Below are 72,089 nucleotides of genomic sequence, written 5' to 3' on the forward strand. Positions count from 1 at the left end.
TTCCATGGAGCATCACTGGAAGTCCAACTGGCACAACCATACAGTCCTTCCACTCCAACAGTGTGTGCCAACTGGACAAGCACCCAAACCAGAGGAAGAAGTCCATGTTCTGAGACTTCTATGAGGAACATGAGGACCAGCTGAAGACAGAGGTAAAGCTGTTCCACTCCAGCTTTCCTCCAAGAACCGGCAAGACATCCTGTCCATTGAGGAGGAGAACACTGGCCAGCTCATCTTTCCTACATGTGAAGATGGTAAGGATCTATGCAACACTGCAGTGACAACAGATTCAGTGGAAAGATCCTTTTCCAAACTGAAGATAATAAAGAACAGGCTCAGGAGTCTGTGGGGAAGAAAGACTCAGACCGTCTCCTGCTTGCATTGAGCAAGACATTGGAATAAATCACAGTGAAGTAATACAAATCTCCCAAGAGACGCACCAAGGAGGATGCTGGGAAGATCCTTTCATTTATCCACAGCAGAGTTTTGAGAAGTTTTAAGTGAGAATATTTTTGGATTGCATTTGGTTATAAATATGGCCTCTTTTGTCTGTTTTTACCCGTTATCCATTTATTTATTCCATTTGATCATTTGAGTTAGTTTGTTAACTAAAATAAATATGTAAGTTGAAAATATCCTGCTGTGTTTCTAATTCATTATTGTAAATACTTTTGCCGACGGGTGCCCTTTGTTCAGTTTGAGCACCTGCCCCCCAAAACGTCTGTGCACGTGCCTGGTTGAGAGTGAGGGGTTCAGGAACTGCTTCAGGTCCTTGAGCCTTCATATGTTTTGCCAACCAGAAAGGTTTGTATAGAACATGTCTAGAGAAGTAGTTGATGTATCCAATTCATTTAATATTTCATTTAAATATATTGATTTGCTTTTGGTTTAATTTTCAGACTGTCAAAGAAATGGTGGCCAAAAAATATGAGGAGGAACGAGAACGAGTGAAAATGAAAGTACAGCAAGCTGTGGCAGTGAGTAGAACAGCTGGCATGTGGACATCTGTGAACATGGAGGCTTACTTGGCTCTTACCCGTCACTACATTCATGACAATATGCAGTTGTGTACATCTGTGTTGAGAGTGCAATACTTTCCACAAAGTCACACTGCTGACAGTTTGGCCCGAGTCACAAGGGGCATGATGGATGACTGGGCCATGACTAATAAAGTAAAGTGTCTTGTGACCGACGCAGCACCAAACATGGTTTCATCCACAAAAAATCTAAAAATTCGGCATTCGATTTGCATTGCACACACTCTAAATGTATTAGCAAAGAAATCATGAGATCAAATCCCTACACTTACATCCATCAGACACAAATTGTAACAGACTTCAGATCAAGCACCACAGCCAAAGAGAAGCTTGCTCAAGTGCAGCAACAGATGGGACGGCCAAGCCTGAAACTCACCAATGAGGTGCCAACACGCTGGAACAGCGCATATCAGAGGCTGGCAAGGCTACATGGGGAGAAGGAACCAGTGTGGGTTTCCCTCGCCTCACTAAAAACAGACATAACTCCACTTACGGCTGATGAGTTTACATCTCAGGAGAAACACTTCTTGTGCTGGCTCCTTTCCATCAAGCTACAGTGGAGTTGTCAGAAGAGAAGAGAGTTTCAGGGTCAAAGGTCATCCCCATGATGAAAACGCTCCATCATGCACTTGAGCGTAACGCTTCAAATGTGCACACGCAGGCAGCAATACACCTCCACGAACACCTGAGGCGACGAGTCACAGACACTGCTTCCAGTCTGGAGTCATGAAGTGTGTTGACCCCATCAACACTTCTAGAGCCCAGATTTAAATCACCGGGGTTTCGTAGTTCCTCCAAATGCAGTGAAATCTGAATGTGCGGCTGTAATTGGGCGCACACAGCCTGGACCTTCTTCACAACGGCGATCGGCACCCACTTCAGGCATGTTCTTCAGTTTTATCTGTTTTTTTGCTTGCAAATCATGTACTAAAATGCCAATGTGTTGTTTTTTAGATAACCTGTACAAGCACCTGGATGAGGAAGCTGGCAGGCAGACCACCAACGTCACAGCCGATGCAATCATTGAGGTTCAGAAATACCTGGTAGAGGGCAACATTCCAAGGTCCCAGGATCCTCTGAGATATTGGGACAACCAAAAGAACACATCCCCAAACCTCCTCCGGCTGTCCCTACAACTGTTGTGCACACCAGCCTCATCTGTGCCGTGTGAGCGGGTGTTCTCTAAAGATGGAGAACTTGTGTCAAAGAAACGTAATCGCCTGAATGCCACGACATTGGAACAACTTCTTTTTTTGAATAAAAATGTATTAAAAAAAAATCCCCTCCCTGCCTCAAAGACAAGTACATAAGCATCCTCACATTCACATGTTAAAGATATCAAATATATGTTAAACTTACATTAAGATATAGAATAATACAATAACTTAAATGATATTATTGTATATACTAAGTCATTAAATCAGTATGGCAGTTGAGCCTGTCAACTAGGTTGCCTGTAATGGTGTTTAAGATCCAGCAGGTGGCAGTATCGTGCAACACAGTGACACAGTATCGATACAGTTTGGGTAATGTTGTTACGAGATGTGCCGACGCTTCGAAGCGTGTGTCGAGTAATGGAGGGGGCGTTTCCCTGAAGCGGTATCGAGGCTTGCTTCATTTAGGGGAGGAGCCAAAAATGATGACGTCCGAAGCCTCGCTGCCCGGCTGTACCACGTGACTGCTTTGGGAAGTGGTTCAGATTTTGCCGGGAGGTTTGACAGCAATATAAACCCCTCAGGCTCCATTCAAAATGTGGGTTGTTGGTTGAGAGTTTGGATAGTTTGGATAGCGTTTATGTAGTTTGGAGAGAGAGAGAGAGAGAGAGAGAGAGACAGAGAGAGAGAGAGAGAGAGAGAGAGAGAGAGAGATGATAAGATGGAGCCAGCTAGGAAGAGGAGGATTTCCCCTGTGTGGCAACACTTTGATTTGATAAGTCCTAATAAGGTAAGCTAAATCTAACTCTATTTCAGACACATTAGGTTTGCTTATCAAGAACTGTATTTTTCACAGTTTCTTATGTTATCCAAAGGTGAGGTGTTTATTGTGCTATTGGGGTACAATGACAACACCTCGTCCATGCTAAGGAGCTGGATGAGGCCATCGTCTCCATGATAGTGAAGGACACACAGCCCTTCAGTATTGTGGATGATGTTGGATTCAGGGCATTTGTGTCCAAACTGGATCCTAATTATGTTATCCTTACAAGGCAGGTATGTATGGGTGCATGCATGAAACAATTGAGTACTTTATTGTGTCTCACAGTTCAGCACTATATATATATATATATATTCCTTTAGGCTCTGAAGGCCATGGTGGAGGCCAAGTATGAGTCAGCTAAGGAGAAGGCTAAGGCTAAAGTGGTAAAGGTGGCTGCTGTTAGCCTTACGTCTGACATGTGGACATCCATCAATATGGATGGCTGTAACATGCCATTTTGTGGGTGACAAAACCACACTCAGTTCAGTGCTGTTAGGAGTGCAGGCATTCCCCCAATCACACACTGCTGAAAATATAGCTTGTGTGAAAGCCTCCCTGATGGAGGAATGGGGAATTGCTAATAAGGTGACATGTATGGTCACTGATGGTGCTCCCAATATGGTTGCCTGTGTGAGAGAGCTGAAGCTTCGGCACCATATTTGCATTGCACACACACTGAATCTGATAGTGAAGAAGGCACTTGACCAGCAGCCTGTGCTCTCTGGCATCCGGGCCAAAGCACGGAAGCTGGTTGGCTTCTTTAGAAGCAGCACCACTGCTAAGGTATGCTCGTTCCTTTTATTCCAATTTCTAATAACACTCATAGTTTGTCTGTGTTCCTACTGCAGTCATTTAATGGCCTACTTATCTGATCTGTATCTTTAAAGGAGAAGCTCACACAAGTGCAACTTCATCTGGGGATGGCAAACAGGAAGCTGATGCAAGAAGTGGAGACCAGATGGAACAGCACATATTTGATGCTGCAACGTTTGGTGGAGCAAAGGGAGCCAGTAGGAGCAGCGTTAGCAGGGTTACGACATGACGTCCCCTTCCTAACAGCAGAAGAGTTCAACATTGTCGGAGGGTGCCTTTCTTTGCTGTCTCCCTTCTCTGATGCCACTGTAGAGCTGTCGGCAGTGGAAAATGTGTCTGCCTCCAAAGTTGTCCCCCTCGTGAAGATGCTGGAGCACACCCTTCAGGAGGAAATAACAAAGCCGGCACCTGCAGCAGCATTGGAAACAGGAAACCAGCTCATCAGACAACTCCGGGAGAAGCTGTACACTTTGCAGTCGATGAGCATCATGTCTCTTGCTACCCTCCTGGACCCCCGATTTAAAGTAATAGGATTTTTCAGCCAAACAAAAGCCACTGAAGCAATAAAACGACTGACCTCCGAGTGTGCCACCATTATACGGTCAAAACAAAGCAGAGAGGAAATCCCCCAGGCTTCCACCTCTCATGATGTCACAGGAGGTAATCTATTATTTTACATTTTGACAACAGTTATTCCAATGAGAACACTTAGTAACATGATCTTGTTAATGCGTGCTAATTATTGGATGCCTGGTGTCGCCTCCAGAAGAACTCAGTTCAACAACTTCTCTCGTTCTCTATATTTATTTACTAAATGATCACAAGCAAAGTAGTCAGCGCTGCAGTTGCAAAAGCAGTGAGTGGTCCAGCAACACGCAGGTTGGGTCCAGAACCACTGCCCCCCAAACGGAAGTGGGGCCTTTCATACACAGGTTATCGTCACAGGTTCGTCTCGCCTCGTCCTCACATCTGATTGGCTCTATCCTGTCAAGAGGAGGAGAATCCCGTGTTCTCATCTTTTCTCACAAGACTGGACCACAACGACCCGTCTGCTTCACTAATGTCAACATACTGATAAACAGGTGTGAGTGTTGAAGTGCAGGCGTGTGACTGACTTCCCTTGAGAACTGGACCTTTCATAGACACAACCAACTCCAGCTGCATAGCTGTGTTATACTGACCTCGCTGACCTGAACTTTAATAGGCATGAAGAGTAATGGAGAATATCTGCAGAATATAAGGATTTATATTATCAATCTGTGGTTTCCTCTTAGGTAGCAAACTGTGGCATCGTTTAGACACCAGCGTCATGGAGGCACGGAAGACTCAAAATGTAACAGCAGATGCCACTGTGGAGGTCCAGCGCTACCTTTCCGAGCCAAATATAAGCAGGCTGGAAAACCCTCTGGAGTACTGGGAGAGGCAAAAATTCCTCTATCAAAATGTACATAGACTTGCTCTTGCGTTTTTGTGCACGCCAGCATCTTCTGTACCCTGTGAAAGGGTGTTTTCAAAGGAATCGTTTAAAACCAAAAACTGTTGAGAAACTGTTATTTCTGAATACAAATTAATAAAATGTCCCCTGTCCTGTACATCACTGTCCAAGTTACACAAGCATATTCAGTCCCCTCTTCCTAGTTCCACAAGCATTTCACTGTCCTCTGCCTGCTTAAGCCCATGCCATTTTCCTATAGTGACATAATAACATTACACAACCTGCCATATCATATGATACTAGCATTTTGGGAAAACTTACACACAGAATATATTCAAAAAATATGTTATTATGCACATGTGATAATTTATGTACAGAAATTATTTGGTCATACATTTTTGTAACTCATAGTCATTCCCAACAGCCATAACAGACTCAACAATGCAATGCATCACATGATGTGGTTCAGATACAGCTGCCTGTGATTATACACTTGGCCAGTAGGTGGTTTCGTGTGCACATGAAGCTTCGAGAAATGAACCCTTTCTCGAACCAATTGGCTGAAGTGGTTCGATGCCTCATGAGGCTTCATCTCACCATCACTAGCGTTCAGCCTTCCAATGTCCCTGCCCTCACAGTGATGACATCGCTCACTAGCCTCAAGCTGCAGCTCACCACGCCGACCACAACAACCACACATGTCTCTCTGCTCCGTTCCCCTCTTGGCTTTTGTTGACCTCCCAGACCAGGAGATCAGGATCAGGTGAGTCTCGTCCCACACCTGATCTCAATGCCCTCCTGACGAGTGGGCGGAGCCTTCTTGCTGGAATGTAGATGCCATCCACCACACCTCCCCTCAGGCCCCTACAATATATACACACATTATATCTACATGTATATACACACATACACACGTATGGCTAGCATGCAGACGTTTAGCAGCTGTACTGTTGCCTTTGTTTACGTCGTGCCGACTGCAGACTCAACACATTCTTTGGTTGATGGTAAAGTTTGTATTTGTTGTTCCGTTACTTCTGAACTCTGAGCTTAAAGGAAATTGCGCTCTTCGTAAACCTGGGTGTTGTTATTGTGTTTTGGGGATTTTGGGGAATCGGAACCAAATCAATTTAGAGAGCGAGCGACATCACCAGAAGTCAAACTATAATAATAATAACCAGATGTGCAGTAATTTCCATTGAGCTGCAGCTGTGATGAACTCTGCTTCCTGCTGACTCGGGGCTCTATATATTAGACACGTTTGGTGATCAGTTTAACGGAGGGAAAGGTTAGGATTCATAACTTAAGATTTGAATTGAACTTTTACTTTGAACTACAGAGGTGTCTTATTACTTTTGACCGCGTTGATTGCATTTATATGTGTATCTACATATATATATATATATATATATATATATATATATATATATATATATATATATATATGTGTGTATATATATGTATGTGTGTATATATATACACATATATATTTATGAGTTCTCTCTCATTGAGTCTCTTCCATAAAGGTTCATGTCTGAATGAAGCTGTGAGCTCATGTAAAAGTCTCCTCTGTCTGAATGAGTGATGTCATCACTTTAACAAACACATGCAGACAGCAATGGTTCATATTGATGTTTAAATGCAGCAGAACACTGATGGGTCTGACCTCTAGCAGCTGGACCACATGAAACCTTCCTGCTGGCTTCATTCACACCTGTGGAGGTGAAGTCATGTCCTCTGTTCAAGCCCAACACAGTGTGGAGGGTTGATGTTCAGGGAGGAGGAGCTTCATGTTCTCCGCTTGGTTCCAGTGGGTCAGAGGAAGCAGGAAGAAGCTGAGGGTTAATCTTTAACATGATCATAAAGTCATGACACATGATCAGCTCTCTGGACTGAGTGCTGCAGGTTCACACTGGTTCATCACAGTGGTGGAGTGGGACTCACACTGGTTCACCACAGTGGTGGAGTGGGACTCACACTGGTTCATCACAGTGGTGGAGTGGGACTCACACTGGTTCACCACAGTGGTGGAGTGGGACAGCAGCCTGAAGACACGCAGGACTGGTGAAGAAGAAGAGGAAGAGGAGTTAATCCTGGAAACTCTTCTTCCACACAGATCTGGTCCACACAGCAGAGGGTTGAAGTCCAGGAGGAGAAAGTGAGTAAGTGGCCCTTGAATTCCGTTAGAACAATTGTTACTCGACACTAATCAGACATTTATTGTTATCAAAGAAGTTGCAGAGCCAGAGACACAACGTGTTACTTTACTAATTTCATAACCAAGTCTGCTCCCTGAATCCTGAACCTTCCTCCCCTCATCATAGATATGTTTTGAGCCATTTTTCAGCTACACCTTGAATAAGGAAGGTAGCACCTAGTAGCACTTAGATGTCTCTTACTGATAGCACTTTGTAGTTTAACTATTGAAGAAATTGTACTTTCTTGATTCTTGTTGTTCTGACTTTGTCCTCATGGTGAATCACTTATTGTAAGTCTCTCTGGATAAAAGCGTCAGCTACATGACATGTAATGTACTCATGACCAAAGAGCTGCTCTTTGCCTCCCGTCTGTCTGTCTCCATCAGGCTGCAGGTGAACCTGTCTGTCTCCATCAGGCTGCAGGTGAACCTGTCTGTCTCCATCAGGCTGCAGGTGAACCTGTCTGTCTCCATCAGGCTGCAGGTGAACCTGTCTGTCTCCATCAGGCTGCAGGTGAACCTGTCTGTCTCCATCAGGCTGCAGGTGATCACCAACATGAACAGGTATCACTCAACACTTTTTTCCTTCAGCGTATTCACTCTGACTGACTTCATGTTGACTGTTTCTCTGCTCGTTCACTTGAACCTTGACTCTTAATAAACCTATGAATCTATAAAACACATTCAGTCGTTAGATTGAGTTCTGATACTGGACTAAAGTCTGGACTTTGGTACTTCAGGTGTTTTATGAAGCTCATATTTCATGTTTATTGAGGCCTCTGCTGGTCAAAGTGCTCTCAGAGATCAAATATCTGCTCTGTTGATTAATAACTTCATCTATGAAGCAAGAATCAATGTATGCCACGTAGTCTGGGACCAGCTCCACATATCTGGGGACCAGGGGCGTTTCTAGGATTCAAGGAAAGGGGGGGCTTAGCCCCTAGAGAACCGGCATGTAGAACCGCAGCAATTTCTTTTGGGGCCCATTTGGGGCCCCGGATATTCATTGTTTCAGACAGTTCATAGATGGTTCAATCAGAAAGAGAGTGATTTTGCTCTGTAGTTTTGCATTCATTCAGTATATGATAACAGAAGAGACAGAATTTCAGGGTCATAGTGAACACAAATATGAACTTTTCTCAAATAACGAGAGAGAAATACTTTTCCTGCTTGTAGACGGATAAACTAGCTTTCATATCCACGTCACTCCCAAATCCAATGGATGGAGAATGGACCTGACAGCGTTTTACTTTTGAGTTGTTTCCTTGTTTTATTTTGAGCAGAAGGGGATAATATTTTGATCAACATTTACATCTATTTTGTTGTCTGTGTAGTTTTTACAAACCAGTGATATTTTATGCTAATTTGGGCACTATCACTGAGATAAAGATGAACTAGTTCAGTGTCTAATATAACATTCAATAGTAAAAAAAAACACGAATAACAAAAATAAAAAATAAACACATTTCAAGTACATCTTAATTATCGAATGATAAATATTGTATGATGGTACTCCTTGGTGTAGTTTACTATGAGATAAACTCCTTGGTGTAATCCTGCTGCGGTTGATGAGAGACGTTACTTGGGTAGTGAGAAAGCCAGTGCAGCAGCCTCCCCAAGGTCCTAGTGCCCTAAGGTAAAGTATGATGATAGGCTATTGGATTGTAATTTTAAGGGGAGAAAACATACAAACCAGAACACACACACATATGTAGCATGTTAGAGTTATAAATAATTTGTCCATGTGATAAACAATAGTTTAATTTAATGACATCATTTTTTTTATTTTATTAACATTCAGGGCTAATTAAAAAACATCCGGGGCTTTAGCCTAGGGACGCCACTACTGGGGACCAGCTCCACATATCTGGGGACCAGCTCCACATATCTGGGGACCAGCTCCACATATCTGGGGACCAGCTCCACATATCTGGGGACCGGCTCCTGATCAAAACAGTGTATCTGCATTGTGATATGGCATAATCCAGATTGCATAATGAAATACAATACAATGGTGATTGCATAATGTACAGGTGAATCATTACTTTATATACCTGCTGTATCATATTTGATATCTATGTTTTCAAAACGATTGTACTATGAAATAAGGAAGGAAACATGAAGTAATTCTAGGTTGCTTCAATACTGCAGCTACTGAGCTCCCCCTGGTGGTCAGTGAGGGTTACAGCTGGTCTCAGTGTTCCTGTCAGTCAGCAGAGTTCATGTTCAGCTGAGGTTAATTAAGCCTAATTACTTTCTTTAACTGTTTTATTGTATAGCTTCCTTGGTGCAGTGTGAACCTTGTTGATTAAACGTCATCAGTTCAAATCCCTTCTGTCCAAGAAGATGCTACGTGTCACATAATTACAGCTTCTTTAATCATAATATTCAGATCCTCAGCACTCACACACATTTTCAGGAAATCTATGTCAAATATAACGTTTCTGTATTGATCCTTTTCTTGTTGATAGCTGATAGTTTTTACCAACAGCTGCTCTGGCTGAAGATTAAAAACAGAATTCCTCTCCCTGCTGGTCTTCTTCTCTGTTGTAGGACCCATCAGAGACCAAAGTCCCCTGAACCTGGACCTGAACCTGAACCTGAACCAGGACCTGGACCTGGACCTGAACCTGGACCTGGACCTGAACCTGGACCTGGACCTGAACCTGGACCAGGACCTGAACCCAGCTGTGTGTCCATGAAGAGTGATTGGTCTAAAGGTGCTATGATTGAATTCAAAGATGGACGCCGTTCTTATGACCCAGAGTAAGTTCTTAAAACAGATGACTAAATGTTCTGATTCTCAGTCATGAAACACAGAATTGGTCGTGCATCATTTACAGTGTTGTTTTCATGATGATCAATCATGACAGAACTCAATATATTTAACTAACTGCTCAGTAGGTTCTGTATGAATCATAAACAATAAACAGTCTCTGGTGCAAACACAATGTGAGTTTATTCCTCCACAGACCAGGAGAGGTCAGAGTTTCAGAAAGCTGCAGAGTTCTGGGGACTCAGTACAGAATTTCAGGGACTACCTGCTGTGGTTTGTGGAGAAGTTTCAGAAGACTATGGGCACATATAATTGTGTGTTTATAAATATAAATATACATAATTGTATATATGTATTTATATTTACATAAATAATTGCAAATAATTTGGTCAAAAGTAAAAAGACACCGCTGTAGTTCAAGGTTAAAGTTAAATAAAGTATTGAGTTATAAAACATAACCTTTCCCTCAGTCCAACTGATGTAACGTTACCTGTGAACAAATTATAAACTCTGAGAACAAAGACTGAATTATATCTCATGCTTAATCGCTATGGAGACATCGGAGTCAGCGGATCATTTCAAAAAGTCCTGCCGAGATGAGGCTGCTCTCGGTGGGCAGCAGAGCGCTGACTGCCTGGTCCCGTGAGCAGGACCTCAAATCTCCGAAATCGTCTCCGTATATTTTTAAGTAGGCTGAATCTTGACAAACCGACCACAGATTTGATGCTTAAACAACTAACTTCGCACCTGAAAACATCCTAAAATTACATTCTGTGACTCAAAAACACAGCATTCAGAACATTCTCATCCGCCACTGTTCCCTGTCGCTGGTGCGAAATGCATTCTGGGATATTGGCTGTCCCAAGTACGCACAAGTCACCTCTGATGCATCTTGGGTAAAATGAGCAGAGCAAGCCACATCCGGGCGTTTGGTTTGGGGACTAGCTGCAGGGTTCTGGGTCTACATTCAGAGGTCTGGGGACTAGCTGCAGGGTTCTGGGTCTACATTCAGAGGTCTGGGGACTAGCTGCAGGGTTCTGGGTCTACATTCAGAGTTAATAAGCTATGCAGACATGTGTCAGAAGTCTGCAGGCAGAGTGCAGTTTGATGAGGAGTCAGTGGTTTTAAAGAGTTGTCTGTTGGAGGGTTGTCCTGATGAATCCTAGTTGTTTTTGGGAACTAGGCTTTTTTGTTGGGACTTCCTAAGATTTGAACTGTTTAGACACATTCAACCATCGGTGGTTGAACTTTGGGTTTCATATTGTCCTCTGACTGTATAATCACTGGTGAACTTTAAATGACTGTGTTCTTTGTGTTCTTTAATGTCTGCTGGTTATCTTTGGAAGATCCTAAATATAAGTGTCTCCACCGCTCAGAGTCAAATTTCTACAAGATTTGGCTCCAGTAGTTTTAGTTATTGTGTCTCATTGTAGCGAGTTGGTTGAATAAGAAAACAACAAGTCACAATAAATAAGCTGCGTCTTCTTTACCATTAACTACAAGTTTTGATGAAAAATTACATCAATTTTACTGTCCAATAAAACCAGTGGAAGCAGAAAAATGAATCTTGTATGTTCAGAAATCCTTTATGTTCAGTAATTCTCAGTGTTTCTATCAGTTCACAGAGAGAAAAGTCTCCTGAACCCAGCTGTGTGTCCATGAAGAGTGATCGGTCTAAAGGTGGTCTGATTGACTTCAAAGATGGACGCCGTTCTTATGACCCAGAGTGAGTTCTTAAAACAGATGAAACAGATGACTAACTGTCACACAGATGGTCGTCCTTCATCTCCAGTCTTCAGCATCTGGTTTATGAAATGATTAATCATGACAGGACACAACATCTTTAACTTATTGTTGTATTATTGTTTTAATATCATGAACAATAAACAGTCTGTGGAGCAAACACAATGTGAGCTGATTGTTCATGACTCCTCCACAGAGAGGACCAGGAGAGCTCAGAGGTTCCCAGAGGTCCGTCTGCCCAGCAGCATCAAACACACCTGGACTCCATATTTATGGTCTGTACATGTGCAACTACTTTTACATCTATTCTGTTCACATCATCTCCATGCTGCACTCTTTAGACCAGTGGGTTGTCAGTCTGTCCAACATGGATCTGATGTTTGCTTCCATGGTTTTAGTTTGTCATTCATAGAATATTCTGTTCCAGCTGCTGGAGGAGAACATCCTCACTTTTGTGAAGGACGAGCTGAAGAAGATCCAGAAGGTTGTGAGTTCAGATTACCCAGAATTCTTAGAGATTCAGAGTGAGGATGAGGAGGTGTTGGATGGTGATGATGAAGAGCAGAGGAAGAGGAGCAGAGAAGCCTTTCAGAAGATCTCACTGCACTTCCTGAGGAGCATGAAGCAGGAGGAGCTGGCTGACTGTCTGCAGAGCAGTAAGAGGATTTCTCTAAAGATTCAACATGCTGGATAAATGGGACGTTTACTAATGTCTCAAGAGATGGACCAGAATATATTCATAGACTCATTCTTTGAGGAAATGACATGTTGAAATCTATTCTTTGACTCATTGATCCTCTTTGTTGTGTGTTCATTCAGGACTTCTTGCTGCAGTTTGTCAGCGTAAACTCAAATCTAACCTGAAGAAGAAGTTCCAGTGTGTGTTTGAGGGGATCGCTAAAGCAGGAAACCCAACCCTTCTGAACCAGATCTACACAGAGCTCTACATCACAGAGGGAGGGACTGCAGAGGTCAATGATGAACATGAGGTCAGACAGATTGAAACAGCATCCAGGAAACCACACAGACCAGAAACCACCATCAGACAAGAAGACCTCTTTAAAGCCTCACCTGGAGGAGAGGAACCAATCAGAACAGTGATGACAAAGGGAGTGGCTGGCATCGGGAAAACAGTCTTAACGCAGAAGTTCACTCTGGACTGGGCTGAAGACGAAGCCAACTAGGACATCCAGTTCACGTTTCCATTCACGTTCAGAGAGCTGAATGTGCTGAAAGAGAAGAAGTTCAGCTTGGTGGGACTTGTTCATCACTTCTTCACTGAAACCAAAGAAGCAGGAATCTGCAGGTTTGAAGAGTTCCCGGTTGTGTTCATCTTTGACGGTCTGGATGAGTGTCGACTTCCTCTGGACTTCCACAACAATGAGGTCCTGACTGACGTCACAGAGTCCACCTCAGTGGATGTGCTGCTGACAAACCTCATCAGGGGGAAGCTGCTTCCCTCTGCTCGCCTCTGGATAACCACACGACCTGCAGCAGCCAATCAGATCCCTCCTTACTGTGTTGGCTTGGTGACAGAGGTCAGAGGGTTCACTGACCCACAGAAGGAGGAGTACTTCAGGAAGAGGTTCAGAGATGAGAAGCAGGCCAGCAGGATCATCCCCCACATCAAGACCTCACAAAGTCTCCACATCATGTGCCACATCCCAGTCTTCTGCTGGATCACTGCTACAGTTCTGGAGGTCGTGTTGAAGACCACAGAGGGAGGACAGCTGCCCAAGACCCTGACTGAGATGTACATCCACTTCCTGGTGGTTCAGTCCAAAGTGAAGAAGGTCAAGTATGATGGAGGAGCTGAGGCAGATCCACACTGGAGTCCAGAGAGCAGGAAGATGACTGAGTCTCTGGGAAAACTGGCTTTTGATCAGCTGCAGAAAGGGAACCTGATCTTCTATGAATCCGACCTGACAGAGTGTGGCATCGATATCACAGCAGCCTCAGTGTACTCAGGAGTGTTCACACAGATCTTTAGAGAGGAGAGAGGACTGTACCAGGACAAGGTGTTCTGCTTCGTCCATCTGAGTGTTCAGGAGTTTCTGGCTGCTCTTCATGTCCATCTGACCTTCATCAACTCTGGTGTCAACCTGCTGGCAGAAGAACAAACAACCTCCCTGTTGTCTAAAGTATTTAAACAAACAACCTCCCTGTTGTCAAAACCTAAGCCAAGACATCTCTACCAGAGTGCTGTGGAAAAGGCCTTACAGAGTCCTAATGGACACCTGGACTTGTTCCTCCGCTTCCTCCTGGGTCTTTCACTGGAGACCAATCAGACTCTCCTACGAGGTCTGCTGACACAGACAGGAAGTAGCTCACAGACCAATCAGGAAACAGTTGAATACATCAAGGAGAAGATCAATGAGGATGTGTCTCCAGAGAAAAGCATCAATCTGTTCCACTGCCTGAATGAACTGAATGATGGTTCTCTAGTGGAGGAGATCCAACAGTCCCTGAGTTCAGGACGTCTCTCCACAGATGAACTGTCTCCTGCTCAGTGGTCAGCTCTGGTCTTCATCTTGCTGTCATCAGGAAAAGATCTGGAGGTGTTTGACCTGAAGAAATACTCTGCTTCAGAGGAGGCTCTTCTGAGGCTGCTGCCAGTGGTCAAAGCCTCCAACAATGCTCTGTAAGTACAGAGAGAGTTAGATTCATAGATCATAACTTCAACCTCTTTGGCCCAAAATCCCCCCTAGACCTGTGCTACTGATCCTAGGTACCAGTAATCTGTATCAGACTCATTGTTTTCTTATTTCAATTGAACCAGCAAAGCCTTGAAAAAAATAATAAAAAAAGATGTCCCATGTTGATAGACCATAAATAAGGAAAAAAACCATGAGCATGAACAAGATGTCTCCAAAAGGACTCCTAGAGAGCTCCCCAAGATTTTGAAATGTTCAGGACGTTAGCATTAAGCTACAGGCTACTACCATACCTTCCTAAACTCGTATTGATCTACTAAATCGAATTAGACCATAAAAAAACACAATCCGCCAAAGCATTTAACAGTAATCAACCACAATACAGACAAAAATATTTGTTTGCGCGGTTAAAAATGGATTTCAGACCTATTTTATGCTGAGTCGATGTCCACCCGGCTTTCCGTCGTATCTAACTGTTCAGAAGCTTCTCACAATCAATGTCCCCAAAGAAAGTTGGAAACGGGAGTGCGAAAGAAAAAAGTCAAACTTTGACTCTGTTACATTTTCTCAATTTGTAATGGCTAAAAGGGCTTTGGCATTAGTATGCTGTACACTTCTCCCACAGGCATGTATGATTACAAGGATGTGTTTTAGACTGAAATCCGACTTTGTAAGGAGTAGTTATGATGCCTTTTGTGAAACGTTAGTGTTTGGATGGACACAGATTTCCCATAAGGAAATATTGAATGTTAATGATTTCTGTTTACACACTTACGCATATTCTCACAAGGGTTACTGTATTTTAGGAATTTAAATGATATAAATCGAGATAACCCAGTTTTAGTTTTGAAAACACACCTATTTTTTTCGCAAAAGAGGGAGAAACGCTCTTTATTTTCAAAAGGTTTAATACGATGCTATCTTTTCTACTTATGCTTCTTTTTCTTCCTCCTTGTCTCTCAGACTGAGTGACTGTAACCTCTCAGAGAGAAGCTGTGAAGCTCTGTCCTCGATCCTCAGCTCCCAGTCCTCTAGTCTGAGAGAGCTGGACCTGAGTAACAACAACCTGCATGAGTCAGGAGTGAAGCTGCTGTCTCCTGGACTGGAGAGTCCACACTGTAAACTGGAAACCCTCAGGTCAGGATTCATCAACATGTGAAACATATGGACACTTAAATCCAGATTTACATTCATGGATAAACTCAAATCCTCCTCCAGATTGTCTTAAGATGTGACGTGTGTTGTTTTGTGTGTTTGCAGGCTGTCAGGCTGTCTGATCGCAGAGGAAGGCTGTGCTTCTCTGGCCTCAACTCTGAGCTCCAATCCCTCCCATCTGAGAGAGCTGGACCTGAGCTACAATCATCCAGGAGACACAGGAGTGAAGCTGCTGTCTGCTGGACTGGAGGATCCACTCTGGAGACTGGAGACTCTCAGGTATGAAGAGGCTGCAGCCACAGAGCATCAGTCTGATAGAGGAGGTAGAGCTGGAAACCTGTTCTCTGTCACACTGTCAGCCTGGTTAATATGACCCTGACACACCAAGCTGACCTCAAACTACCAGAGACTCATCTAACTGTTTGTGTCCCACACGATGTTGCACGGTGTATCGATACTAAAAGGTACCGCGGTACCCGTACGTTAAAAACAATATGATTTTGCATATTTTTAGTATCGATACTTCATTAAAATAGTGTGCCATCAAATCACACTCCCTGTTCTGCTGCCTGCATGCATTTACTGTAAGGGGGCAGGGCTTAAGAAGGCGGGGCTGCCAAACGCTCACACAAGCAACAGGCAGCGCTCACTAACAGCTTGTTGGAAAAAAGATGAAGAAGTGAAATGTGAAAGTACTTTGGCTCCATTACAGACTGAAGGAAAGCCCACTGACACACAGAGACCCGTCTAACAGACCAAGGGAGGACACGTCAAACATGGCAGAGCTCCTTTCAGACAGACACCAGACAACAGGCTACATAGCCGTGTAGAATCAATGCTGTGATGGCACCATGTAGTGTTCATTAATATCGTGCTGGAGGCTAATACTAATAATATGGCATTTGTTAAGTGTTCAAAAAGCTGATAAAAGCTGGTTAAAAGGGAACCAGACAGATGTTTGATTTATTACTTTTCAGTCTCCAGTGTGTGTTTCCCTTTAGTCCAGACATTACTGTGAAAAGACAAAGAAACAATCTGTTTAAACCTTCTTGATGAATCATCACAATAGGAATGTGTTGCTGTTTAAAGGAGTTCAGCTCCACCTGGTTTTGGTTTGTTTTGCACTGAGAGACAGTTCTCTGGCTGATAGAGTGGACTTGTTGAAGCTACAGGTGACAGTCGGCCACAGACGCTCAGCTGGTGAACATAGTGGAGCATTTAGCAGCTAAAGAGACAGATGTTTCCCTCAGGAGGTGGAGACCAAACACAGAGCTAAGAGAGAGAATAGTGGACTTCCATTCATCAGGTGACACAAACACAAAGAGTCCTGATGAGTCATCATGTTGATGTGGAACTGCTGGATGTGGAAGCAGCTGGTTGATATCATGTCAGACACAACTACTTCATAAGCTGATAATGTGTCAGATGTTGTGTTTACAGCTTGTTTTCACTGAACCACAAACAGACAAAGAATCAACTGATGCAGGTTTAAACATCTGATTTACTGACTGACTGGTAGAGGAAACTGAGTCTGAACTGGAGGATGATTGTCAATACAATACTGATAATAATAAATCATGAATAAGTGAACGTGATGAGCTGTCGTCATCGCAGGGCTCTCAAGTGTCACGCATTGAGCGTGACTGTCACGCATTTCGGTCTTAAGTCACGCCCTGCCGCCACACATCGTATTTCTCACGCTGAAAAAAACCTCTAGGCTATTTAATGTGCCGCAGCGCGCAAACATGACCTCACCATGGAGGAATCAAGCACGTCTCCCCGAATCCCCTGCCAATCAATAAAAAGAAATGGGCTACACGAATAGCCAATCAGAAAAACGTATCTATTGTATCTGGGTAAAATGTAATCCCGGCCGCGCCTCCGTCCGGGGGGTGGGGGGGGGGGGGAGCGAGAGAGAGAGAGAGATGTCACTCTTACCTGTCTTAAAAACTTGAGAGCCCTGTCATCGGCCAATCAGAAGAAGCTCCATGAAGTACCGTAAAAGTCGGGTTACAAGAAGCTGCTACCTTCGGTCAGTGTCCCCGCTAGCTCCCCGCTGTAGCCAGCTAGCGCTCTGCTAGCTCCCCGCTGTAGCCAGCTAGCGCTCTGCTAGCTCCCCGCTGTAGCCAGCTAGCGCTCTGCTAGCTCCCCGCTGTAGCCAGCTAGCGCTCTGCTAGCTCCCCGCTGTAGCCAGCTAGCGCTCTGCTAGCTCCCCGCTGTAGCCAGCTAGCGCTCCGCTAGCTCCCTGCTAGCTCCCCGACAACCACCGAAGGTAGGGGACCAGCCCCGACTCGGCAGTAGCAGCAGCAGCGGGGACACTGACCAGAGGTAGGAGCGGCTTGTAACCCGACTTTTACGGTAACAGAATATGAGCTGATGAATAATAAGTGGTCCATGTGAACATGGGCGGACTGGGGGAAAAAAGTGGCCCGGGAGTTACTGTCAGACCGGCCCACTCAATACGGCGCGCTGCCACTCAATGCATCGCATGTATGGACCAGTCAGTGGCTTACTTGGAAATATACCCACACTTAACATTATTTTGGACGATTACAAATAAATCACATCATATATGTTTTTTTATAACATTTGGCTCGACCAATTTGCCTGATGGACACATGAAATAAAATGATACAAAGCCTTAGGGTTAGGGTTCTGATCATAATAATTAATGTGTTAGGGTTCTGATCATATTAATTCATGTGTTAGGGTTCTGATCACATTAATTCATGTGTTAGGGTTCTGGTCACATTAATTCAAGTGTTAGGGTTCTGATCATTAATTCATGTGTTAGGGTTCTGATCATATTAATTCATGTGTTAGGGTTCTGATCATTAATTCATGTGTTAGGGTTCTGATCACATTAATTCATGTGTTAGGGTTCTGATCACATTAATTCATGTGTTAGGGTTCTGGTCACATTAATTCATGTGTTAGGGTTCTGATCATTAATTCATGTGTTAGGGTTCTGATCATATTAATTCATGTGTTATGGTTCTGATCATATTAATTCATGTGTTAGGGTTCTGATCATTAATTCATGTGTTAGGGTTCTGATCACATTAATTCATGTGTTAGGTTTCTGATCATAACAGTTCATGTGTTAGGTTTCTGATCATAATAATTCATGTGTTAGGGTTCTGATCACAATAGTTCATGTGTTAGGTTTCTGATCATAATAATTCATGTGTTAGGGTTCTGATCACATTAATTCATGTGTTAGGGTTCTGATCATAATAATTCATGTGTTAGGGTTCTGATCATTAATTCACGTGTTAGGGTTCTGATCACATTAATTCATGTGTTAGGGTTCTGATCATAATAATTCATGTGTTAGGGTTCTGATCATTAATTCATGTGTTAGGGTTCTGATCACATTAATGAATGTGTTAGGGTTCTGATTACATTAATGAATGTGTTAGGGTTCTGATCACATTAATGAATGTGTTAGGGTTCTGATTACATTAATTCATGTGTTAGGGTTCTGATCATAATAATTCATGTGTTAGGGTTCTGATCATAATAATTCATGTGTTAGGGTTCTGATCACATTAATGAATGTGTTAGGGTCCTGATCATAATAATTCATGTGTTAGGGTTCTGATCACATTAATGAATGTGTTAGGGTTCTGATCATAATAATTCATGTGTTAGGGTTCTGATCACATTAATGAATGTGTTAGGGTCCTGATCATATGAATTCATGTGTTAGGGTTCTGATCACATTAATTCATGTGTTAGGGTTCTGATCATATGAATTCATGTGTTAGGGTTCTGATCATATTAATTCATGGTTTAGGGTTCTGATCATATTAATTCATGTTTTAGGGTTCTGATCATATTAATTCATGTTTTAGGGTTCTGATCATAATAATTCATGTGTTAGGGTTCTGATCACATTAATTCATGTGTTAGGGTTCTGATCACATTAATTCATGTGTTAGGGTTCTGATCACATTAATTCATGTGTTAGGGTTCTGATCACATTAATTCATGTGTTAGGGTTCTGATCACATTAATTCATGGTTTAGGGTTCTGATCACAATAATTCATGTGTTAGGGTTCTGATCACATTAATTCATGTGTTAGGGTTCTGATCACATTAATTCATGTGTTAGGGCTGATCATAATAATTCATGTGTTAGGGTTCTGATCATTAATTTATGTGTTAGGGTTCTGATCACATTAATGAATGTGTTAGGGTTCTGATTACATTAATGAATGTGTTAGGGTTCTGATCACATTAATGAATGTGTTAGGGTTCTGATTACATTAATTCATGTGTTAGGGTTCTGATCATAATAATTCATGTGTTAGGGTTCTGATCACATTAATGAATGTGTTAGGGTCCTGATCATAATAATTCATGTGTTAGGGTTCTGATCACATTAATGAATGTGTTAGGGTTCTGATCATAATAATTCATGTGTTAGGGTTCTGATCACATTAATGAATGTGTTAGGGTCCTGATCATATGAATTCATGTGTTAGGGTCCTGATCATAATAATTCATGTGTTAGGGTTCTGATCACATTAATGAATGTGTTAGGGTTCTGATCATAATAATTCATGTGTTAGGGTTCTGATCACATTAATGAATGTGTTAGGGTCCTGATCATATGAATTCATGTGTTAGGGTTCTGATCACATTAATTCATGTGTTAGGGTTCTGATCATATGAATTCATGTGTTAGGGTTCTGATCATATTAATTCATGGTTTAGGGTTCTGATCATATTAATTCATGTTTTAGGGTTCTGATCATATTAATTCATGTTTTAGGGTTCTGATCATAATAATTCATGTGTTAGGGTTCTGATCACATTAATTCATGTGTTAGGGTTCTGATCACATTAATTCATGTGTTAGGGTTCTGATCACATTAATTCATGGTTTAGGGTTCTGATCACATTAATTCATGTGTTAGGGTTCTGATCATATTAATTCATGTGTTAGGGTTCTGATCATATTAATTCATGTGTTAGGGTTCTGATCACATTAATTCATGTGTTAGGGTTCTGATCACATTAATTCATGTGTTAGGGTTCTGATCATATTAATTCATGGTTTAGGGTTCTGATCATAATAATTCATGTGTTAGGGTCCTGATCACATTAATTCATGTGTTAGGGTTCTGATCACATTAATTCATGTGTTAGGGCTGATCATAATAATTCATGTGTTAGGGTCCTGATCATTTGGGCTCTTAGGTTTATTTTCTGTGCCTTAAATTAGAGTCGGTCCATTTGCTCTAAAGTTGTTTGCTTTGTCTCGTGGTGACGCTTCACATCACTGCTTTTAATATCTCTGAACATGAGGCATGCTGCTCTTTAACTGGTTGTGGGAATAATAAACATATAACTGTGTGTCCAGTGAAATAACTGTGTGGGTACAAGACACCAGCACTTTGGCTCGTTTCTGTACTTGAACCAGGAGCAGGAGAGCTGCCGTTTAGTTTGTTTAACAAAGAACAAGGTCTGGACCACAACAAAGGGTGATGGTAGCTCTTTGACTTTAAGGGCTGGACTTGTTAGAGTCTTTGGGACTGGCACTGATAAGAGATAAGGATCGTGATACAGGTTCAACAGGATGAGACAGAACATCATCAAGTGTGTTTTATCTGATTTACAAAGTATTTGGAAGAATAACAATTCTCTGGAACTCCTTCAGGTAATGATTGCACAATGACCTGCTGGAAGGATGATGGCGACAGGTACGAGGCCTGAAGTGATCAAAGAAACAACGATAGCACTTTACACACGCACACACACACACACACACACACACACACACACACACACACACACACACACACACACACACACACACACACACACACACACAGTTGTATGCAGTAATGTAGCACCAGAATTAGCCTGCAGCAGTTATTATATATATATATATATATATATATATATATATATATATATATGCATTTAGGCTATATATATAAATACTGGAAATCCTCGGTAGCCTGACGGGGTTGGGCTGGTCAAGTGGCCACTTTACATATTTAGATTATTAAAACAAAATATACTCAACCGTGATGATGTATTGTTGAATATTAAACTACCACCTGCATATAAAGTTATTAAATGAGTGACAAACACATGAATGATTCAATAATATGCAAAAATGTCATAAAAATGACATTCTGTTTCATACTAGTGGTACTTTAAGTATATGTGGATTCTAATACTTCAGAACGCAGGACTTTTACTTGTAACAAAGTACTTCTACACTGTGGTATTAGTACTTTAAAGTAAAAGATCTAAAGTACTTCCTTCACTGCTGGAAATCAGCTTCAAATAATACATGAACACTGAATAAAACAAAGTGTCAAAAAGAAGAAATCATGTTTATTTCTTTATTAATCTTATATACAAACATTTACAGCAGTATTTGCTAAAGTTATTGCAGACGTTACTTCCTGTTGTCTAAGCCGTGTCACAGAGACATGAGCGTTATGAGAAGCTGTGTCAGGGCAGCAGATATATATGTGGTGAGGAAGAGGAGGAGGAGGAAGCAGGGTCATCAGCAACAACAAAGACTTTCAGCTGCTGTCACTAAACACTGAAGATGAGATGAACCTGTATCTGTGTGAGGTACATCCAGGAGTATACTGTATTTATCCCCGAGGGGAAATGTGTCTGTCACAGTAGCACAACTTACATATGAGGCACACAACATGAAATTAAAAGAAAAAATATCAGAACATTTAGAAAGGAAATATCACAAAATATCACAAAAAATATCAGATATGTCAAATACTCAATACTCAATATATACAACGCTTCTGTTGTATATATTGAGTATTGAGTATTTGACATTTCTGATATTTTATGATCAAATAATATATGACCAAATAACATAAAAAAAGCAAGAAAAAAAAGCAACAGAAGATTGCAGATATTTTGCATTTCTGATATTTTTTGTGATATTTTTATTTTTATAAATTTTCTTCTGATATTTTTTATTTTATTATTTAAATTTTATTTTTCTGTTCGCTTTGCGTCAGACGTCAGAGCTGCGTCTCGTTTCAATGTCAAACATTCCGTCTGTAATTAAACACATTAGTGCAGCGGTCCTCAAACTTTTTGTCACGCCTCACTTTGGAGGAAGAAAAATGTTCACGCCGCACACGTCAAGAATCTTGTTCAGGCATTTCTTCATGCATCCATCAATGACCTTTTATGTCTGTGTACTTTGTACTTGTTGTAATAATATCGGCATCCCCCCCGCGCCCCACCTGTAATACCTCCACGCCCCACTAGAGGGTCGCGCCCCACATTAGCCTGGATGCTAACTGCCCACAACGATTATGTTCAGGCCACAGTGTTTCCCCCTGCCGCCAGTCTTTATGCTAAGCTAGGCTAACCACGTCTTGCCTCCCGGCTCTGTAGCACACAGACGTGAGTCTGCAGGTGGATGAGCATCGGTGGCTGAGAGGCTGCTGTCAGAGCGTTTTACCTCCATTTGTCTCTGTTCGCGGTCTATAAATCCTGTGAAAGCGTCTCCTTCCTGTGTCAACAACATGTTTAGCTCTGCTAACTCACTCTGCTAACTCACTCTGCTAACTCACTCTGCTAACTCACTCTGCTAACTCACTCTGCTAGCTCCACGCATGTGGAAGCTGGTTATGCGACACGTTATTGGACCCGGATGGAGATGCAGATGTCGGGAACAAGGCAGCAGTTTTCTGATGAATGTGAATTGAACATCCAGCATGATATGAGCAAGACTCCCCAAAAATGCCTCCTTCAGCGGTCCCCATGTTTTTCAAACTGTTTGTTCAGGGCCTTAACAACAACCCACATACAAACAATAATCACAATCCAAAAAGCATTGGCATGTTAGGAAGGAGTTTCAGTCAAACAACTGTGTCGTTCGGTTCAAAAATGGAAAAATTACTTATTTTATGCCAAAACATTGTGTGATTTAGGCATGCTGGGTGTTGACATGTTCAGGAGCTTCTGCATGTATGACGCTGTTTTAGAAATGTGGGCTTCAGGACTCATAGATGTGCACCGGGAAAAAGAAAGATACTTCGGCTGTTTTGTGACTTTACAGGTTACTTTAAGCACTAATGTAAACCACAGGTCTCTTCTCAAAGGGTTACGGTGTTGGAGCAACTCATGAAGTTAAACAATGATATGAGATAATGAAGGAAACGCTTTTAAATACAAGATTATTTTTGCGAAAATGAGGCGCTGGGTTTACTTCTGTGTTTTGACCATGGGCGCGTTAACGTTAAGGTAATGTGTCCTCCTTCTCCTCCTCTTCCTCCTCTTCTTCCTCCTCCTCCTCTTCCTCCTCCTCCTCCTCCTCCTCCTCCTCCTCCTCCTCACAGCCTCAGAGTCAGGATCCCGGTCAGGCCGGCTATCAGGAGTAGAAGGGAAGATGCTGAACCGGCGGCGCTAGCTCCAGAGTTAGCGGTGCAAATGAAGCGTGTTACGTCTTTCTCTTTCCCCGCCGGCTTCTCCCAAGGTTCCTTTCTCTTCTCGTCCTCCATCTTCTCTTCCTCCCCCTCCTCCTCCTCCTCTCCCTGTGGAGCTGAGGGGGCTTCGGGGGGCCGGGGGCCCGGAGCGGGGGCAGCTGTTGGTCGGGACCAGAGGACCAGGACTAGACTGAGGTCTATAGAGGACCAGGACTAGACTGAGGTCTATAGAGGACCAGGACTACACTGAGGTCTACAGAGGACCAGGACTACACTGAGGTCTATAGAGGACCAGGACTACACTGACGTCTATAGAGGACCAGGACTACACTGAGGTCTATAGAGGACCAGGACTAGACTGAGGTCTATGGAGGACGAGGACTACACTGAGGTCTATAGAGGACCAGGACTAGACTGAGGTCTATAGAGGACCAGGACTACACTGAGGTCTATAGAGGACCAGGACTAGACTGAGGTCTATAGAGGACCAGGACTAGACTGAGGTCTATGGAGGACGAGGACTAGACTGAGGTCTATGGAGGACGAGGACTACACTGAGGTCTATAGAGGACCAGGACTAGACTGAGGTCTATAGAGGACCAGGACTAGACTGAGGTCTATAGAGGACCAGGACTAGACTGAGGTCTATAGAGGACCAGGACTAGACTGAGGTCTATGGAGGACGAGGACTAGACTGAGGTCTATGGAGGACGAGGACTACACTGAGGTCTATAGAGGACCAGGACTAGACTGAGGTCTATAGAGGACCAGGACTACACTGAGGTCTATAGAGGACCAGGACTAGACTGAGGTCTATAGAGGACCAGGACTAGACTGAGGTCTATGGAGGACGAGGACTAGACTGAGGTCTATGGAGGACGAGGACTACACTGAGGTCTATAGAGGACCAGGACTAGACTGAGGTCTATAGAGGACCAGGACTAGACTGAGGTCTATAGAGGACCAGGACTAGACTGAGGTCTATGGAGGACGAGGACTAGACTGAGGTCTATGGAGGACGAGGACTACACTGAGGTCTATAGAGGACCAGGACTAGACTGAGGTCTATAGAGGACCAGGACTAGACTGAGGTCTATAGAGGACCAGGACTACACTGAGGTCTATAGAGGACCAGGACTAGACTGAGGTCTATAGAGGACCAGGACTACACTGAGGTCTATAGAGGACCAGGACTAGACTGACGTCTATAGAGGACCAGGACTAGACTGAGGTCTATAGAGGACCAGGACTAGACTGAGACTATAGAGGACCAGGACTACACTGAGGTCTATAGGGACCAGGACTACACTAAGACCGGATCAGGACTAGACTGAGGTAGTACAGTTGTATCAGTAGTAGTAGTACAGTAGTAGTAGTAGTAGTGTCAGTATTAGTAGTACAGTAGTAGTAGTAGTAGTGTCAGTATTAGTAGTACAGTAGTAGTATCAGTTGTAGTATTATCAGTAGTAGTAGTATCAGTAGTAGTAGTAGTAGTATCAGTAGTAGTAGTAGTAGTAGTAGTACAGTAGTATCAGTAGTAGTATCAGTAGTAGTATCAGTAATAGTAGTAGTAGTAGTACAGTAGTATCAGTAGTAGTATCAGTAGTTGTAGTAGTAGTAGTAGTACAGTAGTATCAGTAGTAGTATCAGTAGTAGTAGTAGTAGTAGTAGTAGTACAGTAGTAGTAGTAGTAGTAGTACAGTAGTATCAGTAGTAGTATCAGTAGTAGTAGTAGTAGTAGTACAGTAGTATCAGTAGTAGTATCAGTAGTAGTAGTAGTAGTAGTAGTAGTCGTAGTAGTAGTAGTATCAGTCGTAGTACTAGTAGTAGTAGTAGTAGTAGCAGTAGTAGTAGCAGTAGTACAGTAGTATCAGTAGTAGTAGCAGTAGTACAGTAGTATCAGTAGTAGTAGTAGTAGTAGTACAGTAGTATCAGTAGTAGTATCAGTAGTAGTATCAGTAGTATCAGTAGTAGTAGTAGTAGTACAGTAGTATCAGTAGTAGTATCAGTAGTAGTAGTAGTAGTAATACAGTAGTATCAGTAATAGTAGTAGTAGTAGTACAGTAGTATCAGTAGTAGTATCAGTAGTATTAGTAGTAGTAGTACAGTAGTATCAGTAGTAGTATCAGTAGTAGTATCAGTAATAGTAGTAGTAGTAGTACAGTAGTATCAGTAGTAGTATCAGTAGTAGTAGTAGTAGTAGTACAGTAGTATCAGTAGTAGTATCAGTAGTAGTATCAGTAATAGTAGTAGTACAGTAGTATCAGTAATAGTAGTAGTAGTAGTACAGTAGTATCAGTAGTAGTATCAGTAATAGTAGTAGTAGTAGTACAGTAGTATCAGTAATAGTAGTAGTAGTAGTACAGTAGTATCAGTAGTAGTATCAGTAGTAGTAGTAGTACAGTAGTATCAGTAGTAGTATCAGTAGTAGTATCAGTAATAGTAGTAGTAGTAGTACAGTAGTATCAGTAGTAGTATCAGTAGTAGTAGTAGTAGTAGTACAGTAGTATCAGTAGTAGTATCAGTAGTAGTAGTAGTAGTAGTACAGTAGTATCAGTAGTAGTATCAGTAGTAGTATCAGTAGTAGTAGTAGTAGTAGTACAGTAGTATCAGTAGTAGTAATAGTAGTAGTAGTAGTACAGTAGTATCAGTAGTAGTATCAGTAGTAGTAGTAGTAGTAGTACAGTAGTATCAGTAGTAGTATCAGTAGTAATAGTAGTAGTAGTACAGTAGTATCAGTAGTAGTATCAGTAGTAGTAGTAGTAGTAGTACAGTAGTATCAGTAGTAGTATCAGTAGTAGTATCAGTAGTAGTAGTAGTAGTACAGTAGTATCAGTAGTAGTATCAGTAGTAGTAGTAGTAGTACAGTAGTATCAGTAGTAGTATCAGTAGTAGTAGTAGTAGTAGTAGTACAGTAGTATCAGTAGTAGTATCAGTAGTAGTAGTAGTAGTAGTACAGTAGTATCAGTAGTAGTATCAGTAGTAGTAGTAGTAGTAGTACAGTAGTATCAGTAGTAGTATCAGTAGTAGTAGCTGCTCGGCGAGGCGGTCCACATATCTTTCTTTCTTCTTGCTGGATGGAGATTCATGAGCTGACATTTAATCAACAACGCCGGTGTTTTATTTGTCTTTTTGTTCAGAGACCAAAGAAAACAGACAGAAGACAAACTGGTTGGCCACTGACTGCGTGGCCCAGTGCATGCTGGGAAACGCCTGGCTGTCCGACATCAGAGAGCTGATTGGCTCTTAGATTTGACAGCAAACACCAGGTGTTGTAGAAAATCCTTATTTTATGTGTAGTTGTAATACTTAACGCTCGATTGTTTAATCTAAAAACACATCTTGTGCGGTTACTAATAATAAAGCTTATTTATTATTTACACAACACATATCTAAACCAGTAGTAGTGTATTTCACAGGCAGACATAAAAAGAACAAAGGATGCAGCTACACACACATTTATACATAAATACATATTTACAAACACATGAATAAATCCAAACGTGATCTGTGAACTACAAGAAGCCTACAGATCGTAACTAACAGGAAGTTTACTTTGTAGTGAGCTGAAAACTGTCCGACTTGATCACAGTTTATTGTGAACGCCTAATATTATTTATTCCAGAGGTTTATTTTGTATTAGTAATCTGAATCTGCAAAATAACTAAAGCTGTCAGATAAAAATAGAGCAGTAAAAAAGTACAATGTTTCCTTCTGGGACGCAAAATGGCGCAGTAACGGCCTGCGTCCAGAAGGTGGCAGCACTGCAGCACAGCCACAGAAGTGGAAGACGTAGAAGAAGAAGAGGAGGTGGGATGCATGCTGGGATACCTGTCATGGCGGGCTGGTTTGAAGAGAGGAGGCCACCGCGAGCAGGGAGATGCAGAGGCCGGTGTCCAGCTTGTCTCTCAGTCCCAGTGTGAAGATCAAACTGGTCGCTGCTGGTTTCCAGTTCACCGCCGACCTGCTGCCGCTGAAACCACTGCAGCTCAGCAAAGGTACCGATTATGTTATATTATATATTATGTATTATACGATACATTTACCTCCGAAATAACGACGATGTTACAGTTCAAAACAAAGAGCAGGTTTAACAAACTCTATACCGAACCCTGAGTTAACTAACCCTGAACTTTACAGTTAACTAACCCTGAACTATACAGTTAACTAACCCTGAACTTTACAGTTAACTAACCCTGAACTTTACAGTTAACTAACCCTGAACTTTACAGTTAACTAACCATGAACCTTACAGTTAACTAACCCTGAACCTTACAGTTAACTAACCCTGAACTATACAGTTAACTAACCCTGAACCTTACAGTTAACTAACCCTGAACTATACAGTTAACTAACCCTGAACCTTACAGTTAACTAACCCTGAACTTTACAAGTGAAATAACCCTGAACTATATAGTAAGAAGAAGAAGAAGAAGAAGAAGAAGAAAGTAACTAACCCTGAACTATAGAGTTAACTAACCCTGCTCTTTAGAGTTAACTAACCCTGAACTTTAGAGTTAAATAACCCTGAACCTTACAGTTAACTAACCCTGAACCTTACAGTTAACTAACCCTGAACTATACAGTTAACTAACCCTGAACCTTACAGTTAACTAACCCTGAACTTTACAAGTGAAATAACCCTGAACTATATAGTAAGAAGAAGAAGAAGAAGAAGAAAGTAACTAACCCTGAACTATATAGTTAACTAACCCTGAACTATATAGTTAACTAACCCTGAACTTTAGAGTTAACTAACCCTGCTCTTTAGAGTTAACTAACTCTGAACTTTAGAGTTAAATAACCCTGAACTTTAGAGTTAACTAACCCTGCTCTTTAGAGTTAACTAACCCTGAACTTTACAGTTAACTAACCCTGAACTATACAGTTAACTAACCCTGAACCTTACAGTTAACTAACCCTGAACTTTACAAGTGAAATAACCCTGAACTATATAGTAAGAAGAAGAAGAAGAAGAAGAAGAAAGTAACTAACCCTGAACTTTAGAGTTAACTAACCCTGAACTATATAGTTAAATAACCCTGAACCTTAGAGTTAACTAACCCTGAACTTTAGAGTTAACTAACCCTGAACTTTAGAGTTAACTAACCCTGAACCTTAGAGTTAACTAACCCTGAACCTTAGAGTTAACTAACCCTGAACTTTAGAGTTAACTAACCCTGCTCTTTAGAGTTAACTAACCCTGCTCTTTAGAGTTAACTAACCCTGAGCCTTACAGTTAACTAGCCCTGAGCCTTACAGTTAACTAGCCCTGCTCTTTAGAGCTAACTAACCCTGAACTTTAGAGTTCATTGGCTGTAATGTGATGCTTTACGTTCTGTTGCAGAGGCCAGTCTGTCCCAGCAAGAGGCGCTAGAGGTGCTGCAGGCTGTGAGGAGAGAGGAAGGAGGAGATGAGGAAGCAGCAGGAGGAGGAGGAGGAGGAGGAGGAGGAGGAGGAGGAGGAGGGCCAGCCTCTCTGACGGCTCTGGAGCTCCTGCAGAAGGAGGAGGAGTTGAGGAGCATCGTGACGTTCTCCTCTCAGCTGGACGCTGCTCTCGGAGGAGGACTTCCTGTCGGGAAAACAACGGAAATCTGTGGAGCTCCGGGAGTCGGGAAAACACAACTTTGGTCAGAAGCTTACGCTCTTTAGCACGCTGTAGCACATTGTAGCACGCTGTAGCACATTGTAGCACGCTGTAGCACATTGTAGCACGCTGTAACACATTGTAGCACGCTGTAACACATTGTAGCACGCTGTAACACATTGTAGCACGCTGTAACACATTGTAGCACGCTGTAGCACAAACTCGGCTTCAGAGTCTCCTCGTCCGTCTGACTGACGTCTCGTCCTTGTCGCCCTCAGCCTGCAGCTGGCGGTGGACGTCCAGGTGCCTCAGTGCTTCGGGGGCGTCGGAGGTCAGGCGGTCTACATCGACACCGAGGGCAGCTTCCTGCTCCAGAGAGTCGTGGACATCGCCGCCGCCGCCGTCCAACACTGCTCCTTACAGGTCGAGGACGATGAGCAACGAGTCGCCATGACGACCTTTACTGTGGAAACCATCCTGGCCAACATGTTCCTGGTAATAATGACATGCCGTCATGGTAAAAAAAAAACAAACATCATAATCATAATTCATCTTTAATATATATTTTATTTTCATGTGAAAACATCTGGATTTATTCTAGTTCATCACCAACACTACATTTTACTAGATTACACCTGAACGCATCATGAGAACGTATCATCTACCTTCAGCCAGTACTCATGTTCACTGAGCAGAGCCTGAACGCATCATCATTTGAATTGCACATCTGAGTGACTATTGGAGTCTTCAGTAAAGCTTTATTTACACCATTATTGTTGACGTCACGCGTCAGCAGGTGGCGATGATTCTGATTGGCCGCCTGTCTCGTCCCGCTCAGGTGCGTTGCCATGACTACGTGGAGCTGCTCGCAGAGCTCCACCTGCTGCCGGCCTTCCTGTCCGACCACCCGAGGGTCCGCCTCCTGGTGATTGACAGCGTGGCGTTCCCGTTCCGGCAGCACTTCGACGATCTCTCTCGGAGGACACGCCTCCTCAACGGCCTCGCCCAGCAGCTCATCGCCATGGCAACCGGTCACAACATGGCCGTGCTGATGACCAACCAGATGACCACCCGGCTGCGGGGCGGCCAATCGCAGCAGGTCCCCGCCCTCGGGGAGACCTGGGGCCACGCCCCCACGATCAGGGTCCTCTTGCATTGGGCGGGGTCGCGGCGGCTGGCGGCCATCTTTAAATCCCCAGATCACATGGGGTCCACCGTCCAATACCAGATCACCTCCGAGGGATTCAGAGACGTCGACCAATCGGAGCGGCCGCCGAGCAAACGACCCCGGACCCACGCCGACCAATCGGCGGAGAGCCGGGAAGACGCCAGCCTCTGATTGGCCGGAGACCAAAGCACGAGTCACTCTGATGAACACGACGAGAACAGAAGCGACTCTGTGTTCTGTAATATATGTGAATGTAAATAAAGTAAACAAACATGAGTAAACAAACGGGTTTTAAATCAAAGCTTTAAATAAAGAATTAAATTTAAAGGTTTAATTAAAAAAGAGGTTTTAATAAAAATGTAAATTAAAGTTTTAAATAAAGGTTTAAATAATAGCTTTACATTCAAGTTTAAATAAAGGTTTAATTAACTTTAAAATCGTATGTTTTAATAAAAAATGTAATCTTAGGTTTAAATAAAGATTTAAAGAGAGGTTTTAAATCAGAGGTTTAAATTAAAAGTTTAAATAATAGTTTTTAATCATACTTTTTAATACAAATGTAAGGTTCAGTTTTAAATCAATGGTTTTCATTAAAAAATAAATCCTAGGTTTTAATAAAGCTTTAAATAAAGATTTAAATTAACGGTTTAATTAAAAGTTTTAAATCATAGGTTTTAATAAAAATGTAAATTAAAGGTTTAAATTAAGATTGAAATCTTAGGCTAAAATACAGGTTTTAATACAGATCTATTAGTTATTTCTGAGGTCAGAAAGTATTCGGCAAATAACAGTTTGATTGCTAGTTTATTTAATAAATGTTTCTTTATTGCGTTTTAACTACTAAACAGATTTAATCGATTAATCAACTCGCGCGTGCGTTCACTACCCTTGCGTGCTCTGACGTCACTCACGCTGCTGCGAGCGTCCACGTCACGACGCACCGAGCGGACCGGAGCGTGCTCTGACGTCACTCACGGTGCCGTGAGCGTCTCCCGTCAGGACGCACCGGAGGAACCGGAGCGGCAACATGGCTGCAGACTACTGGGAGCCGGAGAGACCCGAGAATCCGTCGGACTGAACCGAGCCAGAACCGACCCGGGACGGACTGGGACGGACCGGGACGAGCCGCCCTCCCCCCCGGTGAGTAACGCGCGCCGTGTGTCACCGGGAACCGGTTCTCCAACCGGACGGAGCCGCTGAACTCGCTCCGCCTCCGCGGCTATTTATACCCCACTGATCGCGGTGACTCCAGCACGTAGACGGGTCCCGTCCTCGTCCAGGGAGAGGACACGCAGGACATAGACGGCCCCGCCGTGAGACAGGTGATAGGCCGGTGATCTCGCTCATGATGCCGGGAGAGGTGTTGAGTCTGAGAGGCTTTACGCGGAGGGACGTGAAGGAGGCCGGGAGACAATAATACATGATAGTACATCATAATACATGATATTAATACACCGTAGTACATCATAATACATGATGTATCATAATAATACATGATAGTACATCATAATACATGATATTAATACACCGTAGTACATCATAATACATGATGTATCATAATAATACATGATAGTACATAATAATACATGATATCAATACACCATAGTACATCATAATACATGATATTAATACACCATAGTACATGATGCATCATAATAATACATGATCCTAATACATCATAGTACACCATAATACATGATATTAATACACCGTAGTACGTGATGCATCATACTAATACATCATCATAGTACATAATAATACATCATAATAATACACCATAGTACATGATGAATCATAATGATACATGATAGTACATCATAATACATAATATTAATACACCATAGTGCATGATGTATCATAATAATACATCATAGTACATGATAATTCATGATAATTCATAATAATACATCATAATAATACATTATAGTACATGATAATTCATGATGCATCATAATAATACATCATAGTACATCATAATACATGATATTAGTACACCATAGTACATGATGCATCATAATAATACATGATATTAATACATCATAGTACATCATAATAATACATCATACAGAAGAGGCTTTCATCATCTGAAAATGAATGATAATAATGTGTGTCTGAATGTGTATATATTTATATACATATATATATGTATATAAATATATATATTTATATACATATGTATATATGTATATACATATATACACACATATTCTCTCATACAGGTTTTCTGTGACCTCGCAGTTCACGTCTTCATCAGCAGCGCGTCCTGAAACATAAATCTTCCCGTCTGTGTTTACCTGCCCAGGTGTGGTGGTCTCAGGTGTGGTCTCAGGTGTGGTCTCCAGGCTGGAGGCTCCGCCCCCTTCAGCGTCACGCCCCCCCCGCCCCCCCCTCATGGAGAGGATGAGAAAGATCAGACGGGAGCTGTCATTCACCCTGGGGAGGGGAGGGGCCAGGGGGCGGGACCGGACACTGAGTGACAGCGTCAACCAGGAAGTGAAATCACACAGTGACTCAGGTAACACACACACACACACAGACGGACACACGCACACACACACACGCACATACACAGAGACGCACAAACACGCAGACAGACGCACATAAACACACACACACGCAGACACACACAGACACACACACAAAGACACAGACACACACACAGACACACAGACACACACAGACATACACACACAGACACACACAGACATACACACACAGACACAGACAGACATACACACACAGACACACACAGACATACACACACAGACACACACAGACATACACACACAGACACACACAGACAGACACACGCGCACACAGACAGACACACACACAGACATACAGAGACACACAGACACACACACACAGACATACAGAGACACACAGACACACACACGCAGACACACACAGACATACAGAGACACACAGACACACACACGCAGACACACACAGACACACGCACACACACGCAGACATATACACACACATACACACACATTCATATACACACACACACACACACACACGCACACAAATGGTCTTGTTGTCCAGAAGACAGTCATTGACACCTGGCTGGTCACAGTGATGTCACAGTGATGTCACAGTGATGTCACAGGGTCACTATGAGTCGATCAGTCAATCTGCTGCTGTGATGACGCATTCATTTATTGTGTTTTTCTTCTTTTTTTTCTTCACAAAATCAACCTCCTCCTCCTCATCGTCAGAGGTGGTGTCTCTTCGTGGTTCTTCTGGAAGTTTGAAGGTTCGAGCTTCGTCTTCATCAGTTCAGTCTCTTCTTCAGTCGTACAGCAGCTCTCTGAGGAAACCCGGAGGCCTCGGCCGGAGCCTGAGCTCCTACCTGAACCACACGGCTCGACTGGGTACTAGTACTACGAATACCTGTACAAATACTGCTGTACCTGAACTGTGTTCATGTTCTGTGTGTGTGTGTGTGTGTGTGTGTGTACATGTTTGTGTACTTTCAGAGATCGTCCATGAGGACGTGAAGATGAGTTCAGACGGAGAAACTGATCCGGCTTCTTCTTTAGATAACGTTCAGAGTCCAGTCAGAGTGAGACTGAGGAACAAGAAGATCTCCACTGAGGTACACGCACATGCACACGCACATGCACACGCACACACACACACACACATGGACACACACATGCACACGCACACACACACACATGGACACGCACACGCACTATATCTGCTGCTGCCTCAGACGTCCCTCCAAGATAACTCTTTGCTTTTTAGAATTTTGTCTGAGTAACAAGTTCTGCCTTTAGTCTGCCTTTAGTCCTGCCTTTAGTCTTCCTTTAGTCTGCCTTTAGTCCTGCCTTTAGTCTTCCTTTAGTCTGCCTTTAGTCTGCCTTTAGTCTTCCTTTAGTCTGCCTTTAGTCCTGCCTTTAGTCTTCCTTTAGTCTGCCTTTAGTCCTGCCTTTAGTCTTCCTTTAGTCCTGCCTTTAGTCTTCCTTTAGTCTGCCTTTAGTCCTGCCTTTAGTCTTCCTTTAGTCTGCCTTTAGTCCTGCCTTTAGTCTTCCTTTAGTCTGCCTTTAGTCCTGCCTTTAGTCTGCCTTTAGTCCTGCCTTTAGTCTGCCTTTAGTCCTGCCTTTAGTCTTCCTTTAGTCTGCCTTTAGTCTGCCTTTAGTCCTGCCTTTAGTCTTCCTTTAGTCCTGCCTTTAGTCTTCCTTTAGTCTGCCTTTAGTCCTGCCTTTAGTCTTCCTTTAGTCCTGCCTTTAGTCCTGCCTTTAGTCTGCCTTTAGTCTGCCTTTTGTCCTGCCTTTAGTCTGCCTTTAGTCCTGCCTTTAGTCTTCCTTTAGTCTGCCTTTAGTCCTGCCTTTAGTCTTCCTTTAGTCTTCCTTTAGTCTGCCTTTAGTCCTGCCTTTAGTCTTCCTTTAGTCTTCCTTTAGTCCTGCCTTTAGTCTTCCTTTAGTCTGCCTTTAGTCCTGCCTTTAGTCTTCCTTTAGTCTTCCTTTAGTCTGCCTTTAGTCCTGCCTTTAGTCTTCCTTTAGTCCTGCCTTTAGTCTTCCTTTAGTCTGCCTTTAGTCCTGCCTTTAGTCTTCCTTTAGTCTTCCTTTAGTCCTGCCTTTAGTCTTCCTTTAGTCCTGCCTTTAGACCTGCCTTTAGTCTTCCTTTAGTCCTGCCTTCAGTCTTCCTTTAGTCTTCCTTTAGTCCTGCCTTTAGTCTTCCTTTAGTCCTGCCTTTAGTCTTCCTTTAGTCTGCCTTTAGTCCTGCCTTTAGTCTGCCTTTAGTCCTGCCTTTAGTCTTCCTTTAGTCCTGCCTTCAGTCTTCCTTTAGTCTTCCTTTAGTCTTCCTTTAGTCTTCCTTTAGTCCTGCCTTTAGTCTTCCTTTAGTCTGCCTTTAGTCTGCCTTTAGTCTGCCTTTAGACCTGCCTTTAGTCTTCCTTTAGTCCTGCCTTCAGTCTTCCTTTAGTCTTCCTTTAGTCCTGCCTTTAGTCTTCCTTTAGTCCTGCCTTTGTCCTGCCTTTAGTCCTGCCTTTAGTCTGCCTTTAGTCCTGCCTTTAGTCCTGCCTTTAGTCTTCCTTTAGTCTTCCTTTAGTCTTCCTTTAGTCTTCCTTTAGTCCTGCCTTTAGACCTGCCTTTAGTCTTCCTTTAGTCTTCCTTTAGTCCTGCCTTTAGACCTGCCTTTAGTCTTCCTTTAGTCCTGCCTTCAGTCTTCCTTTAGTCTTCCTTTAGTCCTGCCTTTAGTCCTGCCTTTAGTCTGCCTTTAGTCCTGCCTTTAGTCTGCCTTTAGACCTGCCTTTAGTCTGCCTTTAGTCCGGCCTTTAGTCTTCCTTTAGTCTTCCTTTAGTCCTGCCTTCAGACCTGCCTTTAGTCTGCCTTTAGTCCTGCCTTTAGTCTTCCTTTAGTCTGCCTTTAGTCCTGCCTTTAGTCTTCCTTTAGTCCTGCCTTCAGTCTTCCTTTAGTCTGCCTTTAGACCTGCCTTTAATCTGCCTTTAGTCCTGCCTTTAGTCTTCCTTTAGTCTTCCTTTAGTCCTGCCTTTAGACCTGCCTTTAGTCTGCCTTTAGTCCTGCCTTTAGTCTTCCTTTAGTCTTCCTTTAGTCCTGCCTTTAGACCTGCCTTTAGTCTTCCTTTAGTCCTGCCTTCAGTCTTACTTTAGTCTTCCTTTAGTCCTGCCTTTAGTCTTCCTTTAGTCTTCCTTTAGACCTGCCTTTAGACCTGCCTTTAGTCCTGCCTTTAGTCCTGCCTTTAGTCCTGCCTTTAGTCTTCCTTTAGTCCTGCCTTTAGCCTGCCTTTAGTCTGCCTTTAGTCCTGCCTTTAGTCCTGCCTTTAGTCTGCCTTTAGTCTTCCTTTAGTCCTGCCTTCAGTCTTCCTTTAGTCTTCCTTTAGTCCTGCCTTTAGTCTGCCTTTAGTCCTGCCTTTCAGAGTCTTCTTAGACTCTGAACTCTGTCTCTAGACTCTGAGCTCTGTCTTTAGACTCTGAATTCTGTCTTTTGACTCTGAACTCTGTCTTCAGACTCTGAGCTCTGTCTTTAGACTCTGAACTCTGTCTTTAGACTCTGAACTCTGACTTTAGACTCTGAGCTCTGTCTTTAGACTCTGAACTCTGACTTTAGACTCTGAACACTGTCTTTAGACTCTATCTTTAGACTCTGAACTCTGACTTTAGACTCTGAACACTGTCTTTAGACTCTGAGCTCTGTCTTTAGACTCTGAACTCTGACTTTAGACTCTGAACACTGTCTTTAGACTCTATCTTTAGACTCTGAACTCTGTCTTTTGACTCTATCTTTAGACTCTGAACTCTGTCTTTAGACTCTATCTTTAGACTCTGAACTCTGTCTTTAGACTCTATCTTTAGACTCTGAACTCTGTCTTTTGACTCTATCTTTAGACTCTGAACTCTGTCTTTAGACTCTATCTTTAGACTCTGAACTCTGTCTTTAGACTCTGAGCTCTGTCCTTAGACTCTGAACTCTGTCCTTATACTCTAAACTCTATATTTAAACTTTGTCTTTAGACTCTGAACTCTGTCTTTAGACTATCTTTAGACTCTGAACTCTGTCTTTAGACTCTATCTTTAGACTCTGAACTCTGTCTTTAGACTCTATCTTTAGACTCTGAACTCTATCTTTAGACTCTATCTTTAGACTCTGAACTCTGTCTTTAGACTCTATCTTTAGACTCTGAACTCTGTCTTTAGACTCTATCTTTAGACTCTGAACTCTGTCTTTAGACTCTGAGCTCTGTCTCTAGACTCTGTTGTCATGACTCCATTAACGTGCTGCTCTTTGTGTTTCAGGACATTAACAAACGTCTCTCATTACCGGCCGACATTCGCCTTCCGGACGATTATCTGGAGAAGTTTAATCTGATTGGTCCAGCTCTGTTTGAGCAGCCAATCAGCAGACGGCTGCGTAGAGTGTCTCTGGTACGCTTACCTGCTTTTACTCGGCCGGTTTCCATTGTATTCCATTATTAGTACTTGGTGTCTTCATACAGATCATTATTCACGATCTCCTGTCTCTCTCTCTCTGTGTCTGCAGTCTGAGATCGGTTTTGGGAAACTGGAGACGTACATCAAACTGGACAAACTGGGAGAGGTGAGGACTAATGACTGCCTGTCTGTCTTACCTGTCTCTTTCTACCTGCCTGTCTCTTTCTACCTGTCTGTCTCACCTGTCCCTTTCTACCTGTCTGTCTCACCTGTCCCTTTCTACCTGTCTATCTCAACTGTCCCTTTCTACCTGTCTGTCTCACCTGTCCCTTTTAGCTGTCTGTCTCACCTGTCCCTTTCTACCTGTCTGTCTCACCTGTCTCTTTCTACCTGTCTGTCTCACCTGTCCCTTTTAACTGTCTGTCTCACCTGTCTCTTTCTACATGTCTGTCTCACCTGTCTCTTTCTACCTGCCCTTATCTACCTGTCTCACCTGTCTCTTTCTACATGTCTGTCTCACCTGTCCCTTTCTACCTGTCTGTCTCACCTGTCCCTTTCTACCTGTCTGTCTCACCTGTCCCTTTCTACCTGCCCTTATCTACCTGTCTCACCTGTCTCTTTGTGCCTGTCTCACCAGTCCCTTTGTACCTGTCTGTCTCTTTACACCTGCCCTTATCTACCTGTCTTTTTCTACCTGTTCTTATCTACCTGTCTCACCTGTCTCTTTGTACCTGTCTGTCTCACCTGTCTCTTTGTACTTGTCTGTCTCACTTGTCTCTTTGTACCTGTCTCTTTCTACCTGTCTCCACTGTATCTTTGTACCTGTCTGTCTCACCTGTCCCTTTCTACCTGTCTGTCTCGCCTGTCCCTTTCTACCTGTCTGTCTCACCTGTCTGTCTCACCTGTCTCTTTCTACCTGTCTGTCTCACCTGTCTCTTTCTACCTGTCTGTCTCACCTGTCCCTTTCTACCTGTCTGTCTCACCTGTCTCTTTCTACCTGTCTGTCTCACCTGTCCCATTTAGCTGTCTGTCTCACCTGTCTCTTTCTACATGTCTGTCTCACCTGTCTCTTTCTACCTGCCCTCATCTACCTGTCTCACCTGTCTCTTTGTACCTGTCTGTCTCACCTGTCTCTTTGTACCTGTCTGTCTCACCTGTCCCTTTCTACCTGTCTGTCTCACCTGTCTCTTTCTACATGTCTGTCTCACCTGTCTCTTTCTACCTGCCCTTATCTACCTGTCTCACCTGTCTCTTTGTACCTGTCTGTCTCACCTGTCCCTTTGTACCTGTCTGTCTCACCTGTCTCTTTACACCTGCCCTTATCTACCTGTCTTTTTCTACCTGTTCTTATCTACCTGTCTCACCTGTCTCTTTGTACCTGTCTGTCTCACTTGTCTCTTTGTACCTGTCTGTCTCACCTGTCTCTTTCTACCTGCCCTTATCTACCTGTCTCCACTGTATCTTTGTACCTGTCTGCCTCACCTGTCTCTTTGTACCTGCCCTTATCTACCTGTCTCTTCCTACCTGTCCTTCTCACCTGTCTCACTCTCTCCCTGTCTTTCTGCAGGGGACTTACGCTACAGTGTATAAAGGTCGCAGTAAACTGACCGAGAACCTCGTGGCCTTGAAGGAGATTCGATTGGAACATGAAGAAGGAGCTCCATGTACTGCTATCAGAGAAGGTAGTACTTATGTATACTACTAAAGTAATACTACAATACTCTACTGCAATGCTAGTAGTACAGTTAAGCCTCCTACCAGTCTGATCCGGCCCAAATCACAACATGGCGTCTCACAAGCAAGCGGCCATATCCTGTAGAGCAATATGTATCGTATTGTAGCGATGGGCGCTTGCTAATACCCAGCGCCCGTATTAATGTGTGTATTAATGTGTTTGTTCTCCCTCAGTGTCTCTGTTAAAGGATCTGAAACACGCCAACATCGTCACGCTTCATGACATCATCCACACACAGAAGTCCCTCACACTGGTGTTTGAGTATCTGGTGAGACACACACACACACACACACACACACACACACACACACATACACACACACACACTCACGTATTTGCCTTTAATCGCGTTTCTTGTGTGTTTCAGGACAAAGATCTGAAACAATATCTGGACGATTGTGGAAACGTCATCAATGTTCACAACGTCAAAGTGAGAAAACTTTTAAAGTACCCGTCAGTACGACTAATACTGCTGTTTGTATATATTTATATATGTAGTTTACAAATGAAATAATACTGACTGGCATGGCATCAATGACGTGGAGTTTTAATCTGGTTTGGATCTGGTAGAAGCAGGTTTGGTTATTAACAAATATTAAAGATAATTATAGTTATGAATAGTCATAATAATAATACTAGTTGTAGGAAGACAGCAGGCATTTTGCTTGTGTAACACAACTTAAGTCAGACTTTTTCATTTGCGTTTGTGTATCCATGTCATGCAGGTTTACCAGTAACTACCAGTACTCTCCGCTCAGCGTACTGGTTTTGTCTCCTCAGCTCTTCCTCTTCCAGCTGCTAAGAGGTTTGTCGTACTGCCATCGGAGGAAAGTTCTCCACAGAGACCTGAAACCCCAGAACCTGCTGATCAACGAGCGAGGAGAGCTGAAGCTGGCCGACTTTGGTGAGGTCACTGCTTCTGCTTCTGGTGTTAGCATCCATGCTAACATGGACACTGAGTGTGGAACTGACCTCCTGCTCCATAGCTACTGACCTCCTGACCTATACCTACTGACCTGTACCTACTGACCTATACCTACTGACCTACTGACATATACCTACTGACCCACCCTACCTACATACACACACTCTACCTACAGACAGACACTCTACCTACAGACACACACTCTACCGACATAAACACTCTACCTACAGACACACTCTCTACTGACATAAACACCGTACCAACAGACACACACTCTACTGACATAAACACTCTACCTACAGACACACACACCCTACCTACAGACACAGTCCCTACCAACATAAACACTCTACCTACAGACACACTCTCTACTGACATAAACACCATACCTACAGACACACTCTACCTACAGACACACACTCTACCGACATAAACACCCTACCTACAGACACACATACTCTACCTACAGACACACTCTCCACTGACATAAACACCGTACCTACAGACACACACACACCCTACCTACAGACACACTCTCTACCGACATAAACACCCTACCTACAGACACACTCTACCTACAGACACACACTCTACCTACAGACAGACACACTCTCTGCCGACATAAACACCCTACCTACAGACACACTCTCTACTGACATAAACACTCTACCTACAGAGACACACACTCTACCTACAGACACACTCTCCACTGACTTAAACACCGTACCTACAGACACACACACCCTACCTACAGACACACTCTCTACCGACATAAACACCCTACCTACAGACACACACTCTACCTACTGACACACACACCCTACCTACAGACACACACACCCTACCGACAGACACACACTCCGTATTTACAGACACACACTCTACCTACAGGCACATACTCTACCTACTAACACACACCCTACCTACAGACACACTCTCTACTGACATAAACACCATACCTACAGACACACTCTACCTACAGACACACACTCTACCGACATAAACACCCTACCTACAGACACACTCTCTACTGACATAAACACCATACCTACAGACACACTCTACCTACAGACACACACTCTACCGACATAAACACCCTACCTACAGACACACATACTCTACCTACAGACACACTCTCCACTGACATAAACACCGTACCTACAGACACACACACACCCTACCTACAGACACACTCTCTACCGACATAAACACCCTACCTACAGACACACACTCTACCTACAGACAGACACACTCTCTGCCGACATAAACACCCTACCTACAGACACACTCTCTACTGACATAAACACTCTACCTACAGAGACACACACTCTACCTACAGACACACTCTCCACTGACTTAAACACCGTACCTACAGACACACACACCCTACCTACAGACACACTCTCTACCGACATAAACACCCTACCTACAGACACACACTCTACCTACTGACACACACACCCTACCTACAGACACACACACCCTACCGACAGACACACACTCCGTATTTACAGACACACACTCTACCTACAGGCACATACTCTACCTACTAACACACACCCTACCTACAGACACACTCTCTACTGACATAAACACCATACCTACAGACACACTCTACCTACAGACACACACTCTACCGACATAAACACCCTACCTACAGACACACATACTCTACCTACAGACACACTCTCCACTGACATAAACACCGTACCTACAGACACACACACACCCTACCTACAGACACACTCTCTACCGACATAAACACCCTACCTACAGACACACTCTACCTACAGACACACACTCTACCGACATAAACACCCTACCTACAGACACACACTCTACCTACAGACAGACACACTCTCTGCCGACATAAACACCCTACCTACAGACACACACTCTACCTACTGACACACACACCCTACCTACAGACACACACACCCTACCGACAGACACACACTCCGTATTTACAGACACACACTCTACCTACAGGCACATACTCTACCTACTAACACACACCCTACCTACAGGCACACACACACCCTACTTACAGACACACACTCTACCTACAGACACACACACCCTACCTACAGACACAGTCCATACCAACATAAACACTCTATCTACAGACACACTCTCTACCGACATAAACACCCTACCTACAGACACACACTCTACCTACAGACAGACACACTCTCTACCGACATAAACACCCTATCTACAGACACACTCTCTACTGACATAAACACTCTACCTACAGACACACACACTCTACCTACAGACACACTCTCCACTGACATAAACACCGTACCTACAGACACACACACCCTACCTACAGACACACTCTCTACCGACATAAACACCTTACCTACAGACACACACTCTACCTACAGACACACACTCTACCTACAGACACACACACCATACCTACAGACACACACACCCTACCGACAGACACACACTCTACCTACAGGCACACACTCTACCTACTGACACACACCCTACTTACAGACACACACTCTACCTACAGACACACACACCCTACCTACAGACACACACACCCTACTTACAGACACACACTCTACCTACAGACACACACTCTACCTACAGACACACACACTCTACCTACAGACACACACCCTACTTACAGACACACACTCTACCGACATAAACACCCTACCTACAGACACACACTATACCTACAGACAGACACACTCTCTACCGACATGAACACCCTACCTACAGACACACACACCCTACTTACAGACACACAATCTACCTACAGACACACACACTCTACCTACAGACACACACACTCTACCTACAGACACACACCCTACCTACAGACACACACACCCTACTTACAGACACACACACTCTACCTACAGACACACACTCTACCTACAGACACACACACTCTACCTACAGACACACACCCTACCTACAGACACACTCTCTACTGACATAAACACCCTACCTACAGACACACACTATACCTACAGACAGACACACTCTCTACCGACATGAACACCCTACCTACAGACACACTCTCTACTGACATAAACACTCTACCTACAGACACACACCCTACTTACAGACACACACACTCTACCTACAGACATACCTACAGATCACATCTACTTTAGCTCCAGTTGGCGATGAATGACCTTATGGTAAATTACTTTGGACTAAAGAGCCAACTGAGTGTTATTTCATGTTGTGATTTTGCGTTAGCGTTGTAAACACAGTGATGATGACACAGGGCTTTGTGTGTGTTTTAGGTCTCGCTCGAGCAAAATCTATCCCAACAAAGACGTACTCTAATGAGGTGGTGACGCTGTGGTACCGGCCGCCTGACATCCTGCTGGGCAGCACTAACTACTCCACTCACATCGACATGTGGTCAGTTCTGTCGTTCCATATTCGTTTGTTTGATTGTTTATTGAGATCCACATGAACTTTTACATCGCAGTAGCTTGTCTCTGTCTGCCTGCCTTGCTCTTCACCTGTCTGTCTCTCTCTCTAGGGGTGTTGGGTGTATCTTCTATGAGATGACGACAGGTCGACCTCTGTTTCCTGGTTCCACAGTGGAGGAGGAGCTTCACTTCATCTTCAAACTCCTGGGTGAGGATCATTCAGCTTCTGTTATTGTCACGTACAGAAAGCTGTGTTTACTTTATGCATTTTGTGTGTTTGAGTATATTGTGTATATTTCTTGTGCAGGTACTCCCACAGAGCAGAGCTGGTCTGGGATCAGTTGTAATGACGAATTTGTGGCGCACAACTATCCTCTCTACCGAGCAGAGAGACTGAGTAACCACACTCCCAGGTACACAACTGTACTACACACACATACACAACTGTACTACACATGGGTACACAACTGTACTACACATAGGTACACAACTGTACTACACACACATACACAACTGTACTACACACACATACACAACTGTACTACACATGGGTACACAACTGTACTACACACACATACACAACTGTACTACACACAGGTACACAACTGTACTACACACACATACACAACTGTACTACACACAGGTACACAACTGTACTACACGTAGGTACACAACTGTACTACACATAGGTACACAACTGTACTACACATGGGTACACAACTGTACTACACACACATACACAACTGTACTACACATAGGTACACAACTGTACTACACATGGGTAAACAACTGTACTACACATGGGTACACAACTGTACTACACATAGGTACACAACTGTACTACACATAGGTACACAACTGTACTACACATGGGTACACAACTGTACTACACATGGGTACACAACTGTACTACACGTGGGTACACAACTGTACTACACACACGTACACAACTGTACTACACACACGTACACAACTGTACTACACATGGGTACACAACTGTACTACACACACGTACACAACTGTACTACACATGGGTACACAACTGTACTACACACACATACACAACTGTACTACACATGGGTACACAACTGTACTACACATGGGTACACAACTGTACTACACATGGGTACACAACTGTACTACACATGGGTACACAACTGTACTACACACACATACACAACTGTACTACACATGGGTACACAACTGTACTACACATGGGTACACAACTGTACTACACACACGTACACAACTGTACTACACATGGGTACACAACTGTACTACACATAGGTACACAACTGTACTACACATGGGTACACAACTGTACTACACATGGGTACACAACTGTACTACACACACGTACACAACTGTACTACACATGGGTACACAACTGTACTACACATAGGTAAACAACTGTACTACACATAAGTACACAACTGTACTACACATGGGTACACAACTGTACTACACATGGGTACACAACTGTACTACACATGGGTACACAACTGTACTACACACACGTACACAACTGTACTACACATGGGTACACAACTGTACTACACATGGGTACACAACTGTACTACACACACATACACAACTGTACTACACACACATACACAACTGTACTACACATGGGTACACAACTGTACTACACATGGGTACACAACTGTACTACACACACATACACAACTGTACTACACATGGGTACACAACTGTACTACACATGGGTACACAACTGTACTACACACACGTACACAACTGTACTACACGTGGGTACACAACTGTACTACACATAGGTACACAACTGTACTACACATAGGTACACAACTGTACTACACATGGGTACACAACTGTACTACACATGGGTACACAACTGTACTACACATGGGTACACAACTGTACTACACACACGTACACAACTGTACTACACGTGGGTACACAACTGTACTACACATAGGTACACAACTGTACTACACACACGTACACAACTGTACTACACATGGGTACACAACTGTACTACACATGGGTACACAACTGTACTACACACACGTACACAACTGTACTACACGTGGGTACACAACTGTACTACACATAGGTACACAACTGTACTACACACACGTACACAACTGTACTACACATAGGTACACAACTGTACTACACATAGGTACACAACTGTACTACACACACGTACACAACTGTACTACACATAGGTACACAACTGTACTACACATAAGTACACAACTACTACACATGGGTACACAACTGTACTACACATGGGTACACAACTGTACTACACACGGGTACACAACTGTACTACACATGGCTTAACCATAGCCAGTTAACCATAACCCTGGTTCAGGTTGAACCATAACCAGTTAACCATAACCCTGGTTAAGGGTGAACCATAACCAGTTAACCATAACCCTGGTTAAGGGTGAACCATAACCAGTTAACCATAACCCTGGTTCAGGTTGAACCATAACCAGTTAACCATAACCCTGGTTCAGGTTGAACCATAACCAGTTAACCATAACCCTGGTTTAGGGTGAACCATAACCAGTTAACCATAACCCTGGTTAAGGGTGAACCATAACCAGTTAACCATAACCCTGGTTAAGGGTGAACCATAACCAGTTAACCATAACCCTGGTTAAGGGTGAACCATAACCAGTTAACCATAACCCTGGTTTAGGGTGAACCTTAACCCTGTTGGTCTGTGTTGTGTTCAGGCTCAGCACTGAAGGAGTGGAGCTGCTTTCAAAGTTCCTGCAGGTCAGTAAACGTGTTTTTAATTTTTTTTGATATACTGACGGATATATTACACTACAATACATTATAATGCTAATTATTATAATACTGCTACTAGTACTATTAATAATAAGCAACACAGTCATTTTTAATATAAACATAATTCATGTATATATATATATATATATATATATATATATATATATATATATATATATATATATCCGCAAACTGTGATTCCATGATTTGACAGATTGTGACGGGCTAGTGGAAGGTAAGGCAACAGCGCCACCATGTGGCCTAAAGGAATTCCAGTTAATAATATTAATAAAAACTATATGAAAACTAGCACTTGGTGATATAGGCACAGTATAAGAGGACAGACGAGCACAATTGAAAACAGGTTATAGAATATTTACGACCGACAAGGTTCATTGTTGTTGATTTAATTTACTTATAGAGATGAAAGAGATTTTTGACGTCCAAACAATAAAGTATCTTTTTGGTCCACACTAATAATGACGTATCTAAACTGTGATGAGATGAAGGTGTTGTAATTTATTGTCTATTGTTCACTGAATGCGTCTTTACGGTAGACCCGTGTGTCCCAATGCTTAACCGACTTCCTGTTCACCTGTGACATCACCTGACCGGCGTCTTAGACGAGTTCATGCTACAATACGTACGGTGTGATGTGTGAGGAGCTTGTTAAACATATACAATATATACATGTGTATATATATACATGTGTATATATATACATGTATATGGCGGTTATAAATGACAGGATGTGACCTCACGAGGGCTGAAGGGTGAACAGGAGCGTAACGTTGTTGTTTCAACTTTAGTTTGAGGGGAAGAAGCGGATTTCAGCAGCCGAGTCGATGAGTCATCCTTATTTCAGTAACCTTGGAAACAGAGTGATGACGCTTCTCGACAGTAAGTTTAAATACAACTTTTAACGGCTGTTTTTAATCTGTGATGTCACGGTGTGATGTCATCACTAAGTCACTCTCAATGCGGTTTCAGCAATGTCCATCTTCAGTCTGCCAGAAATCCAGCTGGAAAAAGAAGCAGTCAAACCATCGCTCACCTCTGATCCAGGTAACACACACACACACACACACACACACACACACACACACACACACACACACACACACACACACACAATCTGCAGCTCCATGACAACTGAGGAAGATCATGTGATATGACTGAAAGCTCCAGAACACGTCGCCCTACGGTGAGACGCTTCTGTTGTTTCTGAGAAGTGAAGCTGGAATTTGTACACAAAGACCAGAAAAAGGCATTAAATACACCTGTCTTCTGTCCAGTGAACAGTCCGACCAAGAGGCGTGGCCTGCTACTCTGACATCATCATGGAGGTGTGGCCTGCTACTCTGACATCCTCATGGAGGCGTGGCCTGATCTTCTGACATCATGGAGGTGTGGCCTGCTACTCTGACATCATGGAGGCGTGGCCTGCTACTCTTACATCATAATGGAGGCGTGGCCTGCTACTCTGACATCATAATGGAGGCGTGGCCTGCTACTCTGACATCATAATGGAGGCGTGACCTGCTACTCTGACATCATCATGGAGGCGTGGCCTGCTACTCTGACATCATCATGGAGGTGTGGCCTGCTACTCTTACATCATAATGGAGGCGTGGTCTGCTACTCTGACATCAGATTGGAGGTGTGGTCTGATCTTCTGACATCATGGAGGCGGGGTCTGATCTTCTGACATCCTCATGGAGGCGGGGTCTGATCTTCTGACATCCTCATGGAGGCGGGGTCTGATCTTCTGACGTCTTCATGGAGGATGTTTCAGGAACAAAAACAACTCAAAGCAACAGAGGTGCTGATGATTTTCTTTTCTCTGAAGGAGTAAAACAAGAACAGGGTTTAAAACAAAAGAAGAAGAAATGGTTGTTAAGAAGGGAAGAAGAGAAGAAATGGCAGCTTGCTGTTGATTAATGCAATAATGGATCACGACAGCCATCTGACCAATCAGCATCAGATTCACTGATGAGTTCCAGGTGTTTGAACAGAACAGATGTTGGAAATCTGTCTTCCATTTTCAGATTCAACACAAATAGCTGTTGAATACCTGAGTACAGGTATCCCCTGTGTGAACACCTGCAATGTGCGCAGCTCTGTTAGAGTACATTAATACTATATTTGTTTTATTTTAAAAGCAGAACTAAACCATCAACGTTTAGCATCAGTTCAGACAGGAAGTGCTTCCCACCTGTTTGGTCTTCTGAATATATACTGAATGTGACTAAAGTAGCAGGAAAGAATTGTTGAAGAATATTTCATTTAAAGTCCTAATAATTGGTTTGGAGCTGCTGTTCGTGTTCATGCCACAGTACAGTACAACATTTACAGTACAGTATTATATTTACAATACAGTATTTATAGTACAGTATTGTATTTATAGTACTAAATTTAAAGTACAGTACGGCATTTACACTGTAATGTTATTTCTTATAAAACAGGCTGAAAGTCTTGTTTCGAACTGAGATCTACAGAGAAGAGTTTTACTATGTTTTATTATCAAAGTGTGAAACTGGTTTCTGCATGTGTGTCGTATACTCAGACTGTATACTGTAATAATGGTAATATACGTAGTAATACTGTACTTGTATATACAGTTCTACTTTAAGTCTGCAGTGAACAGCTGTGAGCGGTTTTCTCCATACGCATAATGTTTGTTTTCATTCAGGAATCTGAAGAAGTCAGCAGAGCCTCAGTGACATCCACTTATCTGAGACGGGGCGGGGCTTACATGAGAGGGGCGGGGCTTATATGATATGGGCGTGGTTTACATGATATGGGGTGGGGTTTACATGGGGGAGGTGGGGCTTAATTGAGAGGGGCGGGGCTTCAGCGTGGTTCATATGGTGCGTGTTTGTCCGCGCACCTTTGACATTTTATAACTTGACAATCACGTTACTGTCTCAAATATTCACTGATAAAACACTATTTACATGTCTGAAGATTAAATATAAGCAGGTCAGTTAGTTTTTAGATGCTTTAGAAACAAGAAGTGTTAAAATATTTGTAGTCAAATCAACTAGTTTACAGGATATTGAACCTACGTTTCTATACAATTCGTGTAATGCTTGAGGCTCGCACTACGCCGTTGAGCCGGGGAAAAGCTTTCTCTGAAACGGGGGCGGAGCTTATCTTACACTGGGGGTGGGGCTTTGCTCGCAGTTTGAAGTAGTTTTTCTTTTTAAGCATTTTTGAGTAGTTTCTTAGTATTGTTTGTTGTCTTGTCAGGTTTTGGAGCACGAAGATATTTAAAACAAACTGTTTGTTGTTGCTGATGTGAATTAAAACGTTTTTAGCGGAAGAGAGATATTCGCAATAGAGAAATATTGATCGTAAGGCAATAGTGATTGATCAGTTAATAATCTGCTGTAAAAGTGACAAATGTTTGTATGTGAAAGGTTGGAAATAGAAATCATATTGATTGATAGCGGATTCGTTTGTTGTACGTCGGTTGGTACAGCAGCTAGTAGAACACCAATTAGAAAGTTCATCACAGATATATTAAATCAACACAATTCATCTGACTTTGATTTGTGATTTCCACGTATGCATCATTCTTTAGTACAAAGATTACTTAAGTATATGTATATATAGTTTATATATAACTTTGACATGTTAAAAGTATAATAAATGGGAGGCACAGAGTGTCATAGAAAAGTATGAACTTATTAATTTGCACAGTGATTTCCTGTAATAATGTTCTTCAAAATAACGAGCAGTTCCTCACGAGTGACGTAGGCGGCACACGATTGGTCCGTTGAGAGCGAGAGGACGGCAAACGCCTCCTTTTATGCGAATGAGCCGAGCTGAGACCCCCTGTGGTGCTGCTCCACGTCTCTGAGGTCTGTCCAGCCTTCTTCATGGTGGTCTGGTTTGAGATCGTCAGTAAACCTGCAGGGACGCTTCAACCAGCATCATGAGACAAATGTCCCCACCAGACACATTAAGGCAACCCAACTGTAAACTGGCAGCCGTGATGAAATCATGAGCTACTACTGATTGTCCATGAAAAGAAAGTTCAAAGAGCATCGAGTCGAATCCTGAAACAGGAAGTGAGTCCATGAGAACCCCGATGGTCGTTCATGTGGAGACGTTGGTGTAGATTTGATGACAGAGTCTCTAAATGTGTGACCAGAGAAGAAGAAGCAAACCGTTCCTCGTCATCTTCATCCTCCGTTGCATTACAGACCCATGAAGAAATAATGAAAGCTAAAAGAATCCTTTGTTGTGTCAAAGGTTAGTTTACTCGCGTATTTTTATTGTTTAGAATAAAGCAGACTTCATTGAGCTCTGGGGAACTGGTTGGTTTGTAGTCCACATGGATCAATATGCTGTTTCCTCTGTTTGGGTTCTGGTTTGTAGTCCACATGGATCCTGATGCTGTTTCCTCTGTTTGGGTTCTGGTTTGTAGTCCACATGGATCCTGATGCTGTTTCCTCTGTTTGGGTTCTGGTTTGTAGTCCACATGGATCCTGATGCTGTTTCCTCTGTTTGGGTTGACACACACACCAAAGTTCTCTGCAATATACTGCATGATGGGATTCTTCCAGATAACTTCTTTGAATATTCTTCCATCTGCAATTAAAGCACTGCGATGTATCTGATGCTATAACTGATCTGCATACTTGAAATATCAATGCAAGTATGGAAAATTAATTATATCCTTTTATGATGTACAATTATGTTGACAACCTGTATTCTGAATATGTTTACAATCTATAAATATACATTAAAGGTATTTATTTATTATCAGTCTTGTTTGTTTATTTTGATTTGTACATGAGACTCTGACCTTTTGACTGCTGACTGCCACTGAGCATGTGCAGAGTGTGTGTCTTCACTCTAGCTTGTTTCTGATTGGAAGTACGTGTTGCAATCTTCCCCGGTCTCCCCTGCTAATGGACTTGAGTTTGTTTAAACCATTCCAGCCATTATCTTCCTTTTATTCGGGGGCAGCAGGATATTCCAGATGTCTCTCTCCCCAGCAGCGCTTTCCAGCTCTTCCTGAGGAACCCAGAGGTTTTTCTAGACCCTCCATTGTGTTCTGGGCAGGCGGTAGCTTCCGGTTCTGTAAACTTGCATACTCTCTAACGACGACCAGGGGGCGACTCCTCTGGTTGTATAGAAGTCTATGCTTCATGTGTTAAAGCTGCATTCTCTCTCCTGACCACTTGGGGGCGACTCCTCTGGTTGTATAGAAGTCTATGCTTCATGTGTTAAAGCTGCATTCTCTCTCCTGACCACTTGGGGGCGACTCCTCTGGTTGTATAGAAGTCTATGCTTCATGTGTTAAAGCTGCATTCTCTCTCCTGACCACTTGGGGGCGACTCCTCTGGTTGTATAGAAGTCTATGCTTCATGTGTTAAAGCTGCATTCTCTCTCCTGACCACTTGGGGGCGACTCCTCTGGTTGTATAGAAGTCTATGCTTCATGTGTTAAAGCTGCATTCTCTCTCCTGACCACTTGGGGGCGACTCCTCTGGTTGTATAGAAGTCTATGCTTCATGTGTTAAAGCTGCATTCTCTCTTCTGGCCATCAGGGGGCGACTCCTCTGGTTGTATAGAAGTCTATGCTTCATGTGTTAAAGCTGCATTCTCTCTCCTGACCACCAGGGGGCGACTCCTCTGGTTGTATAGAAGTCTATATAAATGACTCTACTTCTCTTGATGTATTCCCTCAGTAAACATTGTAAACATGAGTTTATGTCTCAATCTCTAGTTTCAAGTCTTCTTCAATACAGCATGATGTTCATTTAGTAAATTATGGTCATTTAGAGTCAAACAGACCATAAAGCAGGGGACGCTTTAGGGGCGGGGCTACAAGGTGATTGACAGGACTCTACCACACACATGTTATGTTAACTATGTGTGTGTGGGTTAACTTGTTTTGCAAATGGTTGTGCGTATTGGGAACTGTTGTGGCTGGGGAAGCCTCTAACTGAATGAGACTTTGCCAACCTAATTCCCTTCACACACTAACAGCCTCTATCAATTGTTTATACACTGCAGGGTCGCTCTGCTCTCGTCTGTGCATGAAGGAGGATCGGCCTTTCAGCTGAAATCCTTAACTTTGCTAAATACTCTTTATAAGAAGTAATCAAGTTCCTCTTATTCTCGCGAAGAGAGTGTATCCTGTTGTAGTCCAAATTAGTGTGTGTTAAACTGTGATAAATAATGATGTCATTGAGCAGCTGCTAGGAAGATGAGAGGGATGTTGGAAGATAAAAAGAGAAAACTCAAAGCATCGAGTTTGGGATTTCTGCTTCGGACATTGCCGGACACTCAGCTGAGGGCATCATCCAGCATGAGCACGGGAGGACTCCCTCTCCGAGGATACCGATTCTGTTCTCTGTGACTTTGTACGGAGTCTGGAGGATCGCAGACGGTACTTCTATTCCTGGCGGGAGGAGTTGGGAGTAGTATATAGAGGGTGCACGCGTAAATGTGTACCCTCTATATACTACTCTATATACAGTGCATGTGTACACTATACTACTGTTGGGTATCCGGCGAGCCAGGAAGAAGTGTAGCAGAGGTGCCATCACCATATGGATAAACCGAATGACAGGAATTCAATTCAGTTCATTTTGTATAGCCCAAAATCACAAATGCAAATTTGCCTCGGAGGGCTTTACAATCTGTACAATATGTACACATAAGACAGGTCCCTGTCCCGGGAACTCACATTGGATCAGTAAAAACTGAAATAATAAAGATAGTAAAAACCCTTTCACAGGGAAAAAAGGGAAGGAACCTACGGGAGAGCAACAGAGGAGGATCCCTCTCCCCGAATGGACAGAAGCAATAGATGTCATGTGACCAGAATGAATAACGTAACGGAGTTACAGCACATTCAATGAATATGACAGAAATGATTCATATAATGAGTAGTAGGCATGGACCACGAATCCGATAACCACGATCCATGTCAGCAGAAGGCGGTAGAGAGGAAGGACATCAGCAGGTTCAGTAGGTTCTAAGTTTTTCCAAAACGGTGTGCTAATCCTGTATAGCGGCATGCTATCAATATGAAAATTGATATTTTCAAAACTCAGGGTGCTCTCTCAAGTCACTTACGAGTCCCTTCGATTCATATTTATGGTTTATGTTAATTTGTATTGGTGAATGGTGTCATAAACATGAACAATGGACTTATATTGACTTGTGAGGCCAAGAAGTGCCATTTTTTGCTGTATCACACCAGAGGCTAAGCTATGGACTGATGGGCCTTAGGAGGTCGATGAAGACTCCTGAGGACGGGTCCCAGAGCGCTTCATTTCAACAATCTCACCTATAGGACTTTTATAGTACTGTCACCCTCGGGATTTTTAGTACTTCCACCTATAGGAATTTGACAACCTGGAGGACTTTCTCTCTCTCCACCTGTCCAAGCTGGTTAGGACTTTCACTCACACACAGACACACAGCTTCATGACAGTCAACCAATCTATTACTGCTACAATTTAGGGGATTTATTTAAATTAGATCTTAGTCCAATTAGAAACAATATGCCAGTTTTTTGTAAACAGTTATGTCACAGTCCAATACTAGTGGGTATGTGTAACAGAGTTAGAAATACACTTTGTAATTTATTATTTTCAATGTATTTTATTTTATTTTTGTTTATTATTCAACGATCCTGTTGAGTGTTTGTGATTTTTTTTATGAGTTATTTTTATATAGCGTTATTTCTAAAATCTGTTTATTGCGGAAATTGTGTTTCATCTCTTCTGAGCCTCCTAGGCTTCCGTAGTCCCGTCTTTCCCTCACAGTAGTTCTATATTTCTGAGGGAAGCTGAGAGAGAGAGACCAGAAGGCAATGTGTGTTTTATTGTCTTCTGCAGGAGCAAATACATGCTGGAAAAACCATCTGAGTCGACTTCCTCCATGCCCTAAACACATCTGTTACATATGGATTCCTGTCTTATGGACTCCGGGAGTCCCACCGTCACGGCCGTCCCTTCCTCCTCACAGACCGAAGCCTCCAGTGCAGAACATTCTGAAAAAAGGTTCCTCTGCTTCCCTTTATGTTGACGTCGCGATGCATTCAGTCTGTGAGAGAGCAAAGGTCGTCCCGTTCAGGCCCGGTCCCCCCGGAGCCCTCCTGGCTGGCTCGCCAATTGTTGTGGCTGATTCGACTTATCGCTGGCTCGACGATGATCGACTTCTCTAATTTCTTACTACCATACACTTAAGTATTTAGCGGCTATCTGACGACTGATGAGACATCACATCTCATCCGACTTTAAATAGCTGACGAAGACATTTCGGAGCCAGGCCACATCCTTCATACCTCTAAGCGTTTGTTTTGCGCTACAGGGGTCAGCTTTAGGACACTTACGCCTCGAGGGCCTCGGTTTGCATTTAGATAATTAGTTATAGGTGAGATATACAACTAGTTACAAAAGATTTAACCCGCATATAAATATATATTGTGGATACATACTGTAGATTGTTGTGGAATATATATATATATATATATATATATATATATATATATATATATATATATATATATATATATACACACACACATAAAACATTTTCCTTCGACATAACACAATCCATTGTTGAAATATTTAGATGTATCGTCGGCAGTAATCCTACATGTGTATGATTACTGGTGCAGGACGAGTTAAGCTGCTCGAGGACACACAAGAAAGAGAAAAATAGTTTTATTTCAAATAGAGCAGACAATCTGTTTTCAACTATCAAAATAGAATTACAGCAGAAAGGTTCTAATATCCTTTAAGGTTTCCCATTACAGCCCATTTCATGATAATAATTATAATACAATACATTTTCACACTAAGAGCAAAACACAACAATACCCAAAGTAGACACATGATTACATTAAAGAAGGCCAGTTGAGTGAGAAACATCAATATATAATCATAATCATAATAGCAATATTAACCATAACTCCTATGTCATATTGAGAGATTAAATACAAAGTTTCAAAAGATAGAATCGTTCAAATCGTTGTTACTAATAAAAGAGACATTTAAAAATGAATAAGTCACAATAGATTCAGTAGGTGAGGAAAGATATGCAGAATAATAAGTACGGTGGAACCACAACAAACACCATAAAACAACCTCTAATCAAACATCACTCAAAGTCTAAATAATATCAGATTACCTCATCAACTCACACGATTAACATGAAAACGAAAAAACCTAAATATTTAAAACCCCTATACCACAAATTAAATGGTCACTTTGTTGGCGTGACCGCTGGCTGAATGATGATTGATTTGTTAATGTGACTTAATAACCAGCTGCAGATGGAGAAGGGAGTCTAAATAACAAAGTCAAACATGATTAAACCAAAACAAAAGGTTTGTCTATAATATTCAATAATGATCCTCGTTACTTTTAAATCATTTGTTTTTGGAGAGAAATGGCGTCCTCAAGATTTCGGCTGTGCTCTTTAACACGCTCACCTTGTGGAGTGTCTTCATAATAATAATCAACCAGAATGAGGATCAGGGAGGGATGGCTTTCCTTTTTTTGTTAGTTTTAATCTTCATTTTCCAAAACTGCTTCATCCATTGTTTTGGATGTTTTCCTCATCGGTGGTCTCCGGGCTTACCGTGTCTCCTACTGGCTGTAAATAAAGACAAAAGTACATCAGTATCAGTAATGAGAGCAGTGCAGAGTGACGGATCCTATTCAACATTACTGAAGCGGAGACTTCCTGAAATTAATTGACCAATAATTAGTCAAACAATGGTTATCAGCGGACCTGGACAGCAGTAACTCTAGATCCAAGACTTTGGAACGTAACATATAATACACAGAAGCCTCCATGGTACTTTGAATACATCCTTCTATATTTATCAGCCTAAATCTAAATATTACCTCAGCTTGTGGCATTTCTTCCCTGGCTCACAACAACTGGCTCACGCACTTCTGAACCTCACTCAGACCGGTTTTATCAATCTTCTGAGTGGTTTCATCAATCTTCTTCCAGTAAACCCGGATCAGCTGCTCAGAGAAGCATGTTGGCTTAAACATGGACGCCTGACAAGAATGAAAGCAGAAAACATGAAAATGATTACATAAATATATAAATACACACAAGCTAATGCCAGGGAAAGATTAACATTGAAACTGTTGTGGTCATTGCTTTAGTTCTGACCTGGTCTTCGGTGAGCGTTACTGCTGTTTCTGGGTCGCTCTTTGAGTAGAACCCCATCTTCATGATGGGATCCTTGTCTCCCATCCCATAGTCCATTTTAACAAACTAAAAGAGACAGAAGACAGACACATTTTTTTAAGCCATTAAAGGAAGGCAACATCTCACCAATTAAAAAAAAATGATATCCAAGATATTTAAAGACAAAGGGAAATTATAACATTAAATAATTATGTTAAAGGTTGGACTGTCAAGGAATAATGAAAGCTTTATTATTATGTTTCATGCTCGAGGATGAAAAACTCCCCATAGAAAAGAATAGTGGACATTTGACAGGAACAAAATATAATGTTGTTAGTTGTTCTGGTGGGTCTGTAAAGTGTTGCAGCTCGCTGAAAAGAGAGCAGACGAATGGCTGGCTCGTTAGCTAGTTGACTAGTAAGCTAGTTGGCTAGTTAGCTTGTCCATTTCCGGAGCTGTTAACCCAGCTGGCAACCGGCCCACTGTTCCGCTCATTTTCTGTAACCGGTGTAGCATTAAAGCATGGTGGAATAATCAAGCGAACTAACTAGCCAGCTGTCCGTTAGTTAGCTAGCTAGCTTGCTAATTCCACCATGCTTTAATGCTACACTGATTACAGAAAATGAGCCGAACAACATTGTCACTCTTCTGTTGATAGCAGTGAACTTTCACACGCTACATCAGAAGAGTGAGATTGAAGCATTAAGCTGGTATGTTTTACTCATAAAGTCTGGATCTCTATGCTTCGTAATGTTTCTACTGCTCGGTGGGTCGTGAGGAGAATTGAGTGCTGCTTAATTTTCTGTAAAGCACAATGTTTTTCAGTATTTACCTACTGGTGCGGTAATCACAAGAAAGGTTAATTTTGTATATAAGAATCCTTTTGAATATTTTGAATTTGTGGAAAAGCTGCTCCTCAAGACAGCGACTTGTTCCATAGTAAAGTGTTTGTCATAGATTCAGTGAGTGTGTGTTCTCAGTTACAGTTAGGTCATTTCAGTCTTTTTGAAACTACTTCTTAGTTGTTGGACTTTTTTGTTTGTGCATGAAAGCTGTTGAGTCTGTTTAAAAATGGCTGCAAATTCTGAATTGTTATGTATGTTGTAATACCTCGTGTCCTCAAGATGCACTTTTTGTTTTTTAATTAAAATGCAGCTAATTGAGTGTAAAAGGGAATAGTTCCCTCTCTAGCATCAACACCAGCTGCTCGTTTTGGTTTATCATCAAACTTGCTAGGTCAGGTCAAAACTGGACCATATTTTCATTAAATTAATTTGAGAAGTCGAGAATGTTCCTCGATTTGGGTCGCGGCTTGTCATTCAGGGGAGATGGTGGGTCCTGCAGCCAGACCAGTTGAGAACCACTGGTTTAGACGTTACTATCATCCAGTGGTTCTCAAACCTTTTCTGTCACACCCCACTTTGGAGGAAGAAAAAGGTCCATGCCCCTGGTCCATGCTGAATTTTATTAAAATAACTTTTTGTGACTCCTCCATCTGTGCTTTTTCAAATAATAGAATAAAGAAAATTGCAATCACTTTTAAGTAAACAAGATTGTTGCATCAGACAAATACAAATAGAATGTGCAATACCTTTGTTAGAAAAATGCAAATAATGCTCTATCTGTGCAAAAAAAAACTAATAGTTGGCAAAAGAATAGCTTATTGTGACTTAAAGTAACCTGTTTTGCACTGAATATCATTTATCGTAAACATTTACACGAAAGTACAGGCATTTCGGCATGTATTGATTAATTACTTAGTTTTATGTCTGTGTACTTTTGTAATATGTGAAATAAAGTTATCAAAAATCTGCATTTCTCTCTGCGCCCCACCTGTAATACCACCGCGCCCCAGGAGAGGGCCCCAACAGTTTGAGAAATACTCCTATAAACCCTCGACTCGCCGTAAGTCGGTTTAGTTTATTCTGAACTCAGCATCCTACAACGGTCACAATGGAAAGAAACCTTCACCACTAAATGGGAATGTCCTTTCTGCTCTTATTGCCTCTCTCTGGTTCTCACCCTGACTGAGTAAACCTTGTGGGAGCAGTGACACACGAGCAGACAGATCAGCAAAAAGAGGAAATCCAAAAAAGTGATGTTTTTAAATGGGAAGCCAATCAGATAATTTTACACTATCTTCTATAACAATCATGATCCAGCGACAGGCATAAGCAAAGTAAAGATGGAGTGATCGCTGCTCAATACCTGGACATTATATGTGACTGTTGAAGGCGATTGCTTTCCGTGTAATGATCCTCGAGAATCAACCCTTCACAGACATCTAAGTTTTAACTACAAAGTTTCCACCACATGAAGTAAAAGTAATTGGGCTAAAAACTCACGTGAACATCAAAGTCGTCGTTGTTTGTTGTCAGTCCGGCACCGTGACAGGCTTCAACCAATTCATTTTTCCGACGTTTCAAGGCCTTGGGGAGAAAATGTGATTAGTGGGAGAGATTTTAAATGAATTCCAACTCAACAATCAGTGGACGTACTCTAATCCACAATAAATAAAACCTCCCAAGTAAATGTATAAAGGCGTAAATCTTAATATAAATATTTTAGTGTGTATGAGGAAAACGGAGCTTTAGCAAAACTAATGGTAATGGTGAACGCCTGCCCAGTTATTGTGAAGGGGCAGTAAAGAACAAGTTAAGACAAAGTTTCTGAACCTGGTTGAATTCAGGTGTTACAGCGGCACAAAGACAAAAGAATTATAATAATATGTGATGTGGTAAAGTAGTTAAAATAACATGTACACTACATGTTAACATGTCAATAGACAAAGTACACAGTGGACATAAGACAGGAGGAGCCGGGGATTGAACCACCAACTCTTCCTCCTCCACAGCTGTTATAGTATTCATGAGCCCTGATTCAAAATATAACATATTTGTTCCATTGACGACAGGAACTGCTGTTGCTCTCACTGAAGTTTCTTCTCATTCATATCTCACACATCATATCTTAAAGGATGAAGAAAAGTTCAAGTAACTAGAGTAAATAAACTCACCTCTACACCGTCGACTGACTTCATCTCAGTGATCATGGCCTTAGGGAGGAAGGGAGGGAGAAAAGGTGAGAGACGGGAGGGACAAAAAGTTAAATGTAAAAATGCAACTTCCTCTCTGGGTTTTCACTCTGTCCACAACAACACAGCAGTCATCATAAACTCCAGGCGCCTGTTGCATGAAACTCTTTGTGGAGTCACAGATAAAACCGGGTGTGCAAACAAAGACAGAAATATGCTGACGATTTTTTTCATCAGATTCATGATCCACACGTGTGCCTTCTTACTCTGAATCATCGTGCCTCATTTCCTCAGTTCTCTATAAATAAATGCAGAAACGCCCTCAAACATACGTTTGCATATTAATGTGTTTCTGCTTCACCGGTCATTAGACCTGTCAGGGAGAAGAGCGGGGAGATGATGTGTTTAAAAGGAAATAAAAAGGAAATGAAAGAGCTGAAATTCACTCACAATTCATTACTGAAAAAATAATAACACAATCAGAAAAATTGTCAAGCACCCTAAAAACAATGTTTCTCCTTTATACTCGATGCCTCCTGCTCATCTCACCTCCAGCTATCTGAAACCGTGTGTTTGAATGGTCTAAGTATTCCTAAGGTGAGCACATTCTCCCTTTATAAATATCAGTTCATGTGTGGGAAAAGACGTTTGCAAGGATTTAAAAACTTTATAACCTAAACTTTATTTAAATGGTCTTATACATACATGAAATCTGAGCTGCGGAATCGAACAGGCAACCTTCTGGCCAAAAAATTCCCTCCAGACGTTCCTAGATACACAAGACTGGGGCCGATGAGAGCTCAGTGACCCTGACCTTTGACCTCTAATTCTAATCAATGACAATTTTGAAGAGATTCCCTCCAGGCGTTCCTGAGATATCGTGTTAATGGGAATAGGCCGGACGTACAGACGTCCATCAGGACCGACAACCCCAAAACATCCACGGCTGCTGTCGGCGTGGAGGCATCACAATTAAATCATCCTGAACCTTGAAGTGAGATTCAATATTTCTGTGAATTTGCTGCCCTGCCATTTGTCCTTAAAAAAATATTAGAAAAGGTCAAGTGGCTGCGCCCTTAAGAGGGCAACAGTCCAGGCCTGACTGTAGTACAGACACACAATGACTCTAGTGTGTACCTCGGTGGCCTTTGTTTCACCCAGAAACCTGGAGTGCTGTCGGGAGACGATCCTCTCTAGAATCTTCTTAGCCTCAACCAACTGCGGGTTGGGAGAGTGGAGTATTTGTTCATAAACATGATCTACAAGAGAGTTAGAACAAACCAAAGAAAGGGTCATAAATAAATAATTGGCATCATAATGTGAGAGGCATAACTCAAATAAATAAGCAATATCAATGTGATGCCAAACTCAAGTATCCAATAATACCGAAGCAACCGAAACAGAGAATGTCCAGTTTGGGATCTCTCTCCTGTGCAGAGGGCTTTAAGAAGAGCGTCTGGAGTTTAAAGGGTTGTGTCTTTGTTGAGTCTTTACGAGTGCAAAAGTGTTAGTGGATTAAATGCTGTGTTTATCTGCTCTAGTGTGTCTGCAGTCATTGGCTGTTCAGCACACTGGCTAACTACCTATAGCACTGGTCGTATTCCCCAAATTTGTGGAAATATTACTCTGACCCACAATGCCCTGCAGCAGATATATGTTCCAGATGGTCAAAGTTCAAGGTGTAATCTTATGATGAAGTATTAATGTACTTTGTAAGAGCAGCTGCAGTATGTGTGATTTGGAAATCAGTGTTTGTGTTTGTTAACGTGGCACAGATGGTGGTTCACTCCTCCCCGTGTCTTCATGGTAAAACACGAGCTCACAGCTCACAGCTCAGTGGTTTCTACAGACCGTTCAGCTTGGTGTAGGCCTCCATGTCCTCTATGGCTGTGGAAAGCTTGAACTTCTTCCCTCCTGAGCCTTCAATCTGGATGTGCTGGTCTGCTTTTACAAAGGCCTCCAAGATCCTGAAATATCACATCATCACTTTATGAAACATTTTGCTGTGAAACATGCAAGAGAGAGAATAATGAAGCAAATGAAAATAAGCATTAACAGAAAAAGGTAAAGGTAGCTACTCACATAGACTCTATGCCATTTTTCACTTTGTGCTGGCAGGCTCTTTGGTGGAGAAGGTATCTTAAGTGGAACAAGTCGTACAGATTGTTCACCTCCTGTGGAGAACATCGCTTATAGTTTAGTCACAACTGATAAGAAATGACTGCGTTTTAAAATCCGATTTTTAACAAAGCAGGGCCCATGGGTCAATATTTGAGCTTGGGAAATTTGAATCAATACTCATTAATTTAAGTTTGCGAAGCTCTATGAGTCACGGTTTCAATGGCTCCCTGATTCCTTCATCGTTGCCTCATTTACCCCGTGTGTGTGTGTGTGTGGGTTTGTTTTGTGTGTGAGAGTCGTGCCACTCGGTTGAGAAGAATAGCTGTATGTTGTATGTGTAAGGTTTGAGGGAGCCGACATGTCAGCCTTATATCCATCAAGAAAGTGTATATAATATGACCAGGGAAATGTGTGAAGCGCGGATTATAACAGTTTAACCATCATGGTGTGAAAATAACCATTTTTACAATCCATCCATCCATTATCAGCCGCTTATCCGGGGTCGGGTCGCGGTGGCAGCAGGTCCAGCAGGCCGACCCAGGCTTCCCTCTCACCCGCAACACTTTCCAGCTCATTCTGGGGGATCCCGAGGCGTTCCAAGGCCAGCCGGGAGATATAATCCCTCCAGCGTGTCCTTGGTCTTCCCCGGGGTCTCCTACCAGTTGGACGTGCCTGGAAAACCTCTAATGGGAGGCGTCCAGGAGGCATCCTGACTAGATGCCCGAACCACTTCAGCTGACTCCTTTCGACACGAAGGAGCAGCGGCTCGACTCCAAGCTCCCTCCTGATGTCCGAGCTCCTTACCCTATCTCTAAGGGTGAGCCCGGCCACCCTGCGGAGGAAGCTCATTTCGGCCGCTTGTATCCGAGATCTTGTTCTTTCGGTCACGACCCAGAGTTCGTGACCATAGGTGAGGGTTGGAACGTAGACCGACCAGTAAATGGAGAGCTTCGCCTTCCGGCTCAGCTCCCTCTTCACCAGGACGGACCGGTACAGCGCCTGTTTTATTGCTGCAGCCGCACCGATCCGCCTGTCGATCTCCCGCTCCATCCTACCCTCACTCGTGAACAAGACCCCGAGATACTTGAACTCCTTCGCTTGGGGTAGGCAGTTTGTCCCCACCTGGAGGGAGCAATCCACCGGTTTCCCGTCAGAGCACCTTGGCCTCAGATTTGGAGGTGCTAACTCTCATCCCTGCCGCTTCACACTCGGCTGCAAAACGCCCCAGTGAATGCTGGAGGTCAACGTCCGAGGAGGCAAACAGGACCACATCATCCGCGAACAGCAGAGAGGCGATCCCGAGACTCCCGAACCGGATCCTCTCCGCCCCCTGGCTGCACCTAGACATCCTGTCCATGAAGGTCACGAACAGGACCGGTGATAAAGGGCAGCCCTGGCGGAGGCCAACACCCACCGGGAACGTGTCTGACTTACTACCGAGGATACGAACACAGCTCCTACTGCAGGCGTACAGAGACCGGATGGCCCGTGCCAACGGGTCCGGCACCCCATACTCCCGCAGCACCCCCCACAAAAACCCCCGAGGGACCCGGTCGAAAGCCTTCTCCATGTCCACAAAGCACATGTAGACTGATTGGGCAAACTCCCAGGACCACTCCAGTAGTCTTGCAAGGGTAAAGAGCTGGTCCACTGTTCCACGACCGGGACGGAATCCGCACTGTTCGTCTTGAATCTGAGGTTCGACAAGCGGTCGGAGCCTCCTTTCCAGCACCCTGGCATAAGCTTTTCCCGGGAGGCTGAGCAGTGTGATGCCACGATAGTTTGAGCACACTCTCCGGTCCCCCTTCTTGAAGATGGGAACCACCACCCCGGTCTGCCAGTCCATGGGCACTGTTCCCGACCCCCATGCGACACTGCAAAGGCGTGTCAACCAAGACAGCCCAACAATGTCCAGCGATTTCAGCATCTCAGGGTGGATCTCATCTACCCCTGGTGCCTTGCCACCAAGGAGTTTTTTGACAACCTTAGTGACCTCTGCCAGGGATATGGGAGAAACCACCCCAAAGTCTTCCGGCGCTGCCCCCTCTCCGTGGGATATGTTGGCCGGGTTTAGGAGTTCCTCAAAGTGCTCTTTCCACCGCCCGACGATGTCCCCAGTCCGGGTCAGCAGTTCCCCCCCCCCCCCCCCCCCCCCCCCCCTTGCTGAGAACAGCCTCGGGTAGCCCCTGCTTTCCCTTCTTGAGCCGTCGGATGGTTTGCCAGAACGTCCTTGAGGCCAACCGAAAGTCCTTCTCCATGGCCTCCCCGAAATCCTCCCATGCCCGAGTTTTAGCATCCGCGACCATCGTAGCTGCAGCCCTTCTGGCCTGCCGGTACCCGTCAGCTGCTTCAGGAGACCCCTGGGCCAGCCAGGCTCGAAAGGCCTCCTTCTTCAGTTTGACGGCTTCCCTCACCCCCGGTGTCCACCACCGGGTTCTCGGGTTGCCGCCACGACAGGCACCGATGACCTTCCGGCCACAGCTCCGAGCAGCCGCGTCCACAATAGAGGCTTTGAACATGGTCCACTCGGGTTCCATGTCCCCAGCCTCCCTCGGGATTTGTGAGAAGTTCTTCCCGAGGTGGGAGTTGAAGACCTCCCGGACAGGATCCTCCGCCAGACATTCCCAGTTCACCCTCACTGCACGTTTGGGCTTGCCAGGTCTTTCTAGCCGACTCCCCCGCCATCTGATCCAACTCACCACCAGGTGGTGATCAGTTGACAGCTCTGCTCCTCTCTTCACCCGAGATCAGATGATACGACTACAAAGTCGATCATTGATCTCCGGCCTCTCACCCTGGGCAACTCTAGAAAAGGACAAAGTCCAAACCTTCTCCAGGAGCTTGGTTCCAGAGTCCATGCTGTGCGTGGAGGCGAGCCCAACTAAATCTAGCTGGTACCGCTCCACCTCCTGCACCAGCTCCGGCTCTTTCCCCGCTAGCGAGGTGACGTTCCACGTCCCTAGAGCTAGTCTATGCTGCCGGCGATCGGCTTGCCCAGGTCTCCTGCCTAGCCCGCCGCCCGGTCTGCATAGCACCCGACCCCGATAATTCTCCCCGCGGGTGGTGGGTCCACGGGGTGACTACTGCTCCATGTTGTTTCTTCGGGCTGAGCCCGACCGGGCCCCATGGGCGAAAGCCCGGCCACCAGATGCTCGACGACGAGCTCCCCTCCTGGGTCTGGCTCCGGGAGGGTGGCCCGGTTTCCCTTGTCCGGACGAGGTAGCTTTAGACCGTGGGCTGCTATTCATCAGGGTTTTTTTAACCGCTCTTAGTCTGGGCTCTCCCCCGAGACCTGTTTGCCTTGGGAGACCCTACCAGGGGCTGACGCCCCGGACAACATAGCTCCTCCACCACGTTAAGGTGGCGATTCATTGGAGGAGCATTTTTATCATTTTTATAATAAAAAATCTATTTTCCCCAACAATTGTGATATAAACACGTAATATAGTGACATCCCTCGTAGTAACGTAGCTCATCGGGCAATCCTTATTGTTGGATCCTGAAATGGTTTCAAAAAAGAAGAAACTGCAAAGTCGTCACCTTGTCTCTTGTGCAGATTTGCTGAATCCCGTCCACTTTACAAACCCTGGCAAAGTGTATGAAGCGGAGATGGTCAAAGTTGGTCTTGATGCCCAGGTGGTGGGCGTCCCTGAGAAGAGACAGAGAGGAAATATGAAAAGAAGAAGCTTCTTACGTTAAACTAATCAAAGCACTCTGGTGAATGCTGCATATTGTTAGAATAATGAGAACATTGTAATAATTTGGGGTAAATAATACATTGTAGTTCATCCCTCTGCTCTACAGTCGCTGTTCAACAAGGCCCACCTGGCGAGGTAGTCAAACTTGTCCACATCAATGCCATTTCTTTTGTTGGCCACGATATCGTAGAGGAAGAGCTTGTCTGGACGGCCTACAGGTAGAGGGTCTTCAGGTGACTGTGGAGATGACAGCACACCAGTGGCATTAGAATGGCTGCTGCAGCAAACATGACGATACTGATGGATTTCACTCAGATACGAACCCGTCCTTTAATCATCTCTTTGATGAACGTCACATCAATGGGCAGCTTCAGGCCATGTTTCTTCATTATCTCCTCCAGGTCATTGCTTTCCACCATGTGGTCAAACATCTCAAGAGAAGCTTCCTCATGCTGCAAGATACAGATTTGTGAACATATATACACAAGAATTCAAAATAAATGAGCCCATCTCCATAGGATACACAGACATGAATGCTTCTCTAATTTATTACATTTGATGCAAAAATCTACACAAACTCTGGTAAAAAATCATGTGGTACAAGGTTTTGTTCATGTTCATTGCACTATGGTTTGTTATTTAAATGATATTGCTTACAGTTATAATAATGCAATAATAATGTAATGATATCATAATGTTTCATGTCATTGTACAGCATACATATTTATGTTTTGGGAAAACCATTTAATAAACATGATGTCCCAACGCAGATGAGGAAGTCAAGAGCATGATCATGGCAAAGTCTAAATAATAATAATAATAATAATAATAATAATAATAATTTCAATTTATATAGCGCTTTTCAAGATACTCAAAGACGCTTTACATTATGGACAAGAGACAAAGACAAACAGAACAGAACAAAAATGAAAGAAAGCAAACAAAAAACAAACAAACAGGATATTTTGTGACAAAGAAAGAAAAGGAAAGAAAACTGGAAAAGCTGAGGGTCATAGTGGAGGATGGGTGCAGGGTTTAGCAGGTGAAAGAGAGTTGAAAGAGGTGTGTTTTGAGGGCTTGTTTGAATGATGGAAGGGTCAAAAGCTGCGTTCACACCAAAAGCGTTGCAAAAACGTTTTTGCAACGCTTTTGGTGTGAACGCAGCTTAACACCACCACCGCTGTGAAGGCAAAATATGGCAAAAATATCAGACAAGTTAAATACGTAAGTGTTGGGAAAATGTATCGGCTAATTTTAAGTGTGTGATCACCCCAATCAATCAGATTTACATTTATTTAAATGTTCCTGCTGGCAGTAGGCTTTCAGAATAAGTAGATAAAAACAAGCCCAAAGAGTATCTAATTGATACAAATTAATATATACTTATGAGAATATATATACTGTATGTGCGTATGTATCATGTACTATATATGTGTATATTCATGCAAGTGTAGATTACCACATAACTAGGAGTTTGAATATGTTTATGGGCGGATCAGTATGTATGTATTATTCATAATCAGAAATTCAATCAATTGAAGCAGTGAAAATAAATTGTGTGTGATTCTCTGTATTCTTATCACGATCACCTTAATCATGTTCTACAATAATGATATGTATGGTGTACTAATAACACTGTCAAATAATTATGAGTGCTTTCAACACATCCATAAGTTTCTTATGCGCTAAATAAACTTAAGAACAGCGGCATGCAGCGGCTTTCCCGATATTCTCTGCATCGCCGAGACTGTAGAGAAATGTACCGCTCGCAAAGAAGCGCACGGCTGTGATCCAGTCTATGCATACAGGCTGTGATCCAGTCTATGCATACAGGCTGTGATCCAGTCTATGCATACAGGCTGTGATCCAGTCTATGCATACAGGCTGTGATCCAGTCTATGCATACAGGCTGTGATCCAGTCTATGCATACAGGCTGTGATCCAGTCTATGCATACAGGCTGTGATCCAGTCTATGCTCGGCTGCGCCGTGTGGTGATCAATGTACGGCTCGAGAAGCTCTTGTAAATAAATGATTCCTTGTCGGCAGAATCGATAGCGCTCGTACAGGAAGTCATGAAGATGTGAGAACGGATCTTTGCAATCTCGAAGAACTTTCTCCCTATAAAACTAATATTGCTCCTTCATCAATGAGGAAGGGAGCTGCCTTTTTTGTCCGATGGGAGTGGCCAGCTTGTCCAGTGAATTATAGTTAGCCTGCGCTGGAGCAGGTAAAGCAGGGGTCTCAGAGACGCGGCCCGCGGGCCAATTGCGGCCCTCGAGATGATATTTTGCGGCCCCCACCTTAATATGAAAGTATAATGTTAGTGCGGCCCGCGAGTTTTATATGAATGGCGCTTGACAGCGTTGTGTGCGGAGCTGAACGAACCTACCAATCACGGTGTGGTATATGGCTCTCGGGGGCCGGACATTGACCGTCACTTGCGTGATGCAAGCAGAGAAACGTTTATCAATGAGTGAAAGCGACAGAAACGTTGCCATGGAGACGAGAGTTTTCTTCCGTGCCTGGCTGCAGTCACACCGCGACACCTGTCCGTCAGTAATAACAGTCCCCGATAACCCGGACCAATTCACACCGTTATTTGGGGGTTATTATTGTTTTATTTGCATTTCCTCACACGATGAACACTACATATATTTCTATATGATGTATATTATACAGTTATCGGGGACTGTTATTACTGACGGACCGTCTGACGGACAATCAGTAATTACAGCGGAACGACACACATTGCGGAAATAACATTATTCTCCGTGCGTCGGCTAAACACAAATATATTCCACAACCCCAAACATGTCTTTTTCAAAGCCTGCAGTGAAGAGAAAGGTTAATGATGAGCACCGGGTTGCAAATCTTAAAACCAGTTTACTGAGGCAACAAGATTTCTTCAAGAAAGCAACCAAAACGAACGATGCAGCAGTCAAAGCTAGCTACATGGTGAGTGAGATGGTTGCTAGGGCGGGAAAGCCATTCACAGAAGGTGAATTCATTAAAAAGTGCATGTTACAGGCTGCAAGTATAGTTTGTCCGGAAAAGAAAGATCAGTTTAGCAACATCAGCCTTTCTGCCAACACCGTGGCAGAGCGCATTTCTGACCTGTCAACTAACATTTATGATCAACTGTGCGAGAAAGCCAAATATTTCAGTTTATACTCGGTCGCTTTTGATGAGACCACAGACATCACAGACACTGCCCAGCTTGCAATATATGTCCGTGGTATTGATGACAATTTTGAAGTGATAGAGGAGTTGCTCACAGTAGTTTCAATGCATGGCCAGACCACCGCTCAGGAGATATTTCACCAGCTGTGTGATGCCATTGAGAATGCCGGTTTGCCATGGAAGAGGTTAGTTGGAATAACAACCGATGGAGCGCCATCAATGACAGGGAGGAAAAATGGACTAGTGACACTTGTTCAAAAAAAACTGAAAGAGGAGGGTGCAGAGGAGGCCATTGCTTTGCACTGCATTATCCATCAGCAGGCCCTTTGCAGCAAATGCCTGAAGTTTGACCATGTGATGTCTGTTGTTGTCAAATGCATCAACCAAATCAGATCCAGGGGATTAAAGCACCGAAGTTTCCGTGCTTTTTTAGAGGAAATGGAGTCTGAATATGGGGATGTGCTCTACTTCACTGAGGTACGTTGGCTCAGCAGGGGAAACGCGTTGAAGAGATTTTTTGAGTTGAGAGCAGAGGTGAAAGCCTTCATGGAGAAGGTTGGGGTGGCTGTTCCTGTGCTAAGTGATCCCAAATGGCTCATGGACTTAGCTTTTCTTGTTGACATCACACATGAGCTTAATGTACTGAACAAGAAGTTACAAGGCCAGGGGCAACTCGTCAGTGCTGCCTATGACAACGTGAGAGCGTTCTCCACAAAATGTCAGTTATGGAAAGCCCAGCTCTCTCAGACAAACCTTTGCCATTTCCCAGCATGCAAGGCACTCGTGGATGCAGGCACACCATTCAGTGCTGAGATGTATGTTGATGCCATTTTGAAGCTTCGGGAGGAATTTGATCACAGATTTGCAGACTTCAAGACACACAGAGCCACATTTCAAATTTTTGCAGACCCCTTCTCCATTGATGTGCAAGATGCCCCTCCTGTGCTTCAAATGGAGCTCATTGACCTGCAGTGCAACTCTGACCTCAAAGCCAAGTTCAGGGAGGTGAGTGGAAAAGCAGACAAACTTGGGCAATTTTTGAGAGAATTGCCTCCCAGCTTCCCTGAGCTTTCCCAAATGTTCAAGCGGACCATGTGCCTTTTTGGGAGCACATACTTGTGCGAAAAGCTCTTCTCCACCTTGAACTTCAATAAGTCCAAGTACAGGTCCAGACTTACTGATGATCATCTTCAAGCCATACTGAGGGTCTCAACTGCTTCCTCTCTCCAGCCAAACGTAGCTCAGCTATGCGAGAGGAAGCGCTGCCAGGTGTCTAGCAGCAAGAAGTAGGCAAGAGAAGCCATGTTCAAGCCATGTTCAGGTTCAAGGATTTATTTATTGTTACTTCTCACATAGTAAGTATGTGTATATAAGTATATAAGAGCAAAATTCTTTGGTTTAGAGCTCAACAACGTATCAGGAGAAACAGAAGACTGAAGAAACCACACATAGTTGCTGACTAGAGAAATCAAATTATTATTATTGTAATTATTTATGACTGATTTATTTACTTAATTCTCAATTTGTTTATTCATTTTTTGATCTTATTTTGTGTTAAAAATAAAAATAAAGACATTTTAAAAAATTGGAATTTTTTTAAGAAATCTTTTCTTGCGGCCCAGCCTCACCCAGACTCTGCATTCAGTGGCCCCCACGTAAATTGAGTTTGAGACCCCTGAGGTAAAGGGATTCCGATGTGTTGCTATGGTGACTTTTCCAAACTTGTTTCGTGGAACTGAAAAGCCTGACCTACGTCATGAAAATGATCCGGCTAACTCAGTAAACCAGGTACGAGGAATGCGACCCTGGGGGTGACAGGGTTAGTCAGTGAGGGACCCCCAATAACAATATAGCCAACAGCAAGTAGGAAACCTTTCAGCAGGCAGTAGTTATACTTATTATTCTTTAATCGCTGAGGATTGAGGAACACCGACACTGAACCATCTCCCACAGAGACCCATACGACTCCTTTGGCTCGATATCACATGTGCTGCCATTTCAACGGTTATTTTAAGGTTTCTTACCTTCCATTTTGAATCTGAACGGGCTTTGTGGATGAACTCCTCAAACTGATGGGAAAAAGGCCCATGTCCTAGATATGGATAAATAAACAAGAGTTTTTAAATTAAAAAACCCATCAAACTGGTGTTGGGTTATTCATTTTAAGATGTGTTAACTGGTAGCTGGAGAGGTGCTAGTTCATCTCCTGGGGACGGCCAAAGTGTGTGTGTGTGTGTGTGTGTGTGTGTGTGTGTGTGTGTGTGTGTGTGTGTGTGTGTGTGTGTGTGTGTGTGTGTGTGTTTAAGGGGAAACAAATCCCCTCAATGGTTGATAAAGTAATTCTTCTTTTTTCTAATCTGCTCCCATTTTCCGTTATTATTGTTTACTATTAATTTCGCAGCATTACTTTCATTAAAGTAACAACATGCTTCAGTCTGTTTGATTCCTTAAAATAAAAGTTCCATACAAATGCAAATTTCAAAAGAATTTCCATAAATATTTGACTTCCCCTGTTAGTGATGACTCAAAGAGACAATGACAAATAACATCTCAGATATTTACTGCTCTCTGTCTGAAATTGTGAGCCCTTTTTGTATAGTTATGTAATAATCACTAGTGATGGCGAGATGAAGCTCCCTGAAGCATTGAAGCTTTTCATCCAATTGGTTCGCTAATGGGCCGAAGCTTCACGGAGCTTCATTTGCTCTACTGCGCCACCAAGTGGACAATAGATGTAAAACAGGCAGAGTGATCATAACGACACCATGGCTTTTGTGTGTGAAGCTTTACATTGAATAAATGATGTTTGTGACGCCAATACATCAATTATTAACGTATTAATATTGTGTCTATCTTTATGATGTAATGGCGGGGTCAAAATCAAAACTCGAAACAAATTGGGCGAGGGTTGTGATGTGACTGGGTCAGTGGTTAGAATATCCGACTTTCAGTCAGAGGATCGGTGTTTCGAGCCTCGGCTCCGCTAGTCCATGTTGATGTGTCCAATTTTTTAAGTAAAAATAAGAACTTTTCCACAGTGCTGGGCTTTTTGAGACTATTTCGCCTGCTTTATAAAATACCCTTTCACAGGCACAGATGAAACTGGGTACAGAGAGGAAGGGGAAATCCATTGAGTT

The 72,089-nt window shown here is 43.1% G+C and overlaps 4 protein-coding genes across 6 annotated transcripts in view; 3 read left to right on the top strand and 1 right to left on the bottom strand.

Moving 5' to 3' along the window:
• Positions 1-7,127: 7,127 nt before the first annotated feature.
• On the top strand, positions 7,128-24,414 carry LOC306743870 (protein NLRC3-like; the record flags this gene model as incomplete). The annotated part of the gene is given in 11 exon segments (XM_079226435.1): positions 7,128-7,417; positions 10,010-10,222; positions 11,851-11,958; positions 12,172-12,250; positions 12,403-12,631; positions 12,795-13,156; positions 13,160-14,616; positions 15,593-15,766; positions 15,890-16,063; positions 24,134-24,218; positions 24,271-24,414. Coding segments are annotated over 11 exon segments (3,315 nt in total).
• Positions 24,415-28,100: 3,686 nt separating this feature from the next.
• On the top strand, positions 28,101-31,194 carry rad51c (RAD51 paralog C; the record flags this gene model as incomplete). The annotated part of the gene is made up of 4 exons (XM_079226033.1): positions 28,101-28,218; positions 29,568-29,850; positions 30,086-30,302; positions 30,646-31,194. The coding sequence occupies 4 exons, from the start codon at positions 28,101-28,103 to the stop codon at positions 31,144-31,146; spliced, it is 1,119 nt and encodes a 372-aa protein (XP_079082159.1). The 3' UTR covers positions 31,147-31,194.
• Positions 31,195-33,351: 2,157 nt separating this feature from the next.
• cdk16 (cyclin dependent kinase 16) lies at positions 33,352-48,118 on the top strand. The gene is made up of 16 exons (XM_079226037.1): positions 33,352-33,490; positions 34,200-34,355; positions 34,461-34,579; positions 37,742-37,870; positions 37,986-38,042; positions 39,444-39,558; positions 39,785-39,879; positions 39,979-40,041; positions 40,392-40,515; positions 43,815-43,935; positions 44,060-44,157; positions 44,257-44,362; positions 46,676-46,718; positions 47,543-47,633; positions 47,724-47,798; positions 48,029-48,118. Exons 1-16 carry the CDS (start codon positions 33,367-33,369, stop codon positions 48,064-48,066), a joined length of 1,554 nt encoding a protein of 517 aa, XP_079082163.1. The 5' UTR covers positions 33,352-33,366; the 3' UTR covers positions 48,067-48,118.
• A 7,297-nt stretch (positions 48,119-55,415) lies between these two features.
• LOC306743514 (deoxynucleoside triphosphate triphosphohydrolase SAMHD1-like) overlaps positions 55,416-72,089 on the bottom strand; it is an 18,195-nt gene continuing 1,521 nt past the window's right edge. For 2 of the 3 annotated variants that reach the window (XM_079226030.1, XM_079226032.1), the window contains 12 exons: positions 70,977-71,044; positions 66,094-66,222; positions 65,898-66,007; positions 65,613-65,721; positions 62,034-62,125; positions 61,803-61,918; positions 61,089-61,210; positions 59,934-59,972; positions 59,263-59,364; positions 56,900-57,004; positions 56,620-56,781; positions 55,416-56,365 (listed from right to left, as the gene is read on the bottom strand). In XM_079226030.1, coding sequence (XP_079082156.1) covers positions 56,647-56,781; positions 56,900-57,004; positions 59,263-59,364; positions 59,934-59,972; positions 61,089-61,210; positions 61,803-61,918; positions 62,034-62,125; positions 65,613-65,721; positions 65,898-66,007; positions 66,094-66,222; positions 70,977-71,044 — 1,127 coding nt within the window. In that variant the 3' untranslated portion in view covers positions 55,416-56,365; positions 56,620-56,646. The remainder of the gene's footprint in view (positions 56,366-56,619; positions 56,782-56,899; positions 57,005-59,262; positions 59,365-59,933; positions 59,973-61,088; positions 61,211-61,802; positions 61,919-62,033; positions 62,126-65,612; positions 65,722-65,897; positions 66,008-66,093; positions 66,223-70,976; positions 71,045-72,089) is intronic. The other variant, XM_079226031.1, reaches the window with a different exon arrangement.

The sequence above is a fragment of the Taurulus bubalis genome, assembly GCF_910589615.1.
Source record: "Taurulus bubalis genome assembly, chromosome: 11".
NCBI lineage: Eukaryota > Metazoa > Chordata > Actinopteri > Perciformes > Cottidae > Taurulus > Taurulus bubalis.

Bases quoted from the DNA above. Each gene is read 5' to 3' on its own strand.
- cdk16 (XM_079226037.1), top strand. From the start codon at position 33,367: ATGGAGAGGATGAGAAAGATCAGACGGGAGCTGTCATTCACCCTGGGG. The intron at 33,491-34,199 runs GTAACACACACA...CCTCATCGTCAG, and splicing joins GAAATCACACAGTGACTCAG to AGGTGGTGTCTCTTCGTGGT. The intron at 39,559-39,784 runs GTAGTACTTATG...GTTCTCCCTCAG, and splicing joins ATGTACTGCTATCAGAGAAG to TGTCTCTGTTAAAGGATCTG.